The sequence below is a fragment of the Liolophura sinensis genome, chromosome 9 (assembly GCF_032854445.1).
Source record: "Liolophura sinensis isolate JHLJ2023 chromosome 9, CUHK_Ljap_v2, whole genome shotgun sequence".
Lineage (NCBI taxonomy): Eukaryota > Metazoa > Mollusca > Polyplacophora > Chitonida > Chitonidae > Liolophura > Liolophura sinensis.
Window position 1 is genome coordinate 22219633 of NC_088303.1, and position 60394 is coordinate 22280026.

Here is a 60394-nt window from a genome sequence, read left to right on the forward strand (position 1 = left end):
ATCTGATAATTCCAAATCTTTTAAATGTTTCAGACAGGTACATACTTAGATTGTGGACCAATCAATAACTTGAATACGATTGCCTACACACCTACACAATCTAACAATGAAACATAAAATTGAGTTCATGTTAATCTCATCAGTATAAGTTTTCATCACATGCCTACACTAAATCTCAGACAATTAGAACAAAGGGAGTTTTATGTGCACATACACATGTATAGACCCAACCTAGATTATCAACACTAAACCTGTGCTGGGTTTTAGCCCTTTTATCTAACAGATCTCTCTCTCTCTTCCCTTGTGATGTGGTCATCCATAAATGAACTTACATGTGGCATACTACAGAGGCCCCCCCAATCTAGCATCTTACACAGGGTCTTTCTGGAGCACCCCCCCCCCACCCACCACCAGCCTATTACAGAGGGTTCCTCTAGCATATTACAGAGACCCCCTTGAGCACATTACAGAGGGCTCCACAAGCATAGTCCAGAGACCCCCTCGAGCACATTACAGAGGGCTCCACTAGCATATTCCAGAGGGTCCCTTTACAGGTCCACTCTAGCATACTGCAGAGGCCCCATCAGGCAATGAAATAAATTACCACATAATCTTTAAGAATGCCCAGGCATATCTGCTTCAAGAAAACCTTAATTTATACCTACTTGACATGGTGGCTTGGTTAATAATGTACACTCTTGTTATAAGCTGCTAACATTTGAATTAAAATTATTAATTTTCACAATAGTTCAAATTTCGAGTTCAAAAAAAGGGTTTTTATTTCCATTTCCATTCAACATGTCACATCACATGACATAATGTAAATATTTGGAGAAATAAAAAAAAAATCAAATCGTATTGTTTCATCTTGAAAAGCACACATTGTTCTTTAGCAAAAGTTTCATTTTATAAAGAAGTATCAACTATGAACGCTATCCCTTTTATCTTTTTGAACATGAACACAAACCGCAATAAAATATTCAATGGCTGATTTAATGAATCAATAATGAACCATCATGACTTAATAGCACAGTAGCAGTATTACAATTATGCCATTGAAAAATACTTCATTCAGCAGGGCCTTACTTCAATAGTTACCTTAATTCTACAGTACCATCAATAATATGTGGAGATCAAAATAGGCATTGGCTTTTATGGCCTTCTTCACTTCAGAAAACTTTGTCATTTGAGGCTAAAGTCTTTTAAAACAGAAGGGGAAAACACTTCTCAGTAAAACTGTAAAACAGTTCACTTGTATACCATAACAGTCCACTGAGATACATGTGATATAACAGTTCACTGAGATAGTATAACAGTCCACTGCAATAGTACAACAGTCCGCTGATATTGTATAACACCAGTGACAATGTAAATATCATGCAGATACTATAACAATGCACTAAGACAGTATGTCTTTTTCAGATATTACAACAGCCCACTTGAATTGTATAATAGCTCACTTGGATACTGTAAGTTAAAAGAGAGACTTTAATTCAGAGATACTACAAGAAATCTTTGGGGTACCATAACATCACTGGGGTAAAGTAACAGACACTTTGATGTTTATATCAGTTCTCTGTCATACTACAAGAGTGCAAGACAAACCTCTTTCCAGAAAAGAATAAAACCTTAAATTTTTCCTCTAATGAATTTCTAATGATAGTACTTATTTCAAATACTCTGCTTCAAGGTCAACTCTACAATATATTTTCTACAATGTACCACTGAGAGCTGAAATTAGCGGCTGAAACATATGTGCACATATGTCCAGTCTTTCTCCATAAAACAAACTATCCATCACCTGGCCAGTCTCTGTTTTACAGAGACTACACTTAATTTGTCACAATCTTACAGCGACTAGACGCTTAGAATGTCATAATACACAGATTTATATGTAGCATCTCCAGTAGCTCACGTATGAAGCAGGTGTAATCCTGGTTAGGATGTTACAAGACATTGCTACTCTGTCCATAAGGGCTAGCATCGACAATAAAATCTGTGACCAACAATGAGTTGTGAATGTGTTGGGCTATGTTTTCAAAGAACTCTTCAGAACACACGTCATGTATGACATAACCAAGAGACCCAGTGTTGGTAAACGTTCTCAGTGAGACAGAAAAACAATGTGCTGCAGCAAATTGCAAATACATGTAAACTACGGGTCTAACTATTCGCAGCAAGTATGAAAGGTAAACTTTCACAGCTAGTGCTAAAAATACCACATGTAGTATGCAAATTTTGAGAGTCCAAAGAGAGGACTGATCAGTCCTCTTCATGAAGCCGATAACTTGCTCTAATCACAACGTATAGAAAAAGGGCATTTCTAGTGATCACAGATAAATGTTACAGTTGTCAGCATGATGTTCAGGCTGGTTCCTCTCACCATCTTAGTCACAACAGAGATAGGTAAGCGTGGTCCATGCAGAAGCTGAGTTTTATCCACCACAAAGAAAAAAAAGGACTTTGGTCAGCGAAGCAGATTTTCTGTCAGAAACTGTTCTGTACAGTGTTCAGTCACTTTGTTTTCCTATAGCACCCAGCTCATTTCCTTGAGCTACCTCTCATTCCATTGATGGGGCCTAAATTTTGGTACATTTTCCCTGGATCTTCAGGTTCCCTGTGATGAAGAAAGATGAAATAAATGTACTTATTTACTTCACTAATGTGGGATATATGGTAGTTGGCTGAGCGAAGGAGAAAAAATACTATACATGTAAATCATGGCTGAGGTGGTAAGAATTGGACTTGACACTGCTATTCAACAATTAGTGATGAATAGACAAATCTAAAACATTCTCATGACAAAAAAAAAAATGTTACATTTATTCATTACATAGCAATTTTTTTGAAAGTCAAGCTGTGAGGCGTAATTCTGAAATCAAGTAGCTCCTTTTAACCATCGCTTTTTTCCAAATATATGGCAAAGTATATTTTCTACTTTATATATTTCTGAAAAATGCAAGGAATAATCAACATTTAAGAAAGTAGCATAGATCAGTGATAACAACATCTTCAGATGTCCTAGCTTGCTACTTTAATCATTAAGTTTTTCCATTAAAAAAAGCCCAATGGGAATGTGAAGAAATGTGACAATTACTTTGGTAAATCTCTAGCCTGTTTTTGAGCTGCCCTGGGTGGAGGTTGAAGTGTTCCAGAGTTTGCTCCCCCTGTTCTAGACGATTCATACACATTCGCATACGTAATGTTTGTATACTCCCTCCCTGCCACAGTGCTTCTCTGGAACACAGAATGGGGAAAATATCATAGATTAATGCTGCCATCTTTAATATAAGGTACACTAATTTCCACCAGTCATCAGAGATTCACAACTATTTGAAGGATGCACTGCTTTTACACTGCTTTTTGGGAATACTTAACAAGATTTATTTATTTATTTGATTGGTGTTTTACGCCGTACTCAAGAATATTTCACTTATACGATGGCGGCCAGCATTATGGTGGGTGGAAACCGGGGGAAACCCACGACCATCCGCAGGTTGCTGGCAGACCTTCCCACTTACGGCCGGAGAGTAAGCCAGCATGTACTTAACAAGATATTTGTTATAAAGAAACCAAATCCTAGATTGTAGTTATACAATGTTTATCACCTGAGTGACAAGTATGTAGTGTGAGCCCTACTTTTCAGCTTTGTGTTACATGTACTTACAGTAATGTAGAGTGCTGCCATTGTGTATTACCTGCAGTGCAGTACAATGAGGTGAAAAACTGAACGCCTGTCTGTCTTAGTGTTGTGTTTTACCTACAGTAATGTGCAGTACCCAATGAGGTGTAAAACTGGAGACCTTTCTGTTTTAGTGTTGTGCTTACCTATAGAAATGTCAAGTACCGATTGAGGTGTAAAACTAGAGACCTTTTTGTTTTAGTGTTGTGTTTACCTACAGTAATGTGCAGTACCCAATGAGGTGTAAAACCGGAGACCTTTCTGTTTTAGTGTTGTGTTTTACCTACAGTAATGTGCAGTACCCAATGAGGTGTAAAACTGGGGACTTTTCTGTTCATTGTGATGTGTTGCCTACTGATGCTCATTGTCATGTGTTGCCTACTGATGCTCACTGACATGTGTTGCCTACTGATGCTCACTGTCATGTGTTGCCTACTGAAGTTCATCGTCATGTGTTGTCCACTGATGTTCATTGTCATGTGTTGCCTTCTGATGTTCACTGTCATGTGTTGCCTACTGATGTTCATTGTCATGTGTTGCCTACTGATGTTAACTGTCATGTGTTGCCTACTGAAGTTCATCGTCGTGTGTTGTCCATTGATGTTCAATAACAATATTAAGACTGGGTTATCAGATGAAGGGCTTGCTGTTTACATGCTCTGCCTGTATCCTCCTCTGCTCTGTCTCTATATAATGTTGTACAGCCAGGTAGACAAACTTATACTGGGCTTCTGTCTGCACCATTCCTGACCGTTGGGACCGGATCGTCTGTATTGTCTTCTGTATGTCAATCTCCACATCCAGTCCTGTAAAACACAAGTCATGAAGAAATCCCATGGGAAAAATAATCTGATAAACTACTGTTGAGTTTATTTGGCTGTTTTTGTTTTCATGAGGGTTATGATTCTATCAGCACATGCCGTAGGAGTAGGACGGACTGACTGTGATTTACTTGATTTATTTGACTGGTGTTTTACGCTGCACTCATGAATATTTCTTATACAATGGCGGCATTGTGCTGGGAGGAAACCAAACAGAGCCTGAGGGGTACACACAACCATCTGCAGTTTGCTGGCAGACCTTTCCATTTACAGCCTGAGAGGAAGCCAGCAACAGATTGTGACCATGGGCAAGTGTTAAAAGGGAACCAAATTTAAGACACAACATCTGGGGCCAATTCCACATAAACATTTCTGACTTAAGTCAAAATTTGAAATATAATTTTAGAGGTTAATTTGAGGCCCTAGAAATTACAATTTTGACCAACTCTTAGACAACTTCAAGTTTAATAGCACATTTATAATATAAACAAAGCATTGTGATGAAGTTTTCAATCTAATGTACATCAGAAACATCTTCATAAAATCGGCCCCAAACCATTTTGCAGACCTGAAAATGTGGCTGAGGAAGTTGGAGCTGGGTTAAGCACACATCATCATTAAATACGAAGGCAATCTGGCTGAGAACTTTATTTTTAAATTGTTAACTGAACCAAATTCGAGCCACAAAAAAGTCTGAATCATCATTGGCTTGATGTCCAACAATGAAATAATTTGTTGGCAGGTTCAGTGGCAGTAATACAAACACGACAATTGGACCAAAATAATAATTTTCAAACTATGTAGATTTTTACAACATGTTATCATGTAGAAGGAACTTACCTTTTGTTTTTATTTGGTTCAAAATAATGTCGATAACAATAAATGTCCCAGTTCGACCAATCCCAGCACTACAAGAACACACAACAACAATATTAATACTAATTCATAGGAATATATTTATATTTATCATATTTATTTACTTCTTCACAGACACTACACACTGGGTAACACTACAGCACTGGGTAACACTGCAGCACTGGGTAACACTGTACACTGGGTAACACTACAGCACTGGGTAACGCTACAGCACTGGTTAATGCTACAGCACAGGGTAACACTGCAGCACTGGGTAACACTGTACACTGGGTAACGCTACAGCACTGGGTAACGCTACAGCACTGGATAACGCTACAGCACAAGGTAACACTGCAGCACTGGGTAACACTGTACACTGGGTAACGCTACAGCACTGGGTAACCCTACAGCACTGGGTAACGCTGCAGCACTGGGTAACACTGTACACTGGGTAACGCTACAGCACTGGGTAACCCTACAGCACTGGATAACCCTACAGCACTGGGTAACACGGCAGCACAGGGTAACACTGCAGCACTGGGTAACACTGGGTAACACTGTACACTGGGTAACGCTACAGGACTGGGTAACACTGCAGTTCCCGACTGTCAGGACTGTGATACTCAATGTCACTTCAACTCAGTCACAAAGTAAAGCAGATTTGCAGCATTCAAAAAGTAACTTTTGTCACAAGTTGAACCAAGTCATATCACAGGGGTGCATTTTTCTGCAAGCCCGAATATTGTTATCTGTGAGAAATGTTTCGTTCCACTTGAACATACTGTGTGAACTTTTGTCTATTTTTATAAAATGGAAATCAATGCAAGGGTGAAAGACAAAAAGTGGCTCTGTTTTTAAAAAAAATCCAGACTACTTCTTACTCCATTATAAATAGATTTCACCAGACATACTCATAAATGCCACTTCCTCAAGTGTATTGGGCCTCTAGTACACATGAGCCAATCAAAAAACTATTTGTGCAGAAGTGACTTGCTTATCAAGATAGCCGACCATACCTGCAATGGCTGACGACTGGTCCTGCTGAGGGGATTGCCTCCTGCTGGTCATTGACCTTCTGTAGGAAGTTGAGAACACTACCTGGGTCAAGTGGAACACCATAATCTGGCCAGATCATGTAATGAAACTGGTAGATCTTTCTCGGCACATCATTCTGAAAACAACCGCAAATTTCTTTACTTGTGTTAAAACAGATGAATATTTAAGAATATGCAACTTTTAGTCTCCTCTTCATTCACTGTTTACAAATATTCGATCAATACATATATATTTTGAGAGACATTCGGAAAGAGAAAACCAAGATCCTCTTTACTACAAAATACATTTATAATTCTGTATAAGGCCAATCGAAAACAATAAAAGAATCATCCTGAAGTAAAACCTTTTTTTGTGAGGAAATGTGGTGACACTACAGTTACTGTGTGGTGATACTACAATTATTTGTGTGGTGATACTACAATTATTTGTGTGGTAGCACTACAGTTACTTGAGTGGTGATATATATGCCACAGTCCTAATGACTTAGAAGAACTCTTTTGTTTATTATAGACTTTAATATCACATTCAAAAAACAGAGAAAATCAATTCATGTTTAAAAATTCCACGGTTCTGACAGCTCTTTCTGTGGTACTTATTCATATGGTTGATTATGTCGTACTAAGGAATATTTCAGTTAGACAACAATGGCTAGCACAAAGGTGGGAGGAAACTGGGCAGAGATCAAGCTGGACTTGAACTCACAGTGATTGCATAAGTGATATGCTTCCAGGTCATTTTAATGTGCTAGAAAACTAACCACTTGGCCATGATTACTAATCACAGAATAGGTAGAAGTTGCCATTCACATAACCTTGTCATGTTATCGCTTAAAAATGTGACATGGCCAAACAAATATTTTATTTTAAACATGCTGTAAAAAAGAACAGAATTGCACAATCAGCAATAGGAAACTTCCCCATTCCCCATGGACTTCCCCATGCATGTAATTGTACTTGCTTGTACAGACCATGTAACGATATCTGAATGTTTAACACAAAACAATACAAATGTGTGAATGCAATTGATATATCTTTCAAACAGGTAAATTATACAAACACAGACAGAAAAGGAGTTGTTTTCTACAATTTATATCATTTAAACTAGACTAACCAATGTTTTAAGAATCACAGAGGTTATGACTTACCTCACAGCCTTCTTTGCTCAATTCAAATTCTCGCAGGGAATAATCGGTCTCACTCTTCTCAAAAATGTGTTTTACAGTGAGTTTACCAGTGAAAGTGTTCACCTCACGGCAAGTGTTTGGTGCAGGCCAGTACCGCATACATTTGTTCTGGCAGAAAAAAACATACACAAGAAACCATGTTTTTAATACGCACCACCCATATTTTATTTATTTCACTGCTGTTTGTGCCACTCAATAATATTTCCCTTATATGATAGCAGCCAGCATCACTGATTATAATTGGAGGAAATGGCCCCAATACTTAGTCAAAATCATATATAATCACATCTCTTGAATTTTACATCTTCAGCCTGGTCTTTCACCACCAAAGAGCCACTGATAAATACTGGTTTGAATTTCTGCTTTACTGCGTTATAAGGCCTACTCTATACAGTTATGCATAAAACGATCCTTATTCATCTTTTTTCACCTGCAGTGTGACACATTTTCAGCTCTCTTCAAAGGTGAGACAGGTGAGAAATCCCCATCAGAACTTACAGGTAAAATATAAGAAACGAAACAAACTTCAACGAAAACACACAGACAAAAAGTACCTTTCCTCTCTCCACTTCTTTGGTTGTCATGACGATGACACGAGCATTTTCCTGCCATATCATACGCCAAAAGTCATCAATTGTTGTGGGCAGACAGCCCTGTGTTGCAATGTACAGTTTTTTGGGCTCCAGTGAGTCTTCTTCTGACTAAAAATAACAGAAATTGCATCCATATTTATTTGCATTTCTACTTCAACTACAAGTTCAAGTATAATCCAGAAGACAACAACCTTAATTCTTCAACCTCATGAATAATTTTTATCACCTATATCGCCAAAGAGTGTTATGTAGGTAAATCACGGTTGGCAATAGTTTCGTATGTTCTTGTTCAGTACTGAATTTTCACCACACTCATACTACCATTCTACTGTATATATGTCAAATGAAATTTCTGCTATCCACTCTCATCAGGTTTGATCAGTCTGTGACCAAGTATACAAGAACATGTCAAGAAATACTTTCTAACTCCCCGAACTTTTAATTTTTGACTTACACTGATGATGTTGGCATTGATGTAGTCAGATCCTACCACAGAAGGGTCCCCATCTCGCAGGATAACTCTGGTGTGATCAACTGTCAACACAATTCAAAATACACTCATGCTCATGGACAGCACAGTCTATATTCATATTTAAAATCTTTTCAACTTAATGAAGACATTAACAAAGAAGCTATATGGATACATGCATGTACGCACTTATTAACTGACTGATCACATTAGATAACCGTGCCCACCGTAATTTCTCAACTGTTACCTGTATGAAAGAGGAACTTTCAGTGTGATTTATGCAATCTTTCAATATAATTTTCAACACAAAACCACAAAACTACATTGGTCAGATTGATCAATTTCAGGGTTTAACAAAAGGCATAACTGTATCAATCTACACACAGTAATGCTCCCAGAATGTGGTAAAATAAACACTTTGCAAACATGTGAAAGGGTTGAAAAATTATAGGATTTTATTTCTTCTCAGTTCACAACCAGTTAACACCCTGTTTGACTTTTTGAGACCACCTCTATCCACACATTTTGCACACAATACATTCTGGCAAAATACTTACATGGGAGGATATTCTTATATCGGTTCTTTGGCCTATTTTCTGGCCTCTGACCTTCCTTCCTGCTGTATAAGTGTTTCACTTCTTGTTGTTGCAGTTGCTGAAGTATTCAAAAACATAAGTTTCCACATCACAATGTAAAAAAAATACTCATTCAAGACATGATGTGATAGTGCATTAGTATTAGAATTATTTTAATTAATTATTTGACCAGTGAACAGCTAATATATTTATGGTAAAATGTATAATATTCCAAAGGTTCTTAAACAAATGCTACAAGAAAAAAAAAATTGCATTGATGAACAGAACAAACCTCAAACTCTTCCCAGAAGCCAGCTTTTCCCTTGTTCTCCTTATCACTTTCCTTTCCAGGTTTTCCTGTTTCCTTCTGAAGTTCACGAACACGACTCTCAATACCAGACGCATTAATCCGAGTGGCATTAAATGGCTGAAAGAATACAACAGACAAAATTTGATTTATCTACTTACCCGATGTCTTACGATTAACTGTTAGGCCACTATTAAAATTATGTATATCAAGTATAACCAAATGGGCCATTAGAAATAGAGATCACAATACTTTTTTTTTTCGGAGTAGCTATTTTTCTTCCGATGCTAACTATTTAAAAATCTCTCCTTCTCAGTGCCCAGAATAGAAAAAAAAAACCCACAAAAAACAATCCCTACCAACGTGCCCTATTTTGTGAATTGGACCCAAGATATAGCCTAATGCACACTTCTCACAGGTTTTCCCGAAGGTCCCATTCCTGTATATCTTAATCCTGGCCACATCATCTATAACAATAGGTTATCAGCGTTTTCAGAAAATGAGCACTCACCTGCTTGAGATGAACAACTGTGCCTGAGGTTTCCACCATAGGGTTCTTTTTGTAGTGCTCCACAAGCTCGGACAAACTCTCAAACTGTTCACCACCATATATGTCATACTTCCCCTCCTGAAACCAAAGGGTAAGAAGATGACAGTGCAGACCAAGAAAATACACCCAAGATCGTGAAGGTGTCCGCAAAGATCAACAAAATAAACCCAAGGTCATGAAAGTGTTCGTAAAGACCAAAAAAATAAACCCGATGTCGAGACGGTGTCAGTGCAGACAGTGTCAGTAATCTGTACAGAACAACAAAATGATCGCAAGGTTGTAATGGTGTCCATACAGACCAAGAAAATAAACCAAACAGATAAGAAGATGGGTGTCATAATTACAATGGTAATCGTGGCTAAAAAAAGATGTTCTTTTCAATCCAAAACAAACTTATATCACAAGTCAGATAAATGTGAAAACTTCTTGAAGTTGTGGAAAGTAGTCATGATGTGAATAGGTCATTGAAAATGGAACTCTTGGAATACAACCACATACATTTTGTATTCAATTTCCGATAAAGGAAAAAAATCTGATAATGATGGGAGCTGATTTCAGAACACTAACTTAAAGGTTACGTAAAAAGTAATATAAAACCAGGAGTATGGTTTTAAGGAAAATGGGAACAATTTATATTTCTTAATAACCACTCTATTTTATACATATTTTCCATCCATGGGCAGAAATATTCAGAAATGACTTCATTTGTGAACATGCTTGAAACTCGGAACCTAGTGCCTCCTATTCCGGCTCTCCCAAAGCGAAGTAGTTTAGACAGCTATCATTGCTGACATCACCCCAGCAGGCTACTTAATTTCCTACCCCCAACACTGGGGCATTTGGACAGCAAATTTACGGCCATTTTTAAGCCCTAAGAAAGTTAAGCTTTTTTGTACTACTGTACGTTAGGAGACATCATATGCTCCATATTATGAAACAAAAACCAAATGTTTCATGTATCTTTAAATTCAGAAATCCACCTTGTTAAGAAAAATAGTCTTTTGTGTGTGCTTAACTTCTTGTAAAGTGGACTCTAGCAAGTGACCCATTACCATCTGGTTTGGTTCCTCAGTTTGCACAGGCTAGACGCCACAAGTCCTGAGTTTGAGTTGCATTTGAGCCGCTTTATTTACTGGTTTCGAGAGTGCTATTTCGACAGTGTCGGAAACTGAAGGCAAAACAGGCCTACTGAGTGTCTAGGCAATATACAAACTGTTAAATACCTGTGTAAGGCATCTTATCATGACATGTGTGACTCTGTCCTCACATCGCACTGACAAAACATAATCCCCTGGTTTACTCTGACTTTCCCGAACCAAGAAGCTTCCATGTTTCCCTTTGTCGTTCAAATACTTTTCTGCTTCTTTGCCAGATATATGACCGTGAAACCACCTGTAAATCAGATGCAAATGACATTTACATAAGTAATGACCATGTCCCTCAAGTATGCTTTGGAGTGCTATTTCCCACTTGGCCATTGATGGAAATAATAATGACAGTTTTCAGGAAATATAAGTACACACTGTTGAAGGCTTTAGTCCACAAAGCGGATACTGAGAATACTAATGACAGTCGAAAGGGGTCAAACTGTCAGCATTGGCAAGTGGCTACCAATTATTTTTCCCTTGAAATTTGTTAATTTGTGATGTCATTTCTCTGCATCAAATCAAAGTAAAATGAAAAAACAAAATCTGCATGTCATCATTTTATACTGGGTACATGTACAGTTTATCGCTTTCTGTCAAACAGGCTTGGTCAACAAAGCCCTGGGGAAAAGACAGCCTTAAAATAATAAAAAATCATCGAACATGCTTATTCATTGTATAATGACTTGGATTGGAAACAAGAATCTCACAGATTATAAACTAGTTGACTTTACATGATTTTTTTTTTTTTTTTTTTGCAGAACAAACATACCTCTCTGTTGTTGGGTCTGCAGAGTTGAGAGGATACTTCAATTCTATTGGCTGTCCATGTTTTTCCTTCAGTTGACTTTGGTTCTCCATATAATGCTGAACCAATTCTGCAAGCGTTGCAAACTTCTCTCCACCATACAGATCATAGAAATCTCCCGTGTTCTGAATCTTAATGTGAGTAACCTCCCCTGACCGCCTGAAAATCACCACACACATGACAGAGGGCAATTTGGCAAAAAATAAAGCCATCTCCTCAAAGAAAAAAAAAATAACATGCTTATACTTAGGAAACTGCACAAACCAGGGTGCTATTTGGTGAAAGGTAGCTATTTGGGATAACATAAAATAATAGTAAATGTTTGATTAGATATACACTGATCAATTTTTTGCCAAAAGCAAAAAGATTATCCCTGACTGATGATTAAGGCAGAACATTGTGAAATCTCATGAAATAATGCTCATGTAATGTAGTTTACAAGTCTCTAATGAATACATTTTTAGCCATCATGTTGGCCTGAATGGATGCTTGGCCATCATTAAAAAATTCTTTCTTGTGGGGTAACCTGATCCTATCAGGAAAAGCAGCGTAGGTTGGCTGGAAACTTTTTTTTTTTGGTCTGGCTATTAATGAAAAAATTAGGGGTTTTCAAAAAATTAACACAGAATAAATATTATAGACAGAAGATTCATTAAAAAGCCTAATAAAAGTTAATTTAAGGCTTTTTTTGAAGGCTCCACTGAATTATCCCTCAAAAAGTATTTTTAATGCTGGGCTTGTAAAGTGAAAATCAGTCATTTAATGTGCATGTGAATGTAACAGTAGAAATACCTGACAGACAGAGTGAAATCTCCTGGGTTGCTCTCACTTCGGCGAGCCAGGAAACTTCCATCAAACCCTCGCTCCATCAGCAGTTTCTCGGCATCCACCCCACTGATGTTTGGGTGGAACCATCTGCAGAAAGTAAAAATCTCATATTTATTTGACTGGTCTCAACTGAGAGTTTTTCACTCATACCATGACAGTCAGGTTTATGGGTTGAGGAAACCAGCGAGTAAAGATACCATCTCACTTCCCCATGCAGCTGACAATTTACTAATCAGATTTTTAATGTGACTTGTTCACATACTGTACATGTATATGATTGTGGTCACCTTTATGGGTGGCAGAAACCAGAAGAGGGTCAATGGAGTGCTGTGACATACGGTGTCTGCCAAATCATCACGCAGTTTAACAGTTGGTATAGTGAACATGCATCTCCTGTAAATCTTCAACTTTTCCCACACATAATTATACAATTATGATATAATTATACACACAATTATTATGAAAATCATGCCGAAAATGATTTGTTCGTGTCGTTATATATGAAAGCTTCATAAAACTGTGCAGATTATTTCTCTACACCCCATAGTTCTCTCAGAATGTTTCGCAATATTGGTCACAGTGGTGGTTGTAAAGGCGTAATAATTAGGGTAGGTCAATAGGACTTCGCTTATTTGTGCCTGTAAGCCAGTGTCAGTAATGGGAGATACCGTATTCCAGATAAAAAGCAGATTAACAGGGCTGCATGTTTATTCCCTTATAAAGAGGCTTATTTTGTCAAGAGAGTTGGCTGTACATGGTATATGCTCAACAGAAGGCAGTAATAAGAAAGCTGACATAACTTTCATCCAAACACAGTATTACAAAAGTATGCCCTAAGCTAGGGTGTCCTTTCCTTTTTTATGGAGGGGGGGGGGGAGGCAATTATAGATAGGCGGTGGAAATAGCCACCCTGCCCTGTTTTTGGGAGTGAACCTTTGTCCCTGGACTAGCTCCTTTGATTTCTAGTTTTCAGTTTCATACGGAATGCAGGGTCATTGTCTTCCCACGAGCAAATTATAAATTGCAGTTTTTAAACAGCGATATCATCCTGATTTCATAAAACAGTTGTTCACTTCACTGTAAAACATGTGCATTCCATTTTAATACACCAACACAGAAATATCACTTTCTGTTGTTATCCAGGACTCCACTGAATCACATGATCCATAAATATCCTGTTTTCATGACACGTCTACACTATTAGTACACATGTACAAACAATAGAGTGATGTGTATAAATAACATCATTGCCTTCCTATTTTTCTCTGTTTAACACACAAAAAAAAATCATATGTTTTGGAACACACATTTTAATGTCATTAAAGAGTGCAACAGCCCTGTCAGTGCGTACAATACATGTACAAACAGTCGGTCAGGCTGAAGATGTATTAAAAATATACCCATGTACTGATGGTGGACACAGTAATGAAGTTCTGCAATACATATGCACATGGAGGACACAGCAATCCAGTTCTGAAATACACTGAACAGTTGGGAGAGTACATAATGAAGCTCTAAAAATACAAATGACATGCAGATGGAAGGTTTGGCGATAAAATTCTAAAACACAGTGTACATCCGGAGGAGCAAGTAATGAGATTCTAAAACACACTGTACATCTGGAGGAGCCAGTAATAAAGATCTAAAACATAGAGTACATCCAGAGGAGCATGTAATGAGGTTCTAAAACACAGTGTACATCTGGAGGAGCCAGAAATGAAGTTCTAAACACAGTGTACATCTGAAGGAGCCAGTAATGAGGTTCTAAACAGACTACATCTGGAGGAGCCAGTAATGAAGTTCTAAAACACAGTGCACATCTGAAGGAGCAAGTAACGAGGTTGTAAAACACAATGTTCATTTGTGTGAGCCAGTAATGAAGTTCTAAACACAGTGTACATCTGAAGGAGCAAGTAATGAGGTTGTAAAACACAATGTTCATTTGTGTGAGCCAGTAATGAAGTTCTAAACACAGTGTACATCTGAAGGAGCAAGTAATGAGGTTCTAAAACAGACTGTATATCTGGAGGAGCCAGTAATGACGTTCTAAAATCAATGTACATTTGGGGGAGCCAGTAATGAAGATCTATGCAGATGGATGACACGATAATGAAGTTCCAGGATACATATATACAGATGTACAGTTGGAGGCCTGTGGCTGAATTCTGAATTTCAAGTGATTTTGTCCTGCGAATCTACATAGAGCAGGCGTACTAGAATAGAGTATGTCAGCTACGGTTACATGTAGATGGGCAGATGCATGGCTACAATGTACAGGTACATGAATGCATACATTATTACACACATATATCATTGTGCACAAGTAAACAAGTATGCATCAATACAGTGTTGTCAGATAATAAGCTATTAACTGTTTTTCTGCAAGCTGCATGACTTCTCCATCAACCACACTGTATGTCTATGGAATATCTAGACCAGACAGCATCACTGAGAGCGACTGTTACACTCAGCATCACTGAGAGCGATTGTTACACTCCGCATAACATATGCTAATGGCTCTAGTTTATGTCCCAAAATATGCTGTATGTAATGACTACTTGCATGCCTTTAAATGACGAATCATTCACAACATAAATGAGTTTGTGGATGTAATTTTCATATATACCAGGTATACATGTACATATGTAAATTGTTTGTCATTTATTTTGTGCAACAGGTGATTCTGTCACACTTTCAGGGCCAACATTCAGTGTAATCCAAAAATGGATAAGAATCAGAAGGATAAATCTAATTATACCATTAGCGTAAAGTTATGATTCTTATTTCACATTATACCTGATTCCCTTTTAAAAACCCATTCATATATAAATTTTTCACCTGTACCTACATACATCTGAAATCATTGCAATGCTGTTAATGGTATCCACATCAGCATTTTAATACTTCCTTTTGATTATTTTTTTGATCAAAGGATCAATAAGCAATGTACAAGTACAAAAGTTCAAGATGTAATCCTACCTTTATAGATACTGTAACTCTTCAACCTTTTCTCATGTTTGCAAGGTGTTCAATCAAGCACATTGGGAAGGCACAATTGTTTGCAGAGTGATAAAATTATACTTTCTGTAAAGGCCTGAAGTCCAACTAATATAGTTTGCTTCCAAAATCTAATTACAAATGTGCATAAATTGCTCTAAAACTTTTTGCACATAAAAGCGCAAAAAGGTTGAGGAATTCGGGTACCACTGGTTTCTGTACATGTAGGTGTAATGGAGGTGAAAGCAAAACACAGCACAATCAAGGTTATACTCTAGAAACCATGCATGAACTAAATCTCTGAATTTAAGTCATTGTACGACTTAAAACTCTGTATTAAAGTCATGAAATGATTAAATCTATATATTAAATTTATGCATGGACTAAATCTCTGAATTAAAATCATGCACGGACTATATGTATTACTGTTATGCATGAAAGAAATCTATGTATTACACTCATGCATGGAATAAATCTGTGTATTAAATTCATACATGGAGTAAGTCTGTATTAAAATCATGCATGGCCTAAATCTATGTATTGCTGTTATGCATGGAATAAATCTATGTATTACACTCATGCATGGAATAAACCTATGTATTAAATTCATACATGGAGTAAGTCTCTGTGTTAAAATCACGCATGGCCTAAATCTTTGAATTGCTGTTATGCATGGAATAAATCTATGTATTACACTCATGCATGGAATAAATCTATGTATTACACTCATGCATGGAATAAATCTATGTATTACACTCATGCATGGAGTAAATCTATGTATTAAATTCATACATGGAGTAAGTCTCTGTGTTAAAATCACGCATGGCCTAAATCTATGTATTATACTCATGCATGGAGTAAGTCTCTGTATTAAAGTCATACACTGAGTAGTGTCACTTATAGGCAACACTCATAAAACTGTCCAGATTACATGTATTTCTCTACACTTCATAGTTCAGAATGTTTCAAAATATTGATCGAGGTGGTGGTTGAAAAAGTTAAAGAATTAGGGCAACTACATGTACGTATTAATATACATGTACATCTACCATCAACTTCCTGGTTCACTATGTCAACAAAACGCCAACACTGACAGTAAACCGATCCTCCAGAGTTAATGTGTTTTTCTGACTATGAAATACCTAACTACCAGTAAACGTATGTCTAAGTTTCTGTCAAAGATGAACGTGAAAGTAGTGAAATTTAGGTTATTTAGTCAGGGACTTGAAATCAACACACCAGTGCTTTAATGTTTCATCAGGCAGAAAAACTGCAAGAAAAATGCACTTGACTTAAATAGAGTCAATATCACCAGCTGATATCGTAATCTCTAACAGTCTTGTTCACAGTAAAATATACGTCTTCAAACACAATGGAATGCATTTTTTTCTGCACGAAAAAAAGACATGAACTAGTTTACATGCAGAGTATCATAGAAATGACAACAGACAAACAATGTCCTAGAAGTTCAAACTGCTTTTAGATGGTGGCAAATATGTATACATGTAAATGTTTACCAATCTGATTCATTTTCAAAGAGCAGGTTTTTAAAGATACACTGTATCTGCTTCAAAGCAATCAATAGTTTTTGATTGAAGGGAAATGGGTTTGGATGTTGGTGAGGGCTTGGATGTTGGTGAGGGAATTGGATGTTGGTGAGGGTTTGGATGTTGGTGAGGGAATTGGATGTTGGTGAGGGCTTGGATGTTGGTGAGGGTTTGGATGTTGATGTTGGTGAGGGAATTGGATGTTGGTGAGGGAATTGGATGTTGGTGAGGGCTTGGATGTTGGTGAGGGTTTGGATGTTGATGTTGGTGAGGGTTTGGATGTTGGTGAGGGCTTGGATATTGGTGAGGGTTTGGATGTTGATGTTGGTGAGGGCTTGGATGTTGGTGAGGGCTTGGATGTTGGTGAGGGTTTGGATGTTGATGTTGGTGAGGGTTTGGATGTTGGTGAGGGTTTGGATGTTAATGAGGGTTATCTTGTTAGCTGATAAATATTAACCTGTCAATGAACCACCTACATGTACAGTTTCTTGTATCCAAAAGGCATTGGAGGACACCTGGTCTAACACACCCACCCACCTCAACCAGTCCTTATATAAACACACACTTCCCCAGGCTTCTACTTGTTTCCTTATCTATTAACTTCAATGTTCAGAGTATAATTTTTTAGACTTTCCCTCGGATGTCAGATTTTAATTTATCTATACTAAAAATTTCAACTGTGGAAATTTGCTTTGTGACCAAAGGTATTATCCCATACATCTACATGCACTAGGTGTTCAGTTCATGACCTACAGATGTACATGTACTTCAGCTTTATTCCTGGCCATCACACATCGACATGTAGCACTTGTCACAACACAGTGCAAGCCACGTACCAAAGGTCAAAACAATTATGAATTTAAGGGGATGACCAATCCCACCAGGAAGCTAGAAATCAAATCACCAGACCAACTACTGCTAAATGTATATGAAAAACTTCCTTATCCACATGTCCATCTTTTCAGTACCCTCACGCTTTGATAATGTTACCTAAAAAAATAATTTTTGCTTGTGACATTACTTATGCGTCTCCTGTACAGATACACTGAACAAAAAAAGAAACTTCACATGTTACTTTATATTCCAAAAATACCCACACAGAGCAAAGTGGGTTGCTAATAAATAAATCCGGTTTATAGACCTAATAAACATACACTAAAGCAGGACTAGGCATTAAGGTGCACTTGGAGCACCCTTCAGTCAACAGAGGCATGATAACGTCACGTTTTCACTTTCAATTTTTGATGGACTTGCCATCCATATTGGAGCTTGGTCAGCACTGCGCAGTCCCCCTTGTATTCATAACCAGGCAACACCAATGAACACAGCATTAGGCAACCAGTGCCACTGCTACACCAAAATGGCATCCAGCTCTTGAACATCCTTGATGTCTCAAGGCACGAGGACTTCTTCCAAGGGCATGATGTTAATACCCACATTTTGCAGGAAATTTTGTGTCAAAACAGCTGTATGTAGTGTCGCATTGTCATGTAGAAATTGGAGGCCTGGACCAGGAGCAGCAATGAACAGCACCAGCTTCGGGACAAGGGCCTGGTCAGGATATCCCACTGTATTGAGGTTCCCGAGAAATACAACAAGACATGAGCGCACATTCCCGCAGAAGTGATGCAAATGACCTAGCCAAATCTGATTGTTCTCCTGGACGTCCTGACCTGGATTGACCAAATGGGCGTAGATCTTTGGCAAGTTACATAATTGAGATCTTATATATACATATATGTGGTTTATAACGAACATTAAGACTGCAAAGACATACATGATGAAACCAGTGAAAGCAATGTAATCTGCAAATTCCTTTTCCAAGGCCGGGCTTAAACCCACGCCTCATGTGTCCTATCAAGCAAGCACATTTTTTCCCACTGGACCACAACTCTCTCCACTCCTGGATTCTAGGCATAGGGTCAGGAGGCTTGACAAGTATTTATACTTAATGAAGGGCAGTGGGTTCATACAGTGGGTTATTATTTTCAGTACTTCAGTAACTTCAGTAAATTACAGAATAACGATGACAGATGCCTACTTGTTACATCATTCACAAGTACATGTATCTTCATAAATTAATGAGTGCAAATGTTTTGGGGTAAAGCCACAAACTGAGTGAAAAGCTGATAAATCAAAAATGAAAAAAAAAATAAAAACAATAATGTTACAAAGTAATCAAGAACAAACCTCTGGGAAACCACAGCCACGCATTTTTTCTTTTGGAATCTGGGCATTACCATCTTACTTGACTCCAGCACATCCAAACGAACAGAGCTACATGTACATCTGTGTAAAGATTACCAGTATCATCCAGTTTTAACATAAGCACCACGTGACTACATGTAGTCCTTAATTTCTATAATTATACATAGCATTTATGAAATTTCATCAGTCATCAGTCAACAAAATCTGAAGCTCACATTAAAATAAATGAAAATGACTATTTTAACTGCTACAGGGACACGTACATGTATGATCAGAGCTAACCAATGGGTTTCTTACAGGAAGAAGTTGTTTTAATTATATGCAAATCATACAGAGTCTAGATAATAAAGCCGAAGAGATGTGATGTCAGCTGCTTAAATGTCTACCCATTTCATGTGGATGTTCACAAATTTTTGATAATAAACAGCATGTTTATGTTGGTTCAAAAAGTCTCCAAAAATGTGAAAATGTTTAACCGTCAATATTCCTGCTGACAATATATGCTAAAATAGTTAAAATTTCACCCACACTAAATTGCACAATTTGCCTGATTGTGAGAATTCTATTGAGCTTAGAAAGGTGTTTAGATGTTTGTTTGGAAGATTGGATAATATCCTGCACGAAAATGGTAAGTTATTCAGCGCCAAAAATAAAACATTTGTAACATCTAAATACCTCTAAATATGTTGTGTTTAGGTTTCAAAACAATATTTCTTAACTCCAAAACACAAAGCCTTGAATTTGAAAGCCAAAACTGTTCAAAGTAGATACCTTTGAAGGGCCTGACACCACTACGCAATATCCCCAAATATTCTAGAACAAGAACAAATTTTGAGAAAAAAAATTCTGCAGACTTGAATGTGACACACACACACACTAAAAAAAAAAAAAAAAAAAAAAAGATTTTTAACTCTCTACAAGACAGATATAAATGCATTTCTACACTACATTATTTACATGTCTTCATCATTTACTATGTACATGTATGTACTTCAATGTGAAAACAGATACAATTTCTGAGGTTCATCATGCAGGCTCTAAATGAACTACTGTGGCTTAACTGATACATGTAGCTGTGGAATGTAAACAGAGTAGCAGTAATATGCTGCAAATGTACACAGAAATAGACTAGAGATGCAAAATAATATGCATAGTGTGGTCCATGACTCAACACAGGAGGATCCTACAGTACATCTATTGACTTTGACATCCTACACACTTCACAGGCATGACAAGTCGTCATGATTTAACATTGGCTTAGCAGGTCAATTATGGGCATTGACAACTGTTCTCACAAACACTATGATCGACTATCCCAGGAAATACCTGTTGTGTATGTACTCAGCTTCTGCTATTTGTTAGTTTATCAGACTCTAAGCCTCTGCTTGAGCTGAGCCTACCAAGACAGTTATGAGAGGTGGCCTGGGTTAACAGCTACAGCTGTATGTGTTAATGATCCCTGCTGGCCAATGCCTCTAAAATGCTGCCACCCATGACTATAACCCTTCATCAGCAGCCAGGTTACATGGGTTGGTTTAGTGCACAGGGTAATGATTTTTGTGATGCCCTTGATAATGTTGTAAAGCTTTGATGACAGACATCAGGACACTACACAATCAGTAGCGTTCACATCATTACGGCAGATAACACCACTTCAAATAAACAATTATGTGTACATGTAAATTAATAAAGTAATTAAAAAGTCCACATGTACTAAACCTTTTCAAATGACACTGACGGATTTTATTTTTTGCTGCTCTCCACCTATCACTGCTTGTGGGGCCTTGGTGACAGTAACTGATTGAGGATGCTCGGTCCGCCATTACGCAGTCTAGTCTTCACTGATACTACTTGTCTTCCAGCACGTCATAATGTAGGATAGTTCATCAGTAACTTGCCAGAAGTCACAGTAGTTTGGTCTGGGCACTCCAGTTTCCTCCACCCAAGAAACTGACCAACAGTGTACAAAAAAATTTTTGCGTACGGTGCTAAACAATAAACATCCTTTAGTTTTATTTTTTAATGAGCAGTTTACGACAAGCTGAGCACGTCACCATGCTTCACTGTGTACAAATGCATACAGTTTTTGCAGCAACATATCATGTGAACTGCAAATGAACAGAGACCAACGTACATTTATAAAGCATGGGAGACTGTCAATCAGCATACATTGAACAACTGTACCAGTTGGAACCAAGTATCTGCTACTTTCATGGAGAAGTTTTACAGTGACAGCTCACATCACTCCGATCCGGTCACTCAGGGAAAAGTTGAATCGCTTCATTTTCCTTCTCCCTTCTTGTTAAAATAGCACATCAAATGGAAATTTTAAGAAGATGACACCCAAAACCATCCCACTCTTTTTGGAAAAACTAATGCTGGCACAACAACGTTGGGAAATATCTATGAATGAAAGCAGGGGGCCTCCGTGGCTCAGTCAGTTAGCGCGCTAGCGCAGTGTAATGACCCAGGAGCCTTGTTTTAGACATCCCATGATGTATCCCTTAAACTAGCGATTCCAAAACATATATGGTGGCACTTGCGTTGCCTCAAACAGGAAGTGGCGAAAGCTGACCTCATAAACAAACATAAGGGTACCCCTGTTTTATGAACATTTACTTCTTATGCATTATGGTATTTTTCAGACTCTCACGATTGTCCAGGTGACACGAGCACGAGGCCTTGACTCCAGTTTTTTCCCCCACAAATTAGGAGCAGGAGGTCACAGGTGAAAGTCATGAGTGAAAAATCCGTCTAAGTTGCAAAAATTTTGTAATTATTTTCTATTAACACCATGGACACATGGGTAATCTTCAAGAATATTGTATGCTGGACATGCTGAAGTGGACTGTTATAATGAAAGGGTCATGACAAAGTAGTTTTTGAAGCATTATTTTTACATTTTTATAGTTACACACGAGCATGCCGGTGATGACGCTAAGTCTAAAGAAGCCCCAAACAGGATATGTTGTTATTGTTTCGCTACAACCATCTGTTGTGACAATTATTGCCCTTTGTTAAACTGTGTCAAAAATGAAACTGAAGGAGAAACTGTCACCTTTTCCTGTTATTTACACATAGTATTTTAATACATTCATATTTTGGATATAATTTAACAATCCTCAACATTGATTCAACCAATCAGACTGTGGCCAAATAGCCACCTATGGTTGAAGCCTGCTATATGCTTTAGACAGTTTTACTTTAGTGAAACGACCTAGTCAATTTATTCTGTAGCCTACTTACAATAGTTGGCTAAATTACACTTATCCAACGAACAGACCTCAGACGGCCACAGAAGTTTCGTGAAACGGGCCCGAGTTGTGCGGACATCCCGTCTGATCAGTTGCAGGTGCGTCAAGTACTTGAAAATGATTGATTACAATGTCTTGTCGAACATAACTAATGCACACAGCGCCAACTCCATGCATCCCATCCCCTAATACAAATACAACTACAACCATGCATAAATTAGATGACCTTTCTTTCCCATATTCAGAAGTACATGTACATATCAAACTCACCTATACATACACCTGTCTATCCCATTCCCTATCAAAAACTAACAATTTCTTCTTTGGCTTCTGGCCAAATTCAGAAACGTTGACAGACAATATTCAACATACCACTGCACAAAATGCACATACACTGCCTAGGTATAACAGAGTCAGCATGACAAGTTTCCTGCCATCTTGTATGATGTCAGTGCTTGTGGTGAACCGCCACTATCATTGTTGAAATTAATTTCATTACTCATTTTCTCTTGAGAATGATGGGAAAAATCAGCCAATATTATCTGCTGACATAGGCGATTACTTAGGTGTAGCTCGTTACACCATTAATCTGTCCACTACTTAATTAGGGTGGTACTGTGTACCTCCTTGTTCAGGACAGTCAAGTTTATGACTCAGATGAGACCTTACCTCCAGCTCCAGACGATTTTGAGAGTTTGCATGTTACAGCAGTTCCTGAGGTAATAACAATACTAGAAAACGGTCAGGCACATCAAAGAATTGACATTCCCCCATCTATTGTTAATATAGCCACCCAGTTGCAAACAGAAGACCATGACTTTTCACCTCTCTCTAAATTAAGAAGGCTTTGCAAAGATTTGAGATTCACCATAATTTTGCAACCTGAAGAAAGACTTGACCTACAGAAGTTTACCTTGAGTTCGCAAACACAAGACAAGGGAAAGCATGGCCAACGAGACGTCTCCTCTATAGGGACACAAACGTTATCAACAAGTCCAATATCAAGTTTAAACAGGCAACCTCACTACCACGTGAAAAACATCAATCAACAGTTCTAGTATAACTACACTTACAAAAGGATTTCATTTTGGCACTTTATTATAAACATGTAAATAGAGTTACATGTACTTCTTTTCATGACTTGCCAGAAAAACTTTCTGATCATGCAAGTATCACCATTAGCAACATAAACAGACAAGCTTTAAAATCGAAGCTCAGACACCTGAAAATCGTTGATAGCAAGAGGAGAGGAAATTCCATTAGTACAGATCCAACAGAAAACTGTACGCATGTACCAAACAGTTGTATCATCTTTGGCAGTTGAGTTAGCAGAGAAAAATGAACAACAACCGCAGAAAATTGAAAGTGAAGAACAGGTATGTTGATATTCTTCGAAAGAAAGAGATACTATCTTCCCATTTGTCTGAAAGAAAGTTACATGTAGCAGCAAAATAGTTTCAAGTGAGAGCAAAGCAGTTTAAAAGAAAACTGGAAAGGATGAAGCAATTAAAAGGCCAAACATTTTTCAGCGCCAATTAAGAAGCCTACATTATCTGTTAAGTGCCGATAAGTTATCCAACAGGTTAACTGAATTATTGACATCTTGATATCTCTGAAGGCTGAAAACAGAAGGTGCAAGAAAGAGATTTTTCCTTGACTGAAAATGGAAAGTTTGCAAACAAAACAAAACACATAAACTCACTTCAAAAAAAAGTTTTCAGACGACAAAAAGGAACTGTACTGACCACCTGGTTCTCTTGACCATACTGTAAGTCTTTTGCAATATACAGAGGAAGTTAATCTGCATGATGAAGATAAGCAGACTTTCACCACACAGTGCATGGCGTGTGTCAAGAATTTAGACACCCAGAACGTCCCCAATCACAAAATCACACCTGTCATTGCACAAGTTCTGAAGTTAGTAGGAAAACATTCTAACAGACTTCCCAACCACAGCACAGTGGACATCACTGTTCAAGCAAATGGTTTGGTCAATAGCAGGCAGTTAGAAGAAGTGCTTCCAAAGGAGACAGACATTACCCTGTAAACAGATGGGACAAGTAAATTTGTCAAGTCATATTACATATACCTAACAACAAGTATGGATGCAAATGTGTAATATCTAGGTCAGAGAGAGATGTCAAATAAAAGTGCCTAGGCCTGCTTTGATACTTTTAAGGAAATTCTGGAAGACATATCAACATGTTCTGAGGAGAAGAAATGCAACAGAGGTTGGAAAACAGATACTGTCACAGATTAAAAACACAATATCAGATCGTGCCCGGACAGAAGTTGCCTTCCACCATCTCCTTGAATAATATAGAAAGAATATCCTTCTGTGGATTGCACCTCTCGGTTAGTTTTGCTGCAAGTTGTGCTTCAACCCTGCTAAAACCTGAAGCTACCTTTACTGCAGAACCAGTTGCTAGCTGGTAAATGCTTCAGCCAGAGTGAACAGGAGAAAAGTGGCTGCTACGGTTAGCTTGAAGTGTTTTACCTAAGTGTAGGTGATAAAGCGCTTTGTCAGGTTTCGTGGCAAGAGATTCAATATTATCTTTCTTTCGGTTGGGATCACTTTTTATCACAGAAAACCAATTACTCAGATACATGGGACAGATAACAATCTACAGCTTAGAGACGTTTTTTGTTGTTCCACATAACAAGTTACCGGAATTTGTCTTGGATCAGCTCGACTTTTTGTTTAGGTACAAATCAAATGCTACAACTCTTACTAACGAGAGCATCTTAATGTATTCCATGAACAAGACGACATACTCACTAGATGGGTTTGAAGTTGAAAAGAATTATCAACTACTTGAAAGTGTGCAAGGAGAGCAAAGAAAGTTCAAGGAGTTATTTATGGAGAGGTGTAGGGAGATCCAAAATCAGAGGTTGGCTAGACTCAAACAAAAAGAGAAGGAATTGAGGGAGAAGAAAAGAAAGTTGACAGAGAAGGAGGAGAAGATGACTCAAAGAATTATCCATTATGGACTTTGGCAGTCTGAGAGTCAAGTAGACTTGGGGAACTGCCAAAGGAGAAGGAGAAATGCCAAGCACTGGCAGGGCAGCTGAAATTTCGAAAGACTGTGTTATGCCAAGAAGCTGACAATTTATTATTTCTGCAGGGGAAAAAAGGTGATGATGGGAAGTATCATTCATATCCATCTAATAAACTAAAGGACAATTTTGTGAAACTAATCAAACTCTCTTACAACCTAGGAACAGTCGAACAGTGGAGAGCCTTTATTTAGTTGGGAAGTCAGTAAGACACAGATGTGAGGAGTGTGAGTGGGAATGCAGAGTGATCTCAGTTGTACCAGGGTATATTGACTTGTACAACACTGTTTACAAAGGAGATGACAGTGTCTACACTTACCGGCTATTTGACGACAGCAAAGAGGGAAGTCTACTGATTATTCCAGCACAGGCAGCAGGATATTATTGTTCAAGTTCACGTAATGTGAAGCTTTGTTCAGTTTTAACTATTGTCCCAATAGGTTTATACACCTGCCTTTTCCAGAATTCATGTTCAGGTTATCACATACTACAATTTTCATCTTCACTTCTTGCATGTTAATCATGGAATACAACAGTTGTTAATAAAATACCATTAATGATCCAGTTACTGCATAATACAGCATTCCAAACTGTTTGCATGTATTAGTCCTATTCAGCGGTGTTTCTTTTAAGTTATTATGTTTTGAAGTGACAAGTTATGCATGATCAGTTTTACAAAGAATAACACGCTGATATACTAATTCAAACACTTACTTGATTTTACCAGGTGATCATTGCTTTAACTTGTTGCTATGTTAGCATTTCACTTTTATAATACATTGTTTACCACAACAAAATCATTTATGGTGAAGTTTTCCAAAGGAATTAATTGCTGAATTGTTTTCTTTAGTAATTCTCTCTGCTTAATAATGTAAAATCTTTAACCACCACAATAATCATCTCTGATGTCTATTTCTGGAATAATAATAGTAATAATAATTCATTAATCAAAATATTATTTAAGAATGAATAAAGTTATATTCTGGACAGATTTGCTCTCATTATCAAAATGAGACCAATAAAATGATTGGTAAAAAAAAACAAAATTAAATCCCTTTACCACTATCGACTGCTATTTTTCATAAGCTTATATGCTTCAGAAAATAGACTTCAGGAAGAATGGGGCATGTTATCAGGTATTTTTCAAAATCTTAACAGTTTCTTCAGTGAATACTCCATAATTTTTTCTTTTGATGACATAATTTTAATATGTCAGCCAGTAAATAATAGAAAGGTATCTTAAAAACTAGAATCATTTTCAGATGCCTATCTATGAGTGAGGTTATGTTTTCTCATGTTTTTCAGAAAGTTGGTGGAAGAGTTACATGTACCTGTAGGCTACTTCAATTGACTGACTTTTCCGTGAAAACTATACACTTCTGAAAAAATTCATGACTGATTTTGGGTGTTTTCTTGTATAATAAACTATATAGTTTTGAAATGTGAGTTGGTTTCTTGAATTTGGAGTGGGAGTGTTAATTTACTAAAGTTTGAACAAATCAACTAAATGATTCACAGAGAGGAGATAATGTGCACTTGATTACAGATGATGTAACGCGGTGATTATATTCAAGTATGTTTGACAGGCATGCGTTTAAACAGTTCAAAACTGTTTACATAAACACAGGCGGTATGGTAACAGACAACAAGAACATTCATGTAGGTTAGTTTGCACACTGAGTCGATTGACTTGTAAAGCGTAGGCCTACACTGTTGTAATGTAAGCTAGTAGTAGTACATGATCAATTTTAACTCTGTACGCAAAGCTGATTGTTATAGGCTATATTCTCAGTTCTGTTTAGTTACCTTCTGGACATCATCTTGGACGGCTTCGTGCTGTCTTCACAGTCTATACAAAATAACTTCCAGCTACACTTAGACAAGTTGCCGACTTCACCATTCCATTTGTCTTTAAATGTGATGGCGGAAGTGCAGCCTCGTTTTCAGAATGTTTCAAAGTTGTCTCCCTTGAATTAATTTCTTCACTTCAGCCTAAGTTGAGAAAGCAGAAAAAAAAGAAACCAAAAAAAAAACAAAAACAAATCAAAGTAAGGGAAACATTCATACCGTTATAATCTGTCATGGGGTGAGTTTATTCAGTAACTTGAGTAAAAATTGAGGAAATGAATTAAAGTCTGCTTAAGTATTTTTTACCTTTCGCTTTCTTAAAAAAGTTTGTAAGTGTGCATCGCAACAACAACATGGCGGCGGAAACGCTGTGTGCAGCTGTTGTTAGACGGATGACGTGCAGGTAAATAATCAATAGTTGTCAGAGGACGTGGTTTGAAAGGCGATCGGATGGGTATGGAGGGAGGCTGCATCACACGTGGCATTCTTTTAACAAGAATCAAGGGTAAACAGGTAAATATATTACATTAACCAGGCTTTATTTAGGCTTTACCAGCATGGCATCCGGGACTACACTATACTATGGTAGTATAGTGTAGGCGTGGCGTTACGTACATTTGCAAATAATATCACAGCTATGCAGTACGTTTTTCATCATGTATCATCTGGCACGATAGTAAACTAACATTTAGTTTTACATGGGTAGTATCGTTTATGGGACAAAGTAAGTCTGCCAGATCTTCTCTGTTTCAATCTTGTGAAACATCCTAATTACAATGTGTGCTGGTGTTAATTCTTACAGGAAACAAGGGGCATATAGTTTTCTGACTGGTGATGCCTCGTTTTACCATGCCGCCGTCATGGTAGATCTCTCACATACAATGTCAGAAAATTACCTACCTTTGAACACTAACGACATATGCCCAGGATCTTTGCCCTCACCTATGGAAGCTGCATTAGGACATTTCGCCCTGCGACAGTGTAAATCACGCACTAATGGTACAGTTCTAGTGTTTGTCTCCTTCGTCGCAGCACTAGGCCGGAGCAAATCCCGCACAAATGGTACTGTCCTCGGTAACGCGGGTCGTAGGAACGGTCACCCTTTGCATGCGAACAGTACCGCCTTTGGCCTTGCCCTTGCCCTTGCCCTTGTCCTCGCCCTCGCCTTCACATCGCCCTTGCTCTTGCGCCGTGGCCAGCCATGCCATTGTCGGCCACTGCAGGAGAAAGGTACCATTCGCGCATGATTTGCACCACCCGTGTGATGCAGGCAGCAGGGCGAGATGCCTTCATCTGGCTTCCATAATGGCCACCATAAATTTGGTGCTGAAATAAATTGAAATTAACAAGGCTTTCACTTCCAGCCAGTGAAGTGGTACGATTTGTTAAAGTTATTTTCTGCAACAGACATCATGTGGGAACCTCTGTGGCTGTGAGGTTAGTCATGTTATTGTGCTGGAGTAACACAGTGACACAGGAGACTCTCAGCTGGGCAGTCCAGCTCATGCTGGCTTCCTTACCTGTCATATTGGAAAGTCTGTCAGCAACCTGCAGATGGTCATGGGTTTCCCAATTTCCGCCCACAATGAAGTGCTAGCCACCATTATATAAGATATATGGGCCCCATTCTTGAATGAAACTCCTGTCAAATAAATAAATACATATAAATAAATTCTAATCCAGTGCAGTTATTATTGAACATGCTTTTTTGTGATTGTAAACATAATTATTATTTTAAGCATACAGATTTAAAATGGAATGTAGTTCAGTTGTATTACTGTAATTCTTCAACGTTTTCACATGTTAACAAGGTTGTATTCAAGCATATTATTATAACGTGTATCGACTGATCAAATTATACTTTTCGTGACAGTCTGAAACTGGCCAATCCAGCCAGTGGGGTTTTGTCTCCAAAATCAAATTAAGTCTTTGCAAAAATTACATTAAAAATTGCTCTTTCATGTGTGAAAAGTTTGGAGGAGTTCGGGTAACACTTGTCTTCTTTTTCTGTAAAGATGCACAGAATTTGTTTCCTGTAAAAAAAAAAAGAATTCTTAGCATCAGTGTAATGATAGATATTATAGATATGATACTAGTATTAAGGTAACCCTAATACAACTATTACCCCTTTCATGCGGGCAAAGTTAAGCTGATTATACTTGCAAAAGTGGCTTTGAGCCAGTTTGCCGTCATTAAAGCAAACAAAAAAGCATACTAATTAAAGCAGTGTGTTCTTCATCTCTTTCTGTGTATTGTATTTCAGAAACCATGGTAACCTGTCAAAATGGGAAGGAAAACGGAAGTAAGGAAATACATGTATACCTTATTCTCTTAGCCCTGTTGGTGTTGGAATGTGAGTTCAAATTTACAGAGGACAGAAATGGAATGGAATCCAGACTGATTTATGAGTCTGCTAATGGAAGTTCTTATACAGGAATGGACAGCTACAATGGTGTGAAATTCCTCATCTGGGCCGTACATGTGAATGTCACACATGACCAACATGATGTCACCAGTCAAGCTGACCTCATTGCGGATGAAATTGGCTTACATAAGTTGGGCAGTGTAGGAGAACTTGCAGATCATTTTTTATTTTCGTATCTACCAGAATCTTCACAAGGAAACTTAATGCTGCTCAACCAAGTGTACTCTATTTCTGATGTGCATTCTATTCACAAGAAACATGTCCCTGATTTTGAGGATGTTGCCAGTAATGTTGGTGTCAAGCTCTCCAACCATCCAGCTGTTGTTTGGTTTGAACGCCAGACAGCTAAGTCAAGACAGAAACGGTCAACGTTGCATTTTAAGGACCCCCAGTTTCCAAAGCAGTGGCATCTGGTAAGTCTGGGTTCAGTCTAGATAAACATTTTTGATTTAAGATCAATCAGATACTGTTCAAGAAGATTTCTTTATTATATGAACTATTATATTTATTATATAAATAGTTTTGTCTTCAAAATTAAATTAAAAATGTGCATAAATCACACACTGAAATTTGCGAAAAGGTTTTAGAAATGAGTAGATTCACTTGTAACATATTTTATGCATTCATGTGTACACAAAGAGAGCTTTTTTGCAGGTAAACTTTAAGGAAGAGGAAATGGATATTAACGTGACCGGAGTTTGGGACAGAAACATCACTGGGCGGGGTGTTACCGTAGCAATACTTGACGATGGTAAGATGGTTGCTCTGTATGCCTGTTCATTTGCAATTTTTTCTTGGTTTTTCTTGGATATTTTTTTTTTTTTTTAGGATTTGTCACACATTTAGTTCTTCAGACCTATTGACCTTTATTGTCACTAGTCAGCACTGACAAATATACATGTTGAAAGCAATTAATAACAGTGAGAATGTACTGTAGAGCTCAAAGGGGCTGTTTACTGGTGTACTGTAGCGCTTGGAAGAGCTGTTTACTTGTGTACTGTAAGACTCGAAGGGGCTGTTTACTTGTGGACTGTAGCACTCAGAAGGGCTGTTTACTTGTGTATTGTAGGGATTGGAATGGTTGTTTACTTGTGCTTTGTAGGGCTCAGCGGGCCTGTTTACTTGTGTACTGTAGGGCTCGGAAGGGCTATTTACTTGTGCAAAGGTGGCTTACTCTTTGATGCACCATTTTATGACTATTTAGTAACGTCATCACTCTCTGATATGTTGGTAGGTCTGGAGTGGACCAATCCTGATATTAGACCTAACTACAATGCTGAAGGAAGCTGGGATTTGAATTCTGAGGATGGAGATCCAATGCCGAGTGGGGTAAAAGGTTAGTCAGCCAGACACAGGTTTTTATTTTGATGGATGTAATTTGCCTCGTCATTCACTCAGGTATTTTGTACATGAACCTTTTGCACCTGGATATCTGAGATGCAAGCAAAGTAGTGTTGACATTGTGAATTAGCATTTTGTTTACTATGTCGTCGCAGACCTGATTCCTGGAATCAGTAAACCTTTGGTGCTTGTTTTTTCACCAAGTACCGGCCATGATGGCTCAGTTGGTAGAGCATCCGCTTCATGGGTGGTAGATCCAGGGTCAGTCTGGGGTTGGGTCACACCTAAGACCTTAAAATTGGAAGTTGTGGCTTCCTCGCTTGACGTTCAGCATTGACTGGTTGATCCGTATCAGTATAATGGCTCATGTGGAGTGACTTACTTGCCTTTGGTAAGTCGCCTAAGTGAAGCAGCACTAGATAAAAGAGTGGTGAAAATCTGTCCTTCAACAAACCTTTCCCTTGATGGACCAATACACTTCTGTGTCGATATTAGTTTCTGTGGCTTAGTTGTTGATCAACATCATGACGTTATCACTGACTGACACCTCTTCATGTGATGGCACCTCATCACAGGTCGTGGTTCAGTAGAGAGAAAAATCCCCCGCTAATTTGTACCTTATCCTAAGGTAATCTATTTTTCACACATATGATATGTCGGATATGGTTATGATTTGATTCCTTATGAATTTTATCCAAGTGGGATTTCTAGGTAAGGTACATTTTCATTGAAATTATGACACATAAAAATGTTAACAATCACGGTAACATTGAACTTTTTATCATTTTTTATGTAACCAAGCACAATTTCAGATGTGTATTCTTTGTCTTAAAACATTATTGCATCATCTGTCAGACTCAGATCTGAGTGCATTCAGATTTTGAACCATGGTTAAATCATGCGAGTCAACAACCATGTACAGCTGTTAGCTGTCATATGTACTGCAATCTCCCAGAGTTATAAGGAGGCAAGTGACTATATGAAGTCAGGTGTTTAAATTTCCTGACTGTATACCTCCGTTTTTATAGGCTTGAACCATGCTCAACCAACACTCGGGTGTTACACTGAAACTACGTAGAATGGATTCAGTAATTTTGTCTATATCATATGACTACTGAGCCAGAGTAATAAGTGAATTGTATTTGAGTCAACGTAAAGCACCAATTTAATAAGTAAGTAAGTAACAACTGAAATAGTTAAGATTTTATTCGGAAATAAGTTATGTACCATTGTTAACATTGTTTTTAATCCTTATCATGAAGTATTATTTTACTGTGTAACATTATAGTTGAGAATCACCATGGGACAAGATGTGCGGGAGAAGTGGCTGCAGCTGCAAATCATTTCTGTGGAGTGGGCGTCGCCTACGAGGCAAAAGTCTCGGGTCTGCGCATTCTGGATGGACCAATGACTGACAGTCTGGAGGCTTCTGGATTCAACAAAAATATGCAGATAAATGATGTGTATAGTTGCAGGTACATGTACAATCTAAGTGATACCCTGTTTATTTCACGCATATGCACGTACTGCTGTCTGGTGGGCAAATATTTTCTCTATCTGAAATATGATACTGAAACATTAACATTGTATGTGACTTAATGGTTTTTGGAAGAAGTTGCCCTTTGGGCTGCTACTTTAGATCACAATGTTTCTCACGTACCTTCCAAAGGGCGCCGACTATCACGGGACTCTGCCCGATTTCCTCCACCGATAAACCTGAACAATTCTGTATACATCTAAGTGAAATGCTCTTGAATAACAGCATTAAACACAAATTAAATAAGTACTACATATACATGTATCTTAAGAACTAATAAGCTCTTGTGTTGATTGTATAACCATCATCAAGCTGCAACCTTTCTTGATTTATCTTGATTTCTGTATCTTTTCACACAGGTCTAATTGCTGTTACATACTTGTACGCACACATGTATAAGGCTTCAATTTATTAGTTAAACTGATTGTGAACTGTTATGGATTGATTGTTTGTGCTTCTAGTTGGGGTCCTGATGATGATGGAAAGACTGTGGACGGCCCTCAAATTCTTGCAAAGGTTAGGACAAAACTATGTTCTTGTTGTAATACAGATTGCATTCTGATATCCATATTCCACCATAATGCAGGCTGTTATCGTATAGGTGAAATACATGTATTCTTAAGTACGGCACCAATCCGTCAATAACACCAATCAGTCAAACAAAATGAACATATCCTTGTTCTTACCGGCCTTGTTTATCACCTGGGGAATTTGTTTTGTACTCGACAAGGTAAAACTGACTCTGTGTCAGGATATGGCTGCCCATAGATAGTCCAACACTGAACTTATATTGACCAGCTCTGTGTTAGTTTCGGTAAAGTCTAGTAAGATTGAATGAGTCTTTATTAGTCGGACATTTCCTCCCAACGTCTCGTACTCAAGCAGGTAGGTCATCCAAGATTGACTTAATGAAATATGGAAACATAGAAGATGAGCATAGTGCATTGTTTGATATAGTGAATTGCTCAATGTACTCTTACCTAATGATTAATACCAAGAGAAGCATGCTGATCAAAATCAAGTTTAAGAAAATGTCTTCATTAATAAGAGAAACTGTTTACTAAGGGGATTATCTCCATTCTCTAATCTAGCCCTAATCTGGCCCTCAACGGGTATACGGCCGATGGGAGGGGGTTGGCAAGAAGCATGCTGTGTGGCTTATCATGCAAATACAAATCGGACTGGCGACCTACTCATAATAGGCATGTCCGTTTATTCAGTAGAAATAATGGGCTGTAAATGGACTGAAAGCGGACTGAGTGGCTTGGTTGGTATTGGCAAAATACTTCTAGGTGTTTTTATAGGTGTCAGTGTTGGCAAGTTTTATTATTTGATTTTTCATTTATTAGTAAATTTGTAAAAAAAATTTTTCTGCTCTTTGATTTTGTAGAGAGCTATGCATCATGGGATAGACTTTGGTCGGCATGGTTATGGAAGCATTTATGTTGTCGCTAGTGGTAACGGAGGAGAGCATCAAGACAACTGTAACTATGATGGCTATGCAAACTCTATTTATACAATAACTGTCGGTAAGAGTTTCTTCTGTGCTCAGTGACAGATTGTGAGACAGGCAGACACATTTACATGTAGATCATCCAACTCATTAATCGGATTTCCTTTTTTCAATTTAATTTAACTTGGTACGCAAGTTTTTTTTCCCGATTTGGTGATGTACAAAAGATGTGTTATGTCTTTTTTTAATTTAATATAACTTGGTACGTAAGTTTTTTTCTAAATGTTTTGATGTACAAAAGAGGTGTTATAAGAATAATGTTGCTTTGCTTGAGTTCACTAATCCTTGACCAATGATTTTCCTTATTGGATCTGCAAGAACTGGCATGATTGGAACAGTACTGTTATTCTTCAACCTTGTCGCACATTTGTAAGGTGTTTATTCCAGCAGACTCTGAGGGCATTACTCTACGTAGACTGATAAAATTATACGTTTTGTTAAGCCTTGAAATGTGCCAATCCAGCCAATGTGGTTTTCTCTCCAAAAGCAAAATAAGAATTTGCATAAATTGTACTTAAAGTTGCGCTTTTTTATGCAAAAGGTTAAGGAATTAGAGAATGTCTCACTGTTTGTCAGACGTGTGCTTGGAAATGTGGTTTCATTTATGACCCAGAAGTCTGGGTTTAATGGGGTCATACAAAGGAACCTGTAAATGGCATTTGTGCCTTCTGTAGTTTGAGATTCAGCATTTAGGCAAATGTACAATAATTTATTTATTTATTTATTTATTTATTTATTTGATGGGTGTTTTATGCCATACTCTTGTACTCACTATTTCACTTATACGACAATGGCCAGCATTACGTTGGGAGGAAACCCATGACTATCTCGCAGGTTGCTGGAAGACCTTCCCGGGTACATACAGTGATTGAATTATTTACCTTGTTTTATGCCTTTTGCAACCTCTATATTAGTCAGCAAGGGACTAATTGAACATAAATGCACATATATATAAATCTGTGTGTTTACATGGTGGATGTAGTAACATTGTATAAAGATGAACGGCTGATCGTAGTTCTGAAAAAAAGTACATATACATGTAGTTCTGATGTAGTGTAACTCTTATTGAGTGTAGCTCTGATGGATTTTACATGTAGTTCTTATTACGTGTAGTTCTGATGGATTTTACATTTAGTTCTTATTACGTGTAGTTCTGATTTTATAATGTAGTTCTGATTGAGTTCAGTTCTGATTGAGTTTAGTTCTATTTGAATGTAATTCTGATTAAGTGTGCATGTAGTTCTGACAGATTGTACAGGTAGTTCTAATTGAGTGTAGTTCTGATTAAGTATAGTTGTGTGTGTGCTGCAGGGGCTGTGGATGAGACAGGCCAGATGCCTTACTATGGGGAAGAGTGTGCTTCCATGCTGGCTGTCACCTTCAGCAGTGGGGGTCCTGACCGACGCAGTATTGTAAGTACCCAGTATGCCAAATCTAAGTCATATCGGTGCTTCACGGGATTGAAATAATGTTTATTGAAAGAAGATTTTGAGAGTAAACAGGGTTCATCTCTGAAATGACAGAGGGCAAATTTGTCTTTATCAGTTTGACAGAAAAGCAAAGAGTGAATATCTCATTAAATAGTGTTACATGTTTAGAGTTTTGCGAAATATACAAAGGTGAGCTTTTATACTCATTCTCAAACAAGTTTCTAGATATTGGACCTATATTCTTTGTTCTGTGGACACACCAGGTGACAACTGATTGGCGTAAGGATGGAGGCACAGGGTGCACAGCACGCCATTCGGGCACCAGTGCTGCCGCCCCATTGGCTGCAGGCATGATAGCTTTGATGTTACAGGCTCGGCCCTGTCTGACATGGAGAGATGTACAATACCTGATCATCCTGACAGCCCTAAAGGTAAATCTGTCTGATTGAGAGTCTGGTGTAAAATACCTGGTCACCCTGACAGCCCTAAAGGTAAATCTGTCTGATTGAGTGTCTGGTGTAAAATACCTGGTCACCCTGACAGCCCTAAAGGTAAATCTGTCTGATTGAGTGTCTGGTGTAAAATACCAGGTCATCCTGACAGCCCTAAAGGTAAATCTGTCTTGATTGAGTGTCTGGTGTAAAATACCAGGTCATCCTGACAGCCCTAAAGGTAAATCTGTCTGATTGAGTGTCTGCTGTAAAATACCAGGTCATCCTGACAGCCCTAAAGGTAAATCTGTCTTGATTGAGTGTCTGGTGTAAAATACCAGGTCATCCTGACAGCCCTAAAGGTAAATCTGTCTTGATTGAGTGTCTGGTGTAAAATACCAGGTCATCCTGACAGCCCTAAAGGTAAATCTGTCTGATTGAGTGTCTGGTGTAAAATACCAGGTCATCCTGACAGCCCTAAAGGTAAATCTGTCTTGATTGAGTGTCTGGTGTAAAATACCAGGTCATCCTGACAGCCCTAAAGGTAAATCTGTCTGATTGAGTGTCTGGTGTAAAATACCAGGTCATCCTGACAGCCCTAAAGGTAAATCTGCCTGATTGAGTGTCTGGTGTAAAATACTTGGTCGTTGAGAGCCTTAATTGTTATTCTGTCAGACTGAGTATTTGATCTGAGTATTGACCTAGTTTTCACCAACAGATTGATTATCAGCTGTGAAAAGGGGAGAATTAGTATCCATGAATTTGAATTGCCCCCTAACTGGTTCTGCCTGTGAGGTGTTTTTCTGGTAATGCATGAGTTAGTCCCCTTGCCCTAAAATGTTACCTCTATTATGTATTTAAGTGACAGTGTGGGAAGAAAATAAAGCACTAAATAAGTTTGAAGACATTCTCCGTTTGTTCACAGGTGGACATAAATATTGGGAAGTGGCAAAAGAATGGAGCAGGTCTTCATCACAGCTTGGAACATGGATTTGGTTTGATGAAAGCTTGGAGGCTGGTTAATGCTGCTAAGGTAAGGGATAAAGATGAAAGCCATAAGGCTGATTAGTGCTGCTAAGGTAATGGGGAAGGATGGAAGCCTGGAGGCTGGGCAATGCTGCTGTGGTAATGGGGAAGGATGAGAGCCTGGAAGCTGGGCAATGCTGCTGTGGTAATAGGGAAGGATGAGAGCCTGAAGGCTGTTCATTGCTGCTATGGTAATGGGTAAGGATGAAAGCCTGAAGGCAGGTCAATGCTTCTAAAGTAATGGAGAAGGATGAGAGCCTGGAGGTTGGTCAGCTGCTGCTATGGTAATGGGGAAGGATGAGAGCCTGGAGGCTGGTAATTGCAGCTAAGGTAATGTGAAAGTATGGGAGCCTGGAGGCAGGTCAAGGCTGCTAAGGTAATGGGGAAGGATGAGAGCCTTGAGGCTTGCCAATACTGCTAAGTTAATGGGGAAGGATGAGAGAGTGGAGGCTTGTCAGTGCTGCTAAGGTAATGAGGAGGATAAGAGCTTGGAGGCTGGTCAGTGCTGCTAAGGTAATGGGGAAGGATGAGAGCCGGGAGGATGGTCAGTGCTGCTTTGGCAATGCAGAAGGATGAGAGGCTGGAGGCTGATCAGTGCTGCTAAGGTAATGGGGAAGGATGAGAGCACAGAGGCCCAGAGGCCTGTTATGGTAATGGAGAAGGATGAGAGCCTGGTGGCTTGGACAGGTCAGTGCTGCTAAGGTGAGGATGAAAGCCTGAGGACAGGTCAGTGCTGCGAAGGTGACTAAAGGTAAAACTTAGTCTCTGCAACACAGACAGAATCATTGCCAACTCAGAAATAGCATTGTCATTAGAATTAAATTATTTATTAGTCACGATTTCTCGTTTTTAGAACAGATGTTGTACCATAAGCAAGTCATTAGCTTCTTCAAACGTTCACTGGTATCAAAAACAACATCAGTGGTATCAATAAATACTCCTGTTCCTGTCTTTAAAGCTTATAGCAAAAAATATCACATTGTATATCTTGACCAAAATAACACTGTCTGAATATGTCAGATTATGTGTTCTGATCTCAACAGGTTTGGAAGTCTGTACCCTGGGTGACTGTTTTCAACTCTGAGCTGTTCACACCAGATCAGCCCATACCCAACAACAATCAAGCCCTCATCCTCTCCCATACAGGTAAGGCCACCTACCTCTCGCCGCTCAGGTACTTCACACTTAACCATTTAGAATTACTTGCTTTTTTAGTGTGGTCCAATTTTATACACCATATTATTTTTGCTGAGAAGATGAAGAAGTTTGATATTAAAGTATTGAAGGTAAAAATGTGACGTTCTTTAATGTACAACAGTTTGGAAAAGAAAGGACACCAAAATATCAAAAAGAAAAAACAAACAAACAAGAAAGACTTGCACATATATGTACTAGAGGATGAGTTAACTCACCTTGTACCAAGTTTGAACAAATTTAAATGTACATGTATACATGTGGACATGTTTTTATACCTGTGCTGCAGTCCTCAACAATAATAATCGTATTCCTCTTTGACAAACCCGTGCTTAAAATTTCTATGAAGGTTCTGGAAATGTGTTCATAATTTATTCTAATTTAGTGACATCACTATATGACCATTGTTCAAATGTGCATGTCTTTACCTGTATCTGTGGTGTTGTTTTATGTCCAGTAACTGCTGCCATGATGTTAGGCTACGAGCTAAAGACATTAGAGCAGGTTCAGGTCATCGTGACCTTGTCACACTGGCGTCGTGGTAACCTGGAGATCCGCCTAACCTGCCCCAGTGGCACCCAGTCCATTGTAGGGGCGGCACGTCCCAAAGACAGGTAGCCTAAACAAATATGATGAACTTTTTTTATCATCACAAAAAAGTCTCTGTTTGTAGCGGAATGTTTAAGATTTTCTAGAGAATGGTCGTACTAGTTCACCTTTCATTTTTTTCATGAAAAAGTCATTTATTTTTGAACATTATGTGCATGAAGAGATCACTGAAACATGGTTCTCAGTTCTTTTCTCTAAAATGTCAGATTAACAGCTAGCTGTCATGATGTCAACTAAAATACATTCTGCTAATAAATGCAATCTGGTTCTAAAGTACTATATCTATATCAAATTTTGTCATCCTCTTCTGGGTCTGTAGCTCAGGAGAAGGCCTCAATGGCTGGGTGTTCTCCACTGTGCGGTGCTGGGGGGAGATGCCCTTGGGGGAGTGGAGCCTTACTGTGATTGATACTGGTATGTTATATTCATATACCCTCTCTCTTGTTGAACATACATGCAGATGGTTGCTCAAGAGGCTGATTACAAATGGAATCATCGTGATTATAGTGTCAGTATTTCCCTTGTGTAAATTACTCACAACGTCAGCAAAAGAACTTAGCTGAATGCCTGACTGTCTCCAGTCTGCATTGTTGTAGAATAGGCATAGATTGTTGTTCGCCTTTTTGTATGTCTATTGTAGGAATGCTTAGTGATGCACAGTCAAAACATGTTTGTATTTTTTTTGTTCATTTGTGAAGCACAAATGTAACACACACTGTCTTGAAGTAGTGAGACTGACAGAGGTGTGGTCATAGAAGAACAATATACACTAATAAATGGTTGTAATGGGATCAGTAGAGAAAAAGGCAGTTGTGAGACAACCACGGGTACTTCCTTTTGTATTGTGGGATTTTTGAAGGAATTCCTGTAGTTAAGGGGAGATAACTGTTGTTGCAGGTGCGAAGACGTCAAACCCCACAGGCATGCTGAGAAAATGGCAACTCAGGCTGTTTGGGTCACCCATGACGCCAGAAGAGTTCCAATCCAGGAAAAGGTAACTCTCTAACATGATGTTGATTAAAATTAAATTTGTGACTGTTTTTAACTTTGTAATCAAGAGGATAATGATTCTGTTCTATCCTCTCATTATTGAAAAAAAAAAAATGTTTGTGCACAATTTCGGCCAATATTGGCTGAGTGAATATTAGTACAATCTAGGTGGGAAAATATTCTGAAAATGCGTCTAGAAGTATGTACTTTAAAAACATTTCAATTTTGTTCAACTGTATTGAAACGTTTTAGGTTGATCAGTGAGGCTATGTCGGGGAAGTTCCTGAATGACAGCTACAATTTACCGTGTCCTCCTCCAGACAACACCGAGCCTGAAAAACCTGTGATAGAGGAGAGAGTGCTCAAGGTAAGGACATACACATCTGATGTATGGCTGCTTGCATTGTTGTATGTCCTAAGATGGTAATAAGCAGATTTAACTGCTTCTGCATGTCTGCTTTTGTTTTGTACAAATCCAGCTCATGCTGGCTTCCACTCCAGCCCTATATGGAAAGGTCTGCCTGCAACCTGCAAATGTTGTGGGTTTCCCCAGGGCTCTGCCCAGTTTCCTCCCACCTTAATGCTGGCCGTTGTCGTATAAGTGAAATATTCTTGAGTACAGAGTAAAACACCAATCAAATAAATAGATAAATAAATTTTGTGGTGTATGCTTTAAGTTATTTGTCGAGAGAAAATTTGTGTGCCACATTACTCTCAAAAAGCTGTGGATTTACTCTTTCCACTATTAACTACTGTTGTAAAAGTGAAATATGCTTGATTATAGTGTTAAGCACCTATCAAATCAGTCAATCAGTCATCTGTGGTATATGCAGAAGTTTGTCAGGTATTGTGCTGTGATCTTGATCCAGTAACTCCTGGCGAGTGAGGGGTCGTGCGGACTGTAGTTTTGTGTCAAAATGTTGTCTAGCTGCTGTAAATACTAAAGTGCAGTGGACCTATCCCAGTTAAGCTGGATGAAGTATTTACAGCTTTTGATAATCTCAAGGCTAATCCTGTTCTTGTGTGTTCTTTTGATTTACACAACATTTTCCCCCTCACAGGTGCTTCTACTGTCTGGAGCATTTTGTATCTTTGTTGCCCTGTACGAGACCATGGAGTATGCCCTGTGTTACAATGACGAAAAACAAGAACACAAAAAGCTACTTTCATTGACAGCTCGGGCTCAGCGATTGGCTCGTCGGCACAGTGGGGTCACATATCACCAGATATCAGGAGAGGACACAGCCATTGGTGTGGAGGAGGAGTGTATCCCCATGACAGCCTTACAGGAGCGCCATCTACTGGCAGTGGATGGTAACAATGAAGATGTTTTGTTCTGTGCAGAGACAGACACAAGTCTCAAAGATTTACACAATGGTATTCCAAAGGAAATTGTGGATAGTTTATCCCAGGATGAAATTAAACTAAACTTGGAGTTACAGGTTGGTGATAAATTTTGTGATTCAGAAAAACGTGAGATGCCAGAGTTGTTTGACCACAGTTTGGCCAGCTCTCTTGTAGTGGATCTTGGACATTCTCCAAGTTCGTCTTTCCCAACAGCAGAGCCCATGAGTAAGAGGTAACCCCAAACCTCTTATATCAGACTTCCATTACAATGAACTGTCTCCAGGATGCGTAAAGTTTCCCTATACTGACAGGGTTTATTTGTCACAAATCTAAGATGTTACAGAATGACTTGCTCAAGTTAATGTTGCATTTTTGCAGTTCAGGAGCTGTGGTTTCATTGTATGATATACATGGCATAGTTTGGCTGTGTAAAAAAGTGAGACACTGTGAAAAAGTACATAACTAAGAAAAGGTATAAAATGTTATTTTTGCCTTCTGTGAATATGAGTCAAGTTAGTTTATTATACACACTTCTATTTTTATATTTTTATCAAGACTTTTTGGCCTGATTACTATTATTTTACAATGATACATATGAAAGTTCTTGTGAGAATTATCAAATCAGAGTTTGATATAAGACAAAACTTCAGCATTTGAGACTAGCAGATGTTGAGTTCAGTGATCATGCCCTGTCCAGGTCTTCTGTCGTGGAGCTTGGAAATGTGCTCCCAACATCAAACCATGAACGCCTTTGCTTTGTGACAGCATTACATTTTAATTTGCCCCATATACAAAGAAAACTCTCAGATCAGCCCATTACCTGTAGTCCCTGTAGCAAAAAGTTTATTTTTATTTATTTTTTGTAAAAAGTTGTAAAAAAAATTTTGAGCACTATTAACAGAAACTTCAAAAAAAATTTTGAACAGTCCACATGATCTGTGCATTTTTGTTTAACAGGGGTTTTGATCTGACTTGCATGTATGTTTTATCAGTGCAGTAGAAGTAGTAGTGGTTGTTGGCATTTAAATCCATTGTCTCAAAACTTATATAGAAAGGACACTATGAGTGTAATGACGTATTGAGTTGGTGTGATTTATGGGAATATATATAGCAGGTTATTTTGAAAGATCAGCTGAGTTGATTTTGTGATGTGACACTTGAGCATTCTTCCCCAATATAAGTGTGCCATAATATTGCGTCTGGTTCACATGACGGAAATTTGGGATGATGTGTTTACATGATCAGAATAATGCTATGAAGTTATTTCAACAAAACTTATTAACTAAAAGAATTACTGCAAGCAGATCAGGTTTCTAAACTTCTTTTATTCATGAATAATTTCCACAGCTGTATGTCATGTCAACTGAAGCAGTGTTTCAGATTTGTTTTATCATGTTATACATGTATCTATTCAGAAACAAATTGATGCTATTCATGGCCACATTTAATCATGTTCGAACAAGTGGAAGAGACAAGGTTTGTGACCTACATCTCATTTTACAGACATTATATTTGTTAGGAAGGGAATGTACACGTGGTTGATTTTCCATGTACATACACATAGCTGATGTATTTAAGATTTTATGTTCAGTTTGTAAACAACACGAGAAAAACAACCAATAAATATAGGCCATAAAATAGTGTTGATTTGAAAAAGAAGTTGTAATTCCTTTTATAGGCTTTCACAAAATTGATGGGGAGAAAAGTTCTCAATCAAGTATATTGGCGATGACGTTTATAAAAAGTTGCTTGGTGGCACCGCATCAGTCACATACAAACGCGAAAGTGTACATTTTCCTGACTGAGTATTTGTTAGTAAATAACAATAAAGAGGACAGTGATGACATTTGGTGAACTGGCATAGTGAAATATTTATCATTTTAGAGAAGATAATGTACAGTTAGAACTGGTGGATATGTTCCTAAATCAACTTGCAGCTGTAAGGACTTGGAAAATGAGATGTATATGATGTAATTTCCTTTAAATTTCCATTCAGATGTATTATATAGATATTTATGAAAGACAGTATTTTAAATATGGTGTACACTAGCTCTGAGATTGGTTGGCCATGTTCCCAGCTTAGCCTCCATATTAGTGTATTTCTGAAAGCTAAGGTGGAAAGAATGACACAGATCTCAGATTTAGAGGTACATATACTGTTTTATATTTGTAAGTACATTCATACCGGTGATGACCAACCTCACCCACCAAGATCCCTCGCCATTTATTTATTTTCCCAAAATATGCAATAAAGAGGTAAATATAACATGCTGATTTTTCATCATGAAGATTTGTTTGAATTGTTTTCTTAGTTGGAATATCATTGTTTTATGTGATCTCAGCAGAGTATGCTTTTCATTTACAGTACTCAAAAGCTCTGGTTAAATAGAATTGCATGCAGATCACATGACAAATGCTCTGTGTTTGTGGATTTACTTAAAATGTTCTCTTTAATCTGTTCCATTTTGTATAGACTCTCCATACCCAAGTTTTTTTTTTAGCAGATTAATGCTGTTTTTTCCTTGCAGATGTTTCTCTGAGTAGATTAGCCCAGTTTGTCTGAGTAATGCTAATGGTTGATTTTTCTCTGCATCTGTGTTTAAACAGGATCATTGTGTGGACTAAATATGCCCAGCCTTTTAACCCTATTCACAGGATAAAAACTAAAAGGTATTGTTTTGTTACAATTAACACCGTCATACATGTGATATATCATTATTGTTTTCTGCAGTGGGTAAATAAATAGCAGGAAAAGTATGTTTGTTGTACATAGTTACGCATACAATTTATTGAGGAAAGTATTTGTTCTACTTAATTTTAAATGCATCATATGATAGAATTTTTGTCTGTTCTGTTACATGTATGTATCTATGTGCATTAAAAGCAGCAGTTGAAAGAGAGACTTCCTATTTCTATGCAAATGTAGAGAGGTGAAGAAGTGATACATGGAGTGCATTGGACTATTCTTGCGCTCTCCTTCAATGTTATGCGAAAGAAGGGAGTAAAATGTCTTTTGTAACCGAGATGTAATAATTGTAGGAAATAAATCTATATATTTTTTAATGGACGTAATTTCGTGTCAGTGTACATGTACCTGTAGACCAATATGGTGATTATTTGACTGGGTGTGATAGTTTCCAAAGTCAGGACCCTCTTACTTTGGAGGTTATTTGCAATTTCTGAAGGAATGAAGAACATAATTGTGGAGAAGTCGACAATTTTCTCGTTAAAACAAATACTCGTTGAATGGTTCAGGTAATATTGATGTATTGATTGTTTGATGTTAATGCTATACTTAAGGATTTTTCACTTCTGAGGTACGCCATGTTGAGATTTTAAACCAATTATTTCCTCTTTTATCCCTTTCACTTTATTTACCTGCTGCACTAGAAACTCCTCGTCTTCATTTCTTAAGCAGTTTTAGATGTTCCAAACACATAGATTTTAAAAAATGAGATTTTCAGCTTTCTTCTTGGGACATAAAAATGGCTTTAAGCAAAAGTTTTCCTAATGCCCAAGGCCTAAGTCCGGAAATTAAGTAACTTGCAACAACTCTGTCTTAATAGCCTTAATAACTCTGAGAATGGGCTTAAAAAAGAAGAAAATTTAAATATTAATCAAATACCATTGTAAAGAGTATGTAATTCCTCGCAGGTGCATATCATGAAAAAATCTAATATGTACTTCAAGTTGATAAATAAGCAATAAACTTATCGCCAAAATCCGCTGTGGACTACTCAATTTCGCCTAAGGACTAGTCCTGAAGTCTTCTGTGTTAGGTGGAGAATTGCCGTCGGAAACCGCCGAAGTGCGGTTCGTACATTTCCGGTAGATCACTTCTTCCCAGAAGGTAGCGAACACTACAGTTCGTTTTCAGCTTGACGATCGGGAAACCGGAATGTTGGACGTAGGCTCCGAGTTTACACGAACAAGCGGGCAGTTTTAACGACTCTCACTGGCTGAGAGGCAACACACCTCCAGCGTACATTACGTGGTGTTTAAGATAGAGGACGCGATGGACTCTGCGATTTATGCCAGCTTTGCCATTTTCAGGCTTTACGTGTTTGGCGAGGAAAAATCGCAAATTTATGCAGCAGGCACCACCAGGTAGAAAAAAATATATGCTCTTTTCAGCCTACAGTGTCATGTTTTTAAGTTCTCTTCTTTAAGCTGATCCCGCGCTCCCATTAGCAGTATGTACTACCCCGTTCACACGGTCAAAGTTAAGCTGGTTTAACTTGCGAAAGTTGGCTTTGAACTAGTTTCACGTCGCCCGTGTGATCGCAAGGTGTGATCACATTTAATCCGGTTTCTTTGCCCCAGCTAGCGAATTGGCTTTAAGCCAGTTTCAGGGCTTGATAAGACCTATCTGTGCCGTGTGGACGGTAACTGGATTAAATGCCCCGAGTACGCGGAGGTCAGGATGACGTCGTAATCACTAAACTGGCTTAAATGTGACTGTGTGAACGGGCAAATCTCGTGATCTGGCTTAAAACCGGCTTGGCCATATGGAACGCACGCATTTTTTACAACTATTTCGATTTAAACCAGTTTAGATTTGATCTGGTTTAAATTTTGGGCGTGTAAACGGGGTAGACGGCTTCTTACCTTTGACGGAAAATATGCATAAAATAGACCGTTATTAAAAGATGTAATAATGCCTCAAAAATGATGTTTTATTATTATTACTTTTATTATATGTTACCGGTAAACGGAGTTCTCGCTTTTCTGGCTGCTGTTTTGCGTCAAGCAGGTTTGCCTTTGAGGTGCGTGTCGAGGGTCGATGGTTTTATCGGGGCAGTCCGGTTTCTTCCACATATGTCGTATTGAACACCGCGTTAGACAGTAGTCAGTCAGTTGTGTAAGTAGTGTAACAATAATAGATGTAATCACTCTAAAATATAAACCTCCTGCAGAAGCTGACTGGTTCACTAGAAGCTTACATTCCACTGTTTTAGAACATGTTAAATGGGTAAAACCGACCTCTTGTATGAGTTAAGGGACTTGTACAGTTCTTTTTCGAAAAATCAGGTCTCCTCAAAGAAAGCACAAGCAATTAGCTAACACGGGAAGCTTTTATGCGCACTAGTCACTAAAACTGATATCCTAAATAATGTATGGTTATAAGCATATGGTCAAAAGATCAGGTTTAACGGATAACTTGATCTTTTGTGAATCAGAAGGGCAATCGCGTTTTGGAACGGTATTCCATTTGTCCTTTTTGTGGAACACGACACCAGTTGTCCTGAAATCTTTTTGTGGAACGGGACCCTTCTTGTCTTCATATTATTTAGCGGAACGGGACCCTTGTTACCCTGATATCCTTTAGTGAAACGGGACCCTTTTTGTACTAATATCGTCTTTGTGGAACAGGATTCATCTTGTCCTGAAATTCTCTTTGTGGAACTCGACCCTTCTTGTTCTGATATCCTTCAGGTTCTTCTTGTCACAATATCCTTTAGTGAAACGGGCCCATCTTGTTTTGATATCCTATCGTCCAACGGGGCAATTCTTACCATGATATTGTTTTAGTCTAAGGGAACTCTCCGTGTCCTGAAATCCTTAGTGGAACGGAACCTTTTCTTGTCCTGAAATCTTTAGTGGAACGGGGACGATTCTTGTCCAGTTATCTCTTTGTGGAAGGGGGCATTCTTATCCTGATATTTTGCTTGTGGAATAGGATCCTTCTTCTTCTATTATCTTCCTATCCTGATATCTTGTTTGTAGAACGGGTTCCTTCTTGTCCTGTTATCGTCTTTGTGGAACAGGACCCTTGTTGTCCTGTTATCCTCTATGTGGAATGGGGCCCTTCTTGTCCTGTTATCCTCTGTGTGGAACGGGGCCCTTCTTATCCTGTTATCCTCTGTGTGGAACGGGGCCCTTCTTGTCCTGTTATCCTGTGTGGAACGGGGCCCTTCTTGTCCTGATATACTTTGTTTGGAACGGGACCCTCCTTATCCTGTTATACCCAGTGTGGAACGGGACCCTTCTTGTCCTGTTACCGTCCGTGTGGGACGGGGCCTTTCTGGTCCTGATATCCTCTCTGTTGAGCGAGAACACTGTAGTGGTGAAATGGCTTGGAACGGGACCGGTACTGCTCAATGGGTGTGCAACCTGTGTCTTGCCCATGTAATCTCAGGAAATAATAGTTTCCCGAGAGAGCTAAAAGCCCAGTTCAGGTGGAAAGTGTCCAAAGAAAGCCATTAGACATTTGCCATACCATTTGAGTCATTTACTTTCTGACATTATTAATTAAAAGGCTGTAAATTAAGTCAATAAAAACAGACAATTAGGTCAAGATTTCTAAGTGCTCATTCCCAAAGGAACAATACCTTGATTGGCCTTAGCGACAGCTTATTGAACTCTGACGGTATGCAGTATAAGCCCTGCTAACCTATAATCTGCTCCCTGTGAAAGGTCTACAATGATATGTGCAACTACATGTATCAGCCTTTTGTCATGAGACTGACAATGCATAAAAACATGCAAAAAGAATCAAATTTGAAATTTAAATGGTTAAACATTTGTTATTTTACTCTGCTATGTATGAATGAGGCGTATGCTGGGCGAGCAGTCTAAAAGGACTCCATACCTTCGTTCTGACTGCTAGCCCTTCGCCACTGAGGAGTGTACAGGTACAACTCAACAAACATAAAAATCTAATACTTTTTAAAAAATTCTATAAATACATATTTTTATGTATAAAAAGTATAAACAGAGCAGTTTCTGTGTTTTTTCATGGAATTGTTTGTAAAATACAGATAAAAATATACATTAGTCACACCGACCATATGTGAATAATTTACTTCATAATCTGAAATTCTTTTGTATACTGAGAACGCTTGAAACCCGAAAGAGGCCTACTTTCTGCGTCTTGATTTTAGCTCAACATTTAAGGTAAACACAGAAAAGTGGATAGTTTCATGTGGTGTAAGTTACATCTGAGGTGCGTTGCTACAATGGGCGGAGAACGGCTAAAGAAAGAGCCATTCGTGAATAGGAACAGCCAAACCGAGACAAAAGTTCAATGCCACAAGAAAATTTATCAAAAATGAAGGTTTCCAGCACGCTAATATGATCATTTTATTGTTCTGGTAATTACATGTTATATAGAACATGATGTGAACATGTAGGATTAAACTCCGACATAAATAAATAGGATTTCAAAGCCACTTCAAACATAAACCAAGGCATACTGCATGATAAACTCAGTTAAAGAGCCTTACTTATTAAAGTCCATCTATCTTGGAACATGAGAGCAGCCGTCAGTTTGAATGCATGTACATCTATGTTTGAGATTTTACGTTGTGCAGTTTTTCAGTTATATGGCGAGAATCCTTCCCTTTGAGGTGACTTCTCAAACTGTTTTTGTAGGGTATCGTGTATATCAAAAAGGACATACATACAGTACATTCATGTTAAAAAAGATATGTATAGTATACATGTATATACAAAACTGAAGTGGCCAATTTGCTGAGATTTATTTAGCTTACGCCGTGTACGTAGCCAACTAGGGCCTACATCCCAATCCAATAATCGCAGCATCATTGCCTATGCCTCAACGGTTTAGAACAGATCAATTACCTCAGATGCCTTGTTTTCTAGCCGCACCTCTACTCTATGAAGTATGCATGTATAACGTTTACTTGTACTAATCACAAACGTATCCCTTAGTGACAGATATAAACACTTTTGCCACCCCTCAGGGATAACTGCATTATCTCACCCACGTATATTGACCATGACCTTTCAGCACCATAATCTGTGCAATACCTAGAAAGTGGATATTAGAAATAACAAAGCAATAAAGTGCAAATCTCGGCTATCCTACTGAGAGTGGATGTCTTGTTATCTCTACACGCACAGCTTGGGTGCAAACAGTACAGTCTTGAAGCATCAGTAATATCGGTGTGTGAATCTACATGGACTGGGGGTCTCCATGGCCGAGGTAGTTAACGCGCCAGCTCGGCACAATGACTCAGGAGCCTCTCAACAATGCGGTCGCTTTGAGTTCAAGCCCAGCTCGTTTGTGGGAAGGCCTGCCTGCAACTTACGGATGGCCGTGGGTTTCCCTCGGACTGCCCGGTATCCTCCCACCGTATATTGCTAACCACCGTCGTATAAGTGAAATATTCTTAAGTACAGCGTAAAACGCCAATCAAATAAAAAAATCTATATGGATTGTGGATTTTATCAGGGCAACACAACGGCGATATTTACACCAAAGCTTTTCAACACATCTTAGCAATGAAACGACAGCTACATGGAAGCAATGCCGAGATACATACCGATAGAATCCTGGAGCAAGGCGATACGACAGTTTCCGTGCATACATCATAGTAAAACGATACAGCTATTTGTGACAATTTTATGTCGATGTCTGCACGGTACAGCAGCCGTACCCTGACGTGCGGCAGATGCTCAGCATGTGCGGGTGTGAGACACTCTGTTCAGTGTCTTAGCTGAAAAATGCAATTTTCCTGAACTGGAGTCATGTCACGTACATTCTGAGCAAGAGTTATGTCAAGTAGACCCTGAAGAAGAGGTATATAAGCTAGATGCTGAACAAGAGTAATACAAGGTTGATCCTGAATAAGAGTTATGTAAGGCAGATCCTGAATAAGAGTTGTGTAAGGTAGATTTGGGATTAAGAGACGGAACTTTAATCCCAGGGTAGATCCTGAACAAGAGTTATATAAGGCAGATCCTGAATAAGAGTTATTTAAGGTGGATATGGGATTAGGAGACGGAATCTTAATCCCAGGGTAAATCCTGAAAAAGAGTTATATAAAGTAGATCCTGAATAAGAGTTATGTAAGGTAGACCTGGGGTTAAAAGACGGAAGTTTAATCCCGGGGTAGATCCTGAACGAGAGTTATATAAGGTAGATCCTGAATAAATGTTGTCAGTTATATCTTGTAGATTTTAAACAAGAACTCTATCATGCTGATCATTCTAAACAAGATTGTGCCCAGCAGATCCTGAACGAAAGCTATTTTAGATTCTCAACGAGAGTCACATCAAGGCGATGGTATAACGTCACTGAGATGCAGGCGATGCTGGGTCTTTGGATTTATAAAGATCTTACAACTGTTTTAAGATCTTATGGATCATACGCCACCTAGAAGCGTGATTTACGGTATCTTGTAGCGAAGGGGTAAAGAAGATCCCCACAACCAGTAGGTCTCCATCTGTCCTTTGCCCTGTAAACAAAACACATGGGAACGATTAAACCAGACAATATATTTGTTGCCTTACACGAATTGATTTATTTATTTATTTAATTGGAGTTTTGCGCCGTACTCTACATGAATGGAGTTTATGGCCTTTAGTGGCTATATTTGTGAAATGACTATCACTACTATGTATCATATCAATGAAACATTAAATGGATTTGAAAATATTTACCTAATAACAAGCACTCACCTTGATTTCCATCGTTCCGCGCATGTCCAACTGGAATCCCCCTTGCTCGTGAAGAACATCCCTTGTATACCGACTTATATGGATCTTCAGGGCTGTAGAATTTGTATATCAAAGCGTTAGTTAACGGAACATGAGCCAGTATTCTACATAAACTGATGCTAAGCCAATCGCAAAATACGAAATGAATTATGTACCACTTCCCGCTCAATGGCAGGTCGGGTCCAAGCTGATTGTTCTCTTGCAAATCATGAGTAATACATCGCCAATTTGCCCACCGAAATTCATCGCAAATATTTAAGGTAATAAGGAACAAGAGAAAACACGACAAACAGACATAGATTTGGGCTGGAAAGGCTGTCCCATTATACTTTTCCAATTCTGTCAAAAGAAGCTAACCATTTCGTGGACTGCGCCACATATGAGGCCCCTACAGTTGTAGTTAAGCAATGAGGCTGAGTGCTTGAATCAGTCCCTCGTTGGATTAGTTATTTTGGTAAAGATGAGGATATTTGTCAGGCACCTTCGACTATACCCCATTTCCATAATGCATAAGTCAGGATTTCGATCGAATTCAGTCAGATCAATAGTCAAAAACCAAAATGGTGGTTTGATCCAGATCACAGATGCACTCACGTTCTCCGTTGGATTCCATACGCGAGGCAGTGTTAACGGTATCGCCAAACAAACAGTACCGTGGCATCTTGTTCCCCACTACTCCGGCCACACATGGTCCTAAAACAGTACATAACTTCGTACGTCACATATGTTTACCTACAACCTTTGTGAAAATACGCAGCTCCACGCAATACACAGTGTAACACTTGAGTGCCCGAATCCAGAAACAGGCTTCTCACAAAATACGTTACATCCATTACATAACTATCATGACAGATAGTTTTCTAGGCATTAGGTTGTGATGATAGTTACGTGTACCTTGTGCGCGCCCTGTGTTATGTTTGCTCAAGTCATCCCAAGATCACGTGCGGCTATTTGCCAAGAAGTTGGTCACTTGCTTGTTGATCTGTAATGGTTTGCCAGTGTGCCGGCAAATAAATTTATCATTCTTGAGCACAAATCGCATAAATAAATATATGATAATATGATAATATCGTGCCATCAATAATTGAAACAGGTGAGTCCGGTAGCTTACATGAGCGTTGTTTTCTCTTACCATAATGCTGACCGCCGACGTATAAGTGAAATTTACATGAGTACGGCATACTATTTCAGTATATTTGATTATTTGATCGGTGTTTTACGCCGTACTCAAAAATATTTCACTTATGCGACGGCGGTCAGCATTATGGTGGGAGGAAGCTGGAGGAAATCCACGTACGACCGGAGAGGAAGCCAGCATGAGCTGGACTTGAACATTACCCTGGGCTAGCGCGCTAACTAACTGAGCCACGGAGACACCCCCCCCCCCCCCCCCCACGCTTCCCCCCACCAGCGTTTAATGGAATTATATGCAGTAAGCAATAAACAAAAATAAAATTAGGACAAGGAAACATGATTCGGCGCATGATTCACATCTGTGCTACCTTTTATGTTGTCATTTTAACGTGTGAGGAGCGATAACCACGGTATAGAGAAAGAAGAACCGCTTCGGTGGCCTAATGGTTAGAGCTGTCCGCTTCGAAGTTGGGAGACCTGGGACCAAAACCGGGTTGGGTCATAAAAATGGCACTTGCTGCCAAGCTAGGCTTCCAGCATTGACAGGTGAGAAAGGGAAACAGGGCAAGTTGGCCCGGTGTCAGTATGTGAGGGGTGTCATGTCTGGTGTTATCGACATGACACTTCAGTGGCGGCAGCACTTTAGCCGCATTGACAAGAATACACAGTATATATATATACACACACCTAATGAATCATGTGACTGAAACATTGTTAAGTAGGACGTAAAATAGCAAGCATACATACATACATACATACATACATACATACATTCATACATACATACATACATACATACATACATACATACATACATACATACATACATACATACATACATACATACATACATACATACATACATACATACATACATACATACATACAAGGTGGAGACTATCGGAGACGCGTACATGGTTGCATACATACATACATACATACATACATTCATACATACATACAGAGTCAGAACACGAATTCAGTCAGTACGTGATTATATAGGGGCGTTGCAGTAAAGCGTGTTGTGGTAATATACAATACCTGTATGGACTTGAACGTCTGCTCACCTGTATGAATTCCTATTCGTAACTTCAGACTTCGGTCTGGCATGTGAGGAATTGTGTACGTCTTAATACCCTCCAGTAAGGCCAAAGAGAGCAGCGCGATTTCCTCAGCGTGTCGGTTTCCATTTCGTTGAGGTAACCCGCTCGCAACCATGTACGCGTCTCCGATAGTCTCCACCTTGTACACATCGTATAAGTCTATGCAGTCGTCAAAAAACTGGTAGAGACTGTTGAGGAACTCCACGACTTCCATTGGAGAGCTTTGAGCCGAGATGCTGGTGAAGCCGACGATGTCGCTGAAGTAGATGGACACGCTGTCGAAGTACTCGGCGTTCACTTTTTCGTTCCTCTTCAGCTGTAGAGCGACCTGCTTGGGAAGCATCTGGAACAGCAGTTGATCCGCCTTAGCTTTCTCGTCTGCTAACTCACTGGATTTGCTTGCGGCATCTTGGGCATAGTTTTGCAATTCCTTCGTAAGGTTTCGAATGAGGAAAACGAGGACAGCAGAGACGAGAGCGACAATAACGAAGATTACCACGGACGTGACAACCTGGGTATCGGCACGATTCAAGTCACTCGCCACGCGGTTGAGGATCTCTGCATTTATGGCCTGTTTCACGTCTTGCAAAAACAGCAAGTATTTTTGTGTGACGTTGTAGTACTCGTTTAGAGCTTGCAGCGAACTGTCAATGTTGTTTGCCAAGATGGATTTGTCGTAACCATTAAATGTAGAGGTTAGGTTTTTATTGTTTTCAAACATTTCACTGTATACGTATTTGATAGTGTCTGAGTACTGCTCGAACGTCCGTAGATGATCCTGACCCAACGCCATGTTGGATATGTATTCCACCACGTCCTCTTCGTGGGTTTCTCCTGCCACATAGAACTCGATACCTAGATGTATATTGATGCCCAGATGCTCCTTAGCGCGAAGGAGCATGGTGTAGGAGAGCAATAAATTCCAGAGAGAGCCACTGTCTGTCGATTTTATGGCGTTAGAGATGTTGTTAACGAAACCGCTGTTCATTTCCGTATAAAAGTCCAGAAACGCGTCATTTTCTTTGTGTGATCTGTCAGGACTGCTGAGTAGATCTTCCCGGAAGAACACTAAGCTTTCCTGGAGATCAGTATCTATTCCTCCACATGCCGACCAGTCGCTTATCACTGCCACCGCCTTATCTGTGTGTCCAAAACTGTCCGCCAAGTGGGCCTCCGTAACTACCTGGTGCGAGATACGCGTGGTCTCGAACAAGTACGTGACTTTGGCGCGCTCGAGCTGCACAGCATCTATGACGTCACCGACAATATGACAGGCTTTGACCTGGCGCTCCACGTCATTCAGCACGATCTGCGCGGATATGGCCGTGGTCAGTAGAATTGAGGAAAAGACAATGACACCGGCGATGGGGATGAAGATGACGGTCAACATCCTTACAAGCTGGATGCGTTTGCCTCTGTCGGTGGTAGGATCGGCACTGCAGAATGCAGATGGTAGGCTCAGTGATGGGGAGTTCTCAACAGCTCCTTGTCGCACTGACACCTCGCTGGACACTTTGTTCACTGAAGCGAAAACAAAACCGAGATGTCACAGCGCATTACTTTCTCATGCTAAAAAAATAAAGTAAAGCTCAACTCACCACATTCCTGTGAGTTTCTGTAATGCCCATCATCTTATGACTGTAATATTCTCCACCTATTTAATACACACATCACTGAAGAATAGTTACTGCTTACCTTTTGTGTGATATTTATCAAATTATCTGACTTTCTCACTTTTCTCAGAGCATGTGTTGAAGGTTCCCGAGGAAATTTGTTTTACATTTAATGAAGCAGTTCATTATTTTCAGTGGTTTTGGATCATCGCCAGTTCGATGAAGTTCATTATTTTCAGTGGTTTTTGGATCATCGCCAGTTCGATGAAGTACATTATTTTCAGTGGTTTTTGGATCATCGCTCAGTTCGATGAAGTTCATTATTTTCAGTGGTTCTGTACCATCACCGGCTGGATGCAATTCATTATAATCATAGGTTTTTGGATCTTAACCAGTTAGATGTAGTTCTTTATTTTCAATGGCTTTGGATTATCATCAGTTAAATGTAGTTTATTATTTCCATTGCTTTTTGGATCATCATCGGTTGGATGCAGTTCATTATTTTCATCGGTTTTATTTTACATTATTTTCAGTGGTTTGGGATCATCACCAGTTGGATGCAGTTCGCTACTTTAATAGTTTTACAGCATCATCAGCTGAATGCAGTTCTTTATTTTCAGTGGTTTTGGATCATCACCAGTTGGATGCAGTTCGCTACTTTAATAGTTTTACAGCATCATCAGCTGAATGCAGTTCTTTATTTTCAGTGGTTCTGGATCATCACCAGCTTACTATTTTAATGGTTTTATATCTTCATCAACAGAATTCACTTCATTACTAGTATTTGAAGAGTTTCTGTGGTTCGACATTACCTTTCTAACAGTCAAACTTTGCTGTACATGTATTTGACTTTTGTCCAGCCAAAGTAAAAAACGTTCATACAAACTCTTGAAAACTGATGCACTTTACAATGATGTGAGGCTTGAAGCATTAAAAAAAGATTTATATACACGTGGATGAATCGTCCTCATGTACGGAAACTTTCCAATAATGTTTGAAACAGTTGTACTTTCAATTATGTGGGTAACATATGTTACATTTCACTCCCCTTGCGCATGTTTATGAAAGACCGCTTCCTTTTTTCTAAAACATATTTTACAAAGGTGTCTGAGCAAGGCTCTAATAATAAAACTCGTTCTAAACAAACTCAAATCGTAGTTCGATCTCAGTCACAATCAGAGTTCATTTTAAATTTAAGCGAACAGTGCAGCCATCTCTAGATAAAAGACACCGACTTCTCAGTGTAAACTGAATTCACTTATTTTAACCGAGAAGAAGGGGAATGCAGACAAACAGTACAACTGTGTCTTTCCATAAAAAATACCGGCTTTTCAACATAAACTGAATTTAATTCAGTGTACAATATACTCACGTGAATTTGGCATATTATCCGAGGAGTTTCGCGGAATAAAACGCAAAACCTCACTAATCTGGGTTCTGTTGGTTATGAGTTGCAAAGATCTTCGACAAGTGCAGGCAAGTGAACGTAGAGAAGTTTAAAGCAACTAACAGATGTCGTTAACCTCTTAGCGCATCAGCGTTCCTTTACACGAGCCTAGTATTTGGATAACTGGCAAGGTATTGTCTGTTCCCAAGGATTATTTTATGGCCATTAAGTGTATATGGTGAGATTCAGTCAGATGTTGAGGTGCACCAGTCCTGTCTATTAACTCTCCTCACACTCTTTAGATAGATAGACGATGGTTAACGGGTAAAGATGACAAACCAGATGAACATAAAATGAATTTCAATAAAAGCACTTGCCACTGTGAACAGCCACACAGTCTCCAGCAGTGCAGGTGAATCGATACGACAAACGATATACAAAGTCATTAAAAGATTGGTAACCGTGGATGTTTACACTGCGTAACTGAGACTGCGTTTTAATACAATGCTGTGCCGTTTATCCAGGAACTCTTTTGCTGCTCGATTGATTCCTGACTGCTCAGATCGTGATCAAGAGGATTGCACCGTGTCTTATGTGTGACCAGTGTTTACCAATAACCAACTCTTGCCTTCTGTTCTGCTTCCACTTCATCCGCAAAACCCACACAGAATGCCAATCAACTAAATTAATGACTGATGTGAAAAGGATGACATTAAAATGCAAAATGTCTGTCTTCCAATCAAATGATAACAAGTAATACACTGATCTAGAGCTTAGTTCTCAGTGGATGGCACAGTGTAACAAAAAGAAGATTGGGTTCAGTTTCAGTAGACAACGCTGCACTGAAAACCGTCACTGCAGTGCACTTTCGTCTACCTGAAATGACCAGTTTCCAAGATGCAGATCGTTAACTGAACCTGATACCATCTCAAACTGCAGGGAAACTCACAATGCCACTATGGACGCATACCCTGCAGTCTACTTCCTTCTCGCTGAACTCTTAAATACTGAGTTCACCATATAGGCCCTAAATGAACGATAACGTAGTCCATACTGTTTTACCCAGTATCGAAATCACAAGTCTGTACTATTATGTCAATAGGTCTATTCCTTTTGTGTAGTCTTCCGCATTGAGCGTACAGTCTCTGGCGTTCCCATTTATAAAACTAGGGGTCCATGCCGTCCTAGCGAGACAGAATATAATTGCTTGGGTTACTTTGTTGGCTAATTTCAAGCGTCACATATTTGGCCAATTTCGATATTTGTAACGGATTTTCAACATTTGTGTTACTCTACATGCATATTAAATCTCAAAAGGATCCGTTTGTTGGTTCTTGAGAAGAACGTGTTTAAAAGTTTTGCTTTCAAATTCAATATGATCTACAACAAACTTCAAAATCCATTGAGATAATATTCGCGAGAATGTTGTTTGCAATTTCAAACAACTTCAAATTTTCTAGAAAAACGACAAAAATTACTTTATCCTGTTTTTAATATTCTGAGCAAGAGCAATAGGCTTCCAGCTTGGAAACCTAATAAAATGATCTTAATTTGGGGAAGATTAGTGGAGTCAATGAAAATGTTGGTTGCCGAAGTGTGCACGTACATGTATGCAGTGTCAGTGAATGTGGAATTTACTTAACGGCGAACTAGGTGATAAAATGAGACAATAAGTTTAATTACCTGTTATAAGAAAACTCATGGAAACAGCATGTCCAGGACGCGCAACCGAAACAGTCGAAAGGGCTTACCATGGCAGCAAATTTTATCGGCGGAGGAAACCGGAGAGCTTGATACACACTCCTTGCAAACTACTGACCAACTTTCACACGTGTGAATAGTATAAACTACCTATTATGTTCAGCCATGCCCTTTTCTTCACCAATCAACTTATCGCCACAATAAAAGTCTCAACAATTTTGTTTTCATTCTCTCATTTCTCCTAGATTTACTAGATGACTTAACCAGATTCCACTACTTGCAAAGGACAGGTTATATATTTATGACACGTGGACGTGAAGTAATACCACTGATATCAGAAAGCAAAATATGTACGCAGGCATTTTGGGGTGAAAAAGAAAACCAGCACAGTGAATATTGTAATAGCAAAACAACTTTATTCCATGCTGTGTACTAAGAGACGAATAATCAAACGGCAAAATTTCGTATAAAAATAACAATCACAAAATACTTTCGGCCCTGATGACGAATTATTCTCTCGACTGTAAAAGCTAAAGATGTTGATTATGTGAATTTTCAACTGGCTCTTCACTACACAATGCACAGGGTATGTTATAAACACATCGACACTATCTGCCAGTGCAGGAAAAAGCGTGGAAAAAGACGTGAATAAACTTGTAATGCTAAATACCTTTAAATGGAATGGTAACATCAAACATAAGACACAAACAATCCATGCGAAATCCTCAAGTGGACGAAAAGAACTCAAAATATTCTAAATTTCAACGAGCGACTTGTCACACCAGAACAAGTATTTCAAACACTCTATTGACAAACTGCTGTAGGACTTTCATGCAAACGAATTGGCATAATTCTCAACAGTGTGACAAGGAAACATGGCCTTTCCGAACGAGCCATCAAGATCCTGGAAGCACTGGGATAAATTGCAGTTATTAAAGCCGAAACTCCGTCACGTGGCACAGACCTTTGTTAGATTGGTCTGAATACGAACAAGTCGATCGTAACACGATAACTAGGATACAACGTAAGTACATGTACTTAAAAAATCGGTTCGTATGAACCTTGCTTAAGATGACAGAATCCATGGTGGATAAACCACCAATTTTCGTCTTTACTTCGCAGGGGCGAGTTTCATGAAGTGCACGTGATTTCAAGCAGACCTCAGCTATACGGACACATCATATCTCTACATATAGCATATGTTGTTTTGGCAATTAAGTGCGCTCCATGAAATCAGGCCCAGAGGTTTATCGCGATATTGAACATAGAATTTCTTTTCATCTTTTTTTAAAAATTATACACTAATAAACATCTTATCGCGCCCAGTTCGAACAAACCTCCCACCATGCGCACCAGAGGCCGATTAGATAAAACTGTTGAAATACAATGTAACAGCTTATCAGGAGGCCATAAAAATTAAAATTTTGCTATCTTCTGACAAATGGGAACAAGAGCTTACCCAGAATATATTTTTTGACCTTGCTACATCAGAAATAACAATTTTAAAGTGATCCGCATTTTGATTCATGTCTAAGATCAATTCGTGATCGCGGGTCTGGGTTCCAAAATTTTGTAAAATTAAACCTTTAAATATTTTAAGCTTAATTAACTACATAACGCTTGCTACATAGGGGTTCAATTGATAACATGCTTGTTCCATTCCCAACAGAAACTGTCCAAATCAGCCACGTCTTCAATAATGTGAATACAAAAAATAGTTCAAGTTGTTAAACACAGATTCTTGATGATGTGTCATCATGCATGCAGGCGATACAACATTTGGATTACTTTCAAGTATTACACTGATTCTTTTGTACTGATGGTCGCATTTCTATCTCAAATAGGCGCCAAATTCAGTTTTACAATGTTTTTTTTTCCCTGTAAGTATTAGATTTATAAAATTATGCACACAGCTTTAAAGGAAAGTCTGGCTTGTTTGTGCACGAAAATCGCGAAATTACAATGTTACAAGCTCACGTTTCCTAAACACTGAAAGCTGTAAAAGATCTCTTGAAAAGATTTAAGCAGGCAAATTCATGAAAGACGTCCAGTTACTTTACGATGTCAATGCTTTTTTATCATTTTTTTATTCCTTTAATTTTCATTTTGTGGGAATGGAGGAAACTGGAATTGTCAGTCAGCACTTCCATCGGTGGGAATGGTCACATACTCCAGCTCGAACAACCGACACTCTCTTGTTGCATACTAACTTGCCAATGTACACAGGGTAAATGTCATTCTGACACAATCCATAATCTATATCACAATAAGCTATACTCTATACTGTAAAAGCCAGTATGCAATAAGCTGTACCACACAGCCATTGCGCCTCTAAGTACATATCTGTTCTTATTGAAGATTAATA

At 38.7% G+C, this 60394-nt stretch overlaps 3 protein-coding genes across 4 annotated transcripts; 1 reads left to right on the forward strand and 2 right to left on the reverse strand.

Moving 5' to 3' along the window:
* Positions 1-415: 415 nt before the first annotated feature.
* On the reverse strand, positions 416-27859 carry LOC135474713 (tyrosine-protein phosphatase non-receptor type 11-like). Its single transcript, XM_064754275.1, has 15 exons — positions 27742-27859; positions 12837-12959; positions 12009-12203; positions 11315-11483; positions 10053-10169; positions 9527-9661; positions 9217-9313; positions 8645-8724; positions 8152-8298; positions 7559-7705; positions 6375-6529; positions 5344-5411; positions 4337-4488; positions 3098-3237; positions 416-2617 (listed from the first exon to the last, which is right to left on the reverse strand). Exons 1-15 carry the CDS (start codon positions 27753-27755, stop codon positions 2542-2544), a joined length of 1815 nt encoding a protein of 604 aa, XP_064610345.1. The 5' UTR covers positions 27756-27859; the 3' UTR covers positions 416-2541.
* A 91-nt stretch (positions 27860-27950) lies between these two features.
* Positions 27951-42086, forward strand: LOC135474988 (proprotein convertase subtilisin/kexin type 7-like). Of its 2 annotated transcripts, none has more exons than XM_064754707.1 (16): positions 27951-28296; positions 30011-30621; positions 30863-30959; positions 31443-31544; positions 32838-33024; positions 33548-33602; positions 34477-34615; positions 35911-36011; positions 36293-36460; positions 37386-37493; positions 38530-38632; positions 39138-39294; positions 39609-39703; positions 40187-40283; positions 40532-40646; positions 41341-42086. In XM_064754707.1, the coding sequence occupies exons 2-16, from the start codon at positions 30052-30054 to the stop codon at positions 41860-41862; spliced, it is 2616 nt and encodes an 871-aa protein (XP_064610777.1). In that variant the 5' UTR covers positions 27951-28296; positions 30011-30051; the 3' UTR covers positions 41863-42086. The 2 variants fall into 2 exon arrangements, with proteins under 2 accessions (XP_064610777.1, XP_064610776.1); XM_064754706.1 differs by having other exon boundaries at positions 30047-30621.
* A 5244-nt stretch (positions 42087-47330) lies between these two features.
* On the reverse strand, positions 47331-56326 carry LOC135475703 (receptor-type guanylate cyclase gcy-9-like). The gene is made up of 6 exons (XM_064755635.1): positions 56314-56326; positions 53293-54849; positions 51686-51784; positions 51053-51144; positions 50804-50829; positions 47331-47415 (listed from the first exon to the last, which is right to left on the reverse strand). Exons 1-6 carry the CDS (start codon positions 56324-56326, stop codon positions 47331-47333), a joined length of 1872 nt encoding a protein of 623 aa, XP_064611705.1.
* Positions 56327-60394: the final 4068 nt, after the last annotated feature.

Coding starts and splice junctions, on each gene's coding strand:
- LOC135474713 (XM_064754275.1), bottom strand. Junction 10,170..11,314: donor TGATAAGATGCCTTACACAG/GTATTTAACAGT, acceptor CTTTGGTTTCAG/GAGGGGAAGTATGACATATA. Junction 5,412..6,374: donor CCAGTCGTCAGCCATTGCAG/GTATGGTCGGCT, acceptor GTGTTCTTGTAG/TGCTGGGATTGGTCGAACTG.
- LOC135474988 (XM_064754707.1), top strand. CDS start 30,052: ATGGTAACCTGTCAAAATGGGAAGGAAAACGGAAGTAAGGAAATACAT. Junction 38,633..39,137: donor CCTCATCCTCTCCCATACAG/GTAAGGCCACCT, acceptor TTTTATGTCCAG/TAACTGCTGCCATGATGTTA. Junction 39,295..39,608: donor GCGGCACGTCCCAAAGACAG/GTAGCCTAAACA, acceptor CTGGGTCTGTAG/CTCAGGAGAAGGCCTCAATG.
- LOC135475703 (XM_064755635.1), bottom strand. Junction 51,145..51,685: donor TATGGAATCCAACGGAGAAC/GTGAGTGCATCT, acceptor CAAATTCTACAG/CCCTGAAGATCCATATAAGT. Junction 50,830..51,052: donor GCGGAACGATGGAAATCAAG/GTGAGTGCTTGT, acceptor TTTTGTTTACAG/GGCAAAGGACAGATGGAGAC.